The 54231-nt window shown below is 45.9% G+C and overlaps 2 protein-coding genes and 1 pseudogene across 4 annotated transcripts; 1 reads left to right on the plus strand and 2 right to left on the minus strand.

Moving 5' to 3' along the window:
* Nucleotides 1–673: 673 nt before the first annotated feature.
* Nucleotides 674–8557, minus strand: RNF183 (ring finger protein 183). Its single transcript, XM_084752174.1, has 2 exons — nucleotides 7951–8557; nucleotides 674–1740 (listed from the first exon to the last, which is right to left on the minus strand). The coding sequence occupies exon 2, from the start codon at nucleotides 1700–1702 to the stop codon at nucleotides 1124–1126; it is 579 nt and encodes a 192-aa protein (XP_084608300.1). The 5' UTR covers nucleotides 1703–1740; nucleotides 7951–8557; the 3' UTR covers nucleotides 674–1123.
* An 855-nt stretch (nucleotides 8558–9412) lies between these two features.
* Nucleotides 9413–10116, plus strand: LOC311580600 (coiled-coil-helix-coiled-coil-helix domain-containing protein 2-like; annotated as a pseudogene). Its single transcript has one exon. The product of its transcript is annotated as a coiled-coil-helix-coiled-coil-helix domain-containing protein 2-like (transcript).
* A 12223-nt stretch (nucleotides 10117–22339) lies between these two features.
* Nucleotides 22340–46939, minus strand: WDR31 (WD repeat domain 31). 2 transcript variants are annotated; one of them, XM_084783786.1, is made up of 11 exons: nucleotides 46825–46939; nucleotides 41549–41637; nucleotides 34869–35039; nucleotides 34374–34503; nucleotides 33145–33219; nucleotides 31689–31833; nucleotides 31486–31586; nucleotides 30191–30258; nucleotides 28649–28790; nucleotides 27143–27305; nucleotides 22340–24782 (listed from the first exon to the last, which is right to left on the minus strand). In XM_084783786.1, the coding sequence occupies exons 3-11, from the start codon at nucleotides 34982–34984 to the stop codon at nucleotides 24622–24624; spliced, it is 1101 nt and encodes a 366-aa protein (XP_084639912.1). In that variant the 5' UTR covers nucleotides 34985–35039; nucleotides 41549–41637; nucleotides 46825–46939; the 3' UTR covers nucleotides 22340–24621. The 2 variants fall into 2 exon arrangements, 1 of the variants encoding a protein (XP_084639912.1); XR_014779590.1 differs by having other exon boundaries at nucleotides 24579–24782; nucleotides 28642–28790.
* Nucleotides 46940–54231: the final 7292 nt, after the last annotated feature.

A 54231-nucleotide genomic window follows, 5' to 3' on the forward strand; every position in this document is an offset into this window, starting at 1 on the left:
TAATATTTTCTACCTTTGGACTCCTAAGGAAGTTATAAATAAATGCTATTTCTGTGAAAATATTATTTAGGGCAAATACAACTGACTGACTCAAGTTCTGACCTCTGACAACTTAATCTATAAATCAAAAACAAAAACAAAAAAACATGTCTTTTTCTGATTTTGTTGAGGACACTGGGATTGCTTCAAAGTCTAGAGCCAGAAGGACATGTTCAAGCCAGAGAAGCATTTACACATGGCGTGGTGTCCAGCAGCAGCTGGCTTGCCTAACTTTTAGGTACTTGATTCCTGGGTTCTGTCATATGAGGTGAAAACCAGGGTTGGTAATTCCCTGCACCACACGCCCTTCAAGCCTGAGCTGCAGCACAGGCATTATCTGTACCCAGGTGTCTGCCCTACCACTCTGAGGCCAGGGTTACGTTGCTGAGCTCAGCTCCACCTCCCCTGTGGGCACTGACAACAATAATAAATACCTTTGCCCTAGACCCCACATCCTTCTCAGCCCTCCTGCTTTCCTCTTTTAGATTAATTTCTTTACACTGCATGCTGAAGAAGTCACCCTGCCTGCCCGCCCTTCCCCTTAGGGCCAGCTGCCAACCCTGGATCAGTCTGTCTTTTCTTCCCCCCTCAGTCTCTGCCCAATAAAGGGTTGTGGAAGGAAGAAATCAATGAATTAAAGAATGCACAGTAGTTTTACTGGGAATGTGGCAAGAATCAGAGAGAAAGCTGGAAGGGAGAGAAACACATTGGCCCCACGGACTTCAGACTCTCCAGAATTGCCAGCAACAAGGCAACAGCTCAGTGAAAGATGCTACAAGCTATCAACTAGTCAGATGTCTGCACCGTGCTGTCTGGCCCTTTGGCACGATTTGCTATGTGGCCATGTAGCCATAGAACTTCTTTACCCTCCATGACCTCACAGCTCACAATCGGGTCTCTGACCCTACTCTTTTCTTCCGGCCTGGCCCTCTCGTTCTCCAAAGCAGACACACAGGACCTAACCCATCCCTGGGCTGCGAAATGAACAATACTATAAGGAAGACAACACCAACGGCAGCTCTGTAGCCCGCATTCCAGCAACCACTGCGAAAGGCTCCGTTCCTTGTCCTAGACCACACAGTGCTCACCCCATGCCCCAAAAGAACTGCTTAGTCCAGAAGATGGAGAAGATGAGAAGCAGAGTGACACTGAGGATGACAGCCATCAAGTAGGCAAAGATCCGGAAGTGAGGGTTGCGGACACACTCTCGGAGGGTGTAGTGGCTGGGGATGGAGATGGGCACAGGCCTGGTGTCAGGGGCTGTGTCCTGAGGGGGCCCAGTCTGACTCCCAGGCTCGGGGCCAAGGTCCAGGGTGTAGACGCGAGGCTGACGCAGGAAGTAGCGGCTCTTGGGCTGGTCCTTGAGACAGAGTTGGTGGCCCTCAAGGATGACATGGTGGGGCTCTAGGCGAAGCAGGGTCAGCATGGCAGTGTCTGTAGGCAAGTCAGTGACTGGTTGCCCCGAAGCCAGCACGGTGGGCTGGCGACAGAGTGGGCAGAGCAGGCGGCGCCTGGTCGGGGTCACCAGGCTGAGGTGGGCCAGGCATTCCACGCAGAAGGAGTGACAGCAGTCTAGTACTTTAGGGGTGTGGAACGTGTTGTTGAAGGGGTTCCAGCAGACAGGGCACTCAGCTGTGAGCTCCTGGCCCTGTGGCTCAGTCATCTTCCAAATCACATGCAGGGAGCCTCACCGGGGATGTCCTAGTAGAGGGAAGAAACAGTCAAGCACCCCTGTGGGACTCTGTCCCTGGCCTTGGTCTGAATCTCTCAGCTCTGAGAGGGTAAAAGCTATCCACCTACATCTCACAGGTAGAGGAATGTGTGTCTAAAAGCATTTTGTCCAAGAACACCCAGTTCTGAGTCTCAGACTTAAGTCTAAAGCCACCCAGCAGCCTGATGCCTAAGATGAAGGATTGAGCCACCCTATGGCTGCATTAAAATGAGCTGGCAGTGGAGGGAACAGCACTTGGACTTTGGAGATGGCTAAAAATGCAGCCTTTGCTCCCCGCATTTGCTCTAAGCTATGTTGGCTCTACGGAGCAAGAGAGAAGGACACATTTGGTGAGTTTTCTAAGGGCTACGTGCTTCCTTCCCTGCTATCAAATCCCTGATTAGAACAGAGATGGGCTCTGTGAATTCCCTGGTCTGTCCCTCCGCTGGGGACAAATGCCAGCCCCTTTTCTGCTCCCTCCTTTGGGCCAACTCTTGACAGCCAATTGACTAGTCCTGGTCCTGGTGAACACTCCTGGAGAAGACTCTAGGACTCAGGCCCCCAGATCAGCCCCCTGTGGTCTCTTCCCAGCTCGCTGCCTCCCCTGGCTCCTCCCACTTTCTCCCAGCACCCACCTGGGCTTCTTTGGACTGTAGGAGAAGAATCAGAGAGACCACTCTGAAGGATCTGAGTTTCCCCAGCTCTCCCTCTCCTGAATCCGCCTAGCTTTGGAAAACTGCCGCCTTGCCACCAACCCCAGGGCCGTTTCCATGACAGCATGCTCACAGCACCTGGAGCTGCCAGGTGGCCCTGGCTGTAGACTCAGCACACCTGCCTGGAGCCAAGGCCAGAGTGGTGCCTGGGACACACACACACACACACACACACACACACACACACACACACACACACGGGGTGTGGCAACAATTGAATGTGAAGCAGATACAGGTCTGAGGATGGCGCCTCTCATATCTGAAATCCCAGACTGGAAAGGTTAGAGTTGACAGTTGCTACTTTCTAGATGGCCGTGAGGGCAAGTCTTCTGGATTTCCTCTCCCTTGGGCCCTCATGTCTTTTCTAAAACGCTGGAACCCCTTCCTTGCACAAAAGTGCTGCCTGCCCTGTGCTCTGCTTGCTGCACACATCTAAAGGATGTGACTATCAAACTCCCCAGAACCTCATCCTCCCCACCTCCTTTTAACTATTGCCAAATGTTTAGGACAGGGATAGTCAACAGTCCCAAACAGGACCATTCTGCCAGCCTTGGAGAGGAGCATTCTAACCCTACTTCCCCATTCCAAGCGGAAACACTTGACTTTTATCTCTTGCTTATGTTGGTCATTTAAATTATTAGAGGACTTGAGCTGCTGGGGGGGGGGGGGCTAAGAAAACTACTTCTCCGTCCTTCAAACCATTCACTTTACACATAGAAACAGGAAGTGATTGCAGCTAGTTAGGGTGACCCTGGGACCCATGCCTTTGGATTCCTGGACCGCTCCATGCTGCAGCCACAAACACGGAAGCTGCAGCCATTTGGTCCATGTGTGTCCATCCATGTGTGGAAGGAGCTAAATAGGAGGTTCTCTTGTGTCCTCTGAGATGCCTTGCATCAGTTAAGACTCCAGGAAGGAATCCAGGAGATGCGCAAGGGAGGACTTCCGGGCAGAGTGACTTCCTTCAAGATTTAATATCATGTTCTATATCCTGATCAATTTGATAACTGAAGCAAAACCCAGCCTTCCTGGCTTTATCTAGACTCAGTCACTGCTCTAAAGATGGAATAAGGAGATGAAGACATTCAGGGAGAGATGGCACAGTCATAACAAAAGCTGGGAGAGCCCGTAGGATGCATGCTGATGGCTCCGCCAATCATCCCTTCCCGGTCACTGAATGCTTGTCGCATGCCAGGTGCTGTTCCAGGTACTGATAGACAAAAGTGAACAAACGTGATCTTATCTTTGATTTCATGAGGCAAAAAACGATGTCTCATGAATAATAATACACAAAGAAAGTATATATATATATATATATATATATATATATATATATATATATATATACACACACACACATATATGTACACACATACACACACAGAGATACACACACACGCCTAAACCTTGTCTTGTTTTCGTTTGTATTTGTTTGGAGGCTTTTGTTTATTTGAGACAGGGTCTTATGCTACAGCTGAGGCTGCCTTGAACTTGCTGTTCGTCCAACTGACCTTGAACTCAGGGTCCTCTTACCTCCTGAATCCCAAGCGCTGAGATCACAGGTGTGAGCCACCATGGTGCTCCTATATCCATTTTATCTTCAGTTTAATTTTTTTTGGTATTGCATGTATGTCTGCACACCAAGTGTATGACTGGTACCCATGGATGCCAGCAGAGGGCATTGGATTCCCCTGAGACTGGAGTTACAAATGGCTATGAGCTTCTGGGTGGGCACTAGGAATTGAATCTGGGTCCTCTGGAAAAGCAGCAAGTGCTCCTAATGGTTGAGCCGTCTCTCCAGGCTCCTATTTCTATTTTTAAAATGGCATTCCATCTACGGTACAGAGGTTAGACTGAAAGGGCCAAGAGTGGAAGCGAAAGGTCAGTTATGGCTACAGTCGTTAGTTCAAGTGTGTGATAGTGATGTCTGATGTAGGGGGTGTGGGGGGTGTGAGAGTATAGCCAAAAGAATATGGCACACAACGAATAGTTGAAAAGATGTTCAGTATCCTTAGCCATCAGGAAAACGTACATTGACACTGTATTGAGATGGCACCTCACCTAGTCTGAATGACGATCAAAACAACAAAGACCAAAAAATGGTGACAAGGGTGTCCATCCAGGCACTCAGCGATAAGCTTGCCACCAAGCCTGAGCACCTGACTTTCTGTCCCTGGACTCACAATGTGGAAGGAAAGAACCAACTTCCATAAGTTGGTCCTCTGGCCTCCACAGGGGTGCAGGCACTCCCCCAGAGAAATGAAAGTAGAGAAAGGAAAATACGTTTCAGTAAGGACATGCAGAAGGAGTTATCTTTGCACACTGCTGGTGAGAGTGTAAACTGGGGAAGCCGCTGTGGAAGTTGGTGTGGAGCTCCTGGAACAACGGGAAGTACGCTACGACCCAGCCGTCCTCCTGTGTGTAACCCTGAGGCAGCCTACATCAGCAGGAGTACAGAATCCCGCGCAGAGACCCAGAAACAGAGCAGTGGGTTTTTAGAAAGAGTGTGCTATATATATACACAATGGAGTTTTGTCAGCCATAAAAGATGAAATTATGCCATTTGCAGGAAAGTGGATGGAACTGGAGGGCACCATGTTAAGCAAAACAAGTCAGAGTCAAATGGAAAGTGTTTTATGTTCTCTCAAATGCAGACTCTAGATTCAAATTTATGTGTTTACTTCAATATATACATATATGTATATATAGGGGATACAGTAGTTACTAGAGGGGAGAGGAGAATATCACATGTTTCTTGTCATATGCAGAATAGAGACACATATATACATGTGAGTATATCTGTGACACATAAAAGCAAAAGGAATGCTATTGAAGGGAGGGGACCAGCAAGCGAGATGAGGAGAGGGGGGAGGACAGTGGAGTGATAAATCTCAGCAAAGCACAATGATGTACGTGTATGAACATGACATCATGAAACCTACTGTTGCATATAATTTTGAAAAAGGGGAGAGACAGTGGTGGCATGAAAGACACCTTCAGAGACAGAATCAAACCCATTTCCAGGAAGCCAGCAGCCACCTTGGAGGCGAGGTTACACATGCTGGAATCAAGTTGTTGGGGCTCATGACCACCATTGTCGGGTCTGGCCTGTAATTCCAAGTGAGTTACTTAACCTCTCGTCACTCAGCTTCCCTTTGTGAAAAGGAAAGCTAAAAGTCATGAAGCATTTGGTTTGTTTTCTTAAAGTACTGAGGGTTGAACCCAGGACACTGCTCATGGTAGGCAAGCATCCCTAAACTACATCCTGCTTATAAATGAAGCTTTGAGATCTGAGAAGTGAAGAGGATGAACACAGGCCGGGAGAGGCAACCAAGAGGTTAGGAGTTCATGCTGCCCTTGCAGAGGACTTCAGTTCAGTTCCCAAGACCCTTACTGAGTGGCTCGCAACTGCCTGTAACTCCAGCTTCAGAGGATGCCTGCCACCGGCCTCCTGGAGCATCCCACACACATGCACATACCCAGTCCTCTATCTGGAAGGTGGTTTGTACCATTAGAGAAGAGAGACATTCTGCAGCCTTTAAGTGATGTGATAAGACACTCCTTATTATAGAGTGTGTCTATGATATCTTGGCATATGTATTAAAGAATCAGTGATAAGACAAATCAACATAATGCACTTTGAAAAATACGTGCAATATGAAAAAATATCTCCCAAAAGCTTTTTTTTTTTTTTTTTTTTTTTTTTTGTTTTTCAAGACAGGGTTTCCCTGTGTGGCCTTGGCTGTCCTGGACTCACTGAGTAGACCAGGATGCACTTTGAAAAATACGTGCAATATGAAAAAATATCTCCCAAAAGCTTTTTTTTTTTTTTTTTTTTTTTTTGTTTTTCAAGACAGGGTTTCCCTGTGTGGCCTTGGCTGTCCTGGACTCACTGAGTAGACCAGGCTGGCCTCGAACTCACAGAGATCCGCCTACCTCTGTCTCTCAAGTGCTGGGATTACAGGTGTGCACCAACAGGCCCGGCACCCGAGAGAAACTTTGTTGTTTGTTTGCTTGCTTGCTTGCTTAAGGCAGGGTCTCACTATGTAGCCCTGACTAGCCTGAAACTCTCAACGTAGACCAGGCTGGCCTTGAACTCACAGTGACCTGCCATATTCTGCTTCCCAAGTTCCAGGCTTGATGGTGTGCACCAGCACTCCCCAAACAACTAAATGCCAATAGTGATTATCAATGTCGGCAAAGCCATCTATTTGGCTGATTGTAGAGCTTTTGTTTTTAATTCTGTTACTTGATACGTTAACTTTAGAGCTAGGGAGATGGCTCAGCAGTTAAGAGCACTGGCTCCAGAGGACCTAAATTCAATTCCCAGCACCCACATGACGGCTCACAACTGTCTGTAACTCCAGCTCCAGGGAATTCAATATCCTCACACAGATGTATGCAGGCAAAATATCAATGCACATAAAATAAAAATAAATATATCATTTAAAAAAAAAGAAAATGTTAACTTTATACTGGTAAGCTTGTCCTGTTTTCCTTACAAATCCGCCCCATCACCCTAGATCAGTCCTACGTTCTCTGAAGGTTTGTGGCCACAGCTCTAAACGGATGTTCAATAAAGTGATGGCAACTGTTGCTTGGCTTCTTATTCGAGGTGCTTCTCCCAGGCACCTAGTGCACAGAGTTTAGTGTCTCTAGGAGACACTCTATGTCTTATGGGCTCCAGCATCCTGCAGGACAGCTCAGCAACAGTAAACTCTGCTGTAAAGATAGCCCTCCCTAGTTGGAGAGATGATGGCTCAGAGGTTAAGAGCACTGACTGTTCTTCCAGAGGTCCTGAGTTCAATTCCCAGCAACCACGTGGTGGCTCACAACCATCTGTAATGGGATGTGATGCCCTTTTCTGTCCTGCAGGTGTACATGCAGGCAGAACACTGAATATATAATAAATAAATAAATCTTTAAAAAAAAAAAAAAGACAGCCCTCCCTGCAGTCACCATTAATGATGTCTGTAGCATCACCCATTCCATGGAGAACAGACATCCTGATGGTACTTGAGCGTTTTCTGAGGGGGCTGGTCCTTGCTATAAGCTGTGTGTGGCAACAACACATCTAGAGATAGCCTTTTACAAACTGTTCACATTTTCATGAGGCCATTTGAGTCTCTAAACCCAGCCTAGAAACAAGACAGACTGGGGAGGGATACGCCTTCCCAATCTGAAACAAGACTCTTGCTGATCTGAATCAATGGCTTCACGTCCCTGAACTCCACTTGAAGAAGCTCTTTAGTGCTGCTGTGTGGTAGGAATCACTGTTCGCCACGGTGGGGAAGCAGTACGGAAGCCAGCAGGATTCTGTTAATGCCCATCTGACAGGTGGGGAGACGGGAGCTCCGGCTGTAAAGCGACTTGGCCAGGACCTCAGAGCCAGAGTGGCTGAGCTTGAAAACTGACCCAGGAGCCTGCCATCCAGGTCAGAGTTCCTACTAAGCAATGGCACCTGTTCCACCCTCTCCCACTCCTTACCAGCTGTGGCCAGCCTTCTCCTCTCTCAGCACAGCCTGCAAGCAGGTACTTTCGTTTCCCCACGTCTGCGCTGGCCTCCAGGTCACTGGGGCCAGCCTCATTTGCATGGGTCTCCCAGCTCTTCATCCACTCTCTGGCTGGTTTCCTTCTTCCTTCTTCGGATGACTTTGGACCTCTGCACATACGAGAGCCCTGGACGTTTGCTTCTGTGAGTCACTCTTGTTTTCTCCGAGCTGGCAGGAGGAAGTCCACTCATCCTTGCAAGCCTCTGTTCTGGAAAGGGAGGGGCTCAAGCCTTCCTTTCTACCCTAGGCTGACTTGTCTTGACTCACACTCCGCCTGGCTTTGGCGGGAAGGTAGGAGATCCCTGAAGCCAGACACATGGGTACTCTGAGCCCTTGCAATGAAGGTACAGCAAGAACTCTTGCAAAATACAGATAACATGGTTGGAGGGAGGTGCAACAGTTAAATGACAGCTCAGTAAACATGAACAGCAAGTACCTGAGTTATTCAACAAGCCAGACATCCACCCACTAGGAACCCAGGACTTCATTTCTTCAAGCCTTGGGGTTCCTCATCTGAAACTGGGGATGGGAGACCCCCCCCCCATCTGGAGGGGGAGTCTATGGAGACAATTCGGTGGGTAAGAGCCTTGCTATGCAAATGGAAGAACCTACACTTGGGAGGCAGAGGCAGGCGAATCGCTGTGAGTTCGAGGCCAGCCTGGTCTACAGAGTGAGTCCAGGACAGCCAGGGCTACACAGAGAGACCCTGTTTCAAAAAACAAAACAAAACAAACCTGAATTCAAATCCCAGTCTGTAAAAACCTGGGCATGCCTGAGGGGAAAGGTGGAGAGCGGCAGGTCCTAGGAGCCTGCCCACCCAGCTTAACCCAGACAGCAAGCTTCCAGTTTGATGAAAGACTCTGCCTCAAAGAAATAAAGCAGAAACATCTGACATCCTCCTCTGGCTCCTACATGCAACATGCACACGTGCATGCTGTTAGAGTTCTGCTTCAGTCTACCTACCTGTGAAGTCATTGCTTACCTGCCACAGGGGTGTGGCCCTGCCCAGGGCCATATAAAAGGACAAACCCTCCACATGGTCTCTCTCTTCTTCTCACTCTTCCTGTCTCTGTCTCTGTCTCTCTGTCTTTCTCTTTCTCTCTGGGGTACTTCTCCTCCCCGCCCCCCATGCTCACTTAATAAACCTCATATAACATAATATCTGCTATCTGGTACCTTATCTTATCTTATTATCTTACTGCCTTATATATTAATCATAAAATTGGTGGATACATATGCACGTATGGTTGATGATAAATCAAAGGTTCTAGATGCCCTCAATTGAACATGCTCATTCTTGTATTTTAGTATATGAAAGGCTTGCTTTTGGAGAAAAAGATTTCTTTTCCTACCAATTTAGCTGCACTCAAAATTAAAGTACTAGGCAGTGAGTTCATCTTTGAAGATCGAGGTTACTAGCAAGAAGGATGCTGCCTGGAAGCCGAAGCCGCATTTCCGGGGTGGCCCCTCCAGCCAGCCAAGCCCCTGAAATGAGGGCTGCTCCCAGCAGAGCACCTGCAGCTCAGCCTCCAGCAGCAAGCAGCTGCACCATCTGCAGTTGGCTCACCTGCCGCTGCACCCCGGCAGCCAGGCCTGATGGCCCAGATGGCAACCACTACAGCGCGTGTGGCTGTGGGCTTTGGGGTGGCGCACACCCTGGGTCACGCCATCACTGGGGGCTTCCGTAGAGGAGGTAATGCTGAGCCCACAAAGCCTGACATCACTTACCAGAAGCCTCAGGGACGCCAGCTGCTGGACCAGCAGTCTCGTGGGCCTTGCTCCCTTGAGATCCAGCAGTTTCTGGAGTGTGCCCAGAACCAGAGTGACGCCAAGCTCTGTGAGGGCTTTAACGAGGTGCTGCAGCAGTGCAGAATTGCAAATGGTTTGATCTAATCAAGAAATTCAAACTGAAGAAATATAAATTGGCTTTATGAAATTAATAGGGTAAGTATGGACCCTTTTTTCTAAAGCTCCATTGCTTCAGAAAGGCCATGAGAGAGTTCTAACTACAGATGTTCACTGAGGCTTGTAGTGTTGGTGGCTGAGCAAGCGTATGGCCTTGTGTTTTGTTAATTAATATAAAGTTTTTAAAAAATTAAAGTACTCCACTATGTTTTTAGTGTATCTTTCCAAAGATGTTTTGTGTGTGCACAAGCAAGATGTCTGAGTTTCTTGTTCCTTCTCATCCTTTTAACCAAGTGTACAAGTTCTATAGGCTGTTCTGCATCTTGCTGGTAATGCCCTTACTCACTGAGCCTCGCCAGGCCAATTGGTTTGCTCTATTGTTTCGGTGAATGGCTGCACCATCAACTACTTAACCAATCCCCCAGCAGTCTAATCATCTCATTTAATAAGTTTCGTTGTTGTCTTTGATTTTTTTAAGACAGGATGTCCTGGCAACTCAGCTGGTCTCAAACTCACTATTGTTGCCAAGGCTAGCCTCCACCCGACTATGAGCCCAGGCTAGCCTCCACCCGACTATGAGCATGTACCGCCATGTCTGGGAGAACGCTTTCATTTTAAATAGGTTAGTAATGGATGGAAAAATAAATGCAAGAGTTTTTATAGATTTTAGGTTGGCCTAGAGTTGTTTGAAGTGAAACTGTGGGCTTTAGGGTTTTGTTTTTTTTTTTCCTCTCTAAAGATTTTACACATCGGCACTGGAGAGAAGGCTCAGTGTTTAAGAGCTTTGGTTGCTCATCCTAGAGAACCTCAATTTGATAGATAACCAGTGCCCACATGGTGGCCCACAGCCACCTGTAACTCCAGTCTCAGGGGATCCAGCAACTTCTTCTGGCTTCTGCAGGCATGCACATGGTATACAGAGATGCAAGCAAAACACCCATAATTATAAAAATAAATAATTCTTTTTAAAGACTAAGCTAAAGCAGGTAGTGCAGGGATGAAATCTCTCAGGGCATTGCAAGAAGTGAAGCAAACATAAAATATGCCCGGGCCCTTCTCTGGATCACTAGGCATCCTGTGAGTGAGGCCGTCATCTTGATGTCTGTGAGTGGTCAGGCTAAGAAGTCCTTTGTAAACAGTGGAATTTTTTTTTTTAATCTGAGAGATACTCAGAAGAGGGTGAGGCATCTCAGGAATTTGAGAGTTAATTTAGTTCATGCTTGGGGGGGCCAGGCCAGCCAGCTGGAAAAGTACCTGGCCTAAGCAGTACCTTGGGACCTGTGAGCCAAGTCATGAGACTGGATGGAGCACAGCCAAGGTGCGGGGCGGGGGTGCAGAGGGATTGGCTTTCTGGGAAGGAAAGGGAAGAAGGAAAGAGGCAAGAGGCTAAAACATCATAAACAGGGCTGTTACTGGAGATAAGTTGTTCTGTATAAGGTTGATGAAAAGAATTGACCCCAAATCTTCACCCATCACGACTACCAGGAGTCAGTGGAGTCATGGTCAACTCTACAGGAAGCAGAAGTCTGAAAGTGAGCCCCATAAGCCATTGACTCACCAAGAGAGACTCGGCTGGAGCCATTTCTCTCCAGTCAGTCGTCACTGTCTTATCCTGGGCGTCTTAATCATGTCCAAATGCAAGTCTGGGAGGGGAGGGGTCCTGTGGCTTATACTTTCATAGCACTGAAGGAGGTGAGGACAGGAACTCAAGCAGGCAGGAACCTGGATACAGGAACTGAGGCAGTGGCAATAGAGCAGGGCTGCTTCCTGGCTTGCTCTTCGTGCCCTGCTCACCCTGCTTTCTAATAGAACCCAGGATCACCAGCCCGGGGATGGCACTATCCACCATGAGCTGGGTCTCCTCGCCAATCAATCACTGATTAAGAAAATGCCCTCCAAACTTGCCTGAAGCCTGTTCTCACGGAGGCAGTCTCTCGATTGAGGCTCCCTCCTCTCTGATAACTCTAGCTTGTGTCGAGTAGACATAAAACTAACCAGCACGCTGGGGTGAATAGACATTAGTTCATGTGTCCCCAGAAAAAGTCATACAACATGAAGAAATGGCCGGAGAAAAAGGCCGAAAGCTAGCAAACAAACATTCTGACCAAAAACTCTGTAAACAAACTGACACAAGCGCTCTGTAACAAAAGAGAGATCATCCGCTGACCAGCTCAGAGTAAACCAATGGACCGCTGCCCAAAACAAAACATGGATGGTTCCTCATGAACATCCTACGAAGGTACTTGATGCTGATCTTAGTGAATGTTCTAGAGAAAGTGGACCATAAAGACCGGTGGGCATTAAAACCTGTTGACATTAATAGTAAGAGGTAATTTACTCTGAGCCAAGTGTGAGGGATCACAACCCAGGAACCCTGACTCAGGTTGTCCTGAATGACATGGTCTGCCATGGAAGTGGTTCTGTAAGTTTCTTTTAAAAGGAAGCTTAAAGAAGCTTATTTATTTATTTATGTGCATATACGTGTGTCTGTCCGTGTGCGTTTATGTGCACCACGTGCATGCAGGAGCCCATGAAAGCGAGAAGAGGTCTTTGGATCCCGTAGAACCAGGGTTACAGATGGTTATGGGTCACCACATGGGTGCTGGGAACCGAAACCAGGCCCTCTACAGGAGCAGCAAATGCTCTTAACCTCTGAGCCACCCCCATCCCTACACACACACACACACACACACACACACACATGCTCACACACACAAACACACACACAAACACACACACACACTCACACAAACACATACGCTCTCACACACACACACGCTCACACACACACACATGCACACACACACACACACACATGCTCACACACACACACACACACTCACACACACACACACACATGCTCACACACATACACACACACACATGCTCACACACACACACACACACATGCTCACACACACACACACACACACACACACATGCTCACACACACACACACACACACACTCACAGAACACAGGAAAGCCATAAACCAACACATTGACTAAATGCATAGGTGAGGGCTGTGGGTAGGTGGGTTACAGCAGAGCAGGAAAACATTCTCTTATAGGTTTCAGATATAATCTGATGACGTTCTTAGATTTTGAATTGATAGGAGCTAGTGGTCTCCTAAAATTACATTTTAAGGGCTCACTGTCTGATCAGACACACAGATGGATAATGAATGACTAAGAAGGAGACTGAAGATAACGAGATAGTTTTGACTCTGGATCAGCAAACCTAAACTTCTCGTCAGGAAGTTCTGATTGGCCAATCATCCTTGCAGACACTTTAATCTAAGTGTGGCTTTTTCCTCTCCACGTAAATACTTCCAGTCAGGTTCAAGCTCTGGCTGTTCCTCAGAAACTTGTGCAGCAGGTTCCCTTCTCCCAAAGGAGCCAGTTCCTGAGCATTGGCCGAAGGGACAAATGGCTGTGGTGACTATTAGCATAGCAAGGTGCGCACTGGCCTCCAGGCTCACACTATCACAAGAACCCAGCTCCTCCCAGTCATGCTTCTCCAGCTCAGGAGCTTCTATCTGCCCCTGCCCTGCCCCCCCTGTCTTATCTGCTTCTCCCCTGCCCCCACCCCACCCCCACCCTGTCTCATCTGCCCCTCCCCTGCCCCCTACCCCCCCAACCCTGTCTCATTGTCCCGTAACCCTGCTACTCTAGCCATGCTCTTCTGTGTTTGTTCCTCTCTATGGTTGTCTCCTCTGTCCTCCTCTCTTGCTCTCCCTTTCTCTCTGCTCTCCTGTCCCAGTCCAGTCTCTTAGCCATGTTCTGTCTATTATTTTCTCTCTCCGCTTTGGGTTTTTCCAGTTACCTCTGTCTGTACTCTTCCTCATAGCGACAATAAAAATCTTCCACTTAACCATACCAGTTAATACAACGTAACTAGTAACAGGTTTTTTTGGGTTTTTGTTTGTTTTTTGTTTTTCGAGACGGGGTCTCTTTGTTAGCCTTGGCTGTCCTGGACTCGCTCTGTAGACCAGCCTGGCCTCGAACTCACAGCGATTTGCCTGCCTCTGCCTCCCAAGTGCTGGGATTAAAGGTGCGCGCCACCACGCCCAGCATGTTGTCAGTTTTTGCACTGCCCACCCCCCCAAATCTTAGACAATATTCTACAGTTTATTATAAATACTGACACCAGGAGTATAAACAACGCAACCATATATTAGGCTTTGGCATGAAATTTAATGAAAAATATGTTGATTTTTAGAGTAGGGGATATGGGAATTAAAGGTAAGGGTTTGGGTTGCCGGCTGTACCAATTGAAGGGAGCTGGAAACACTGACATGGTTCTATCATCTATGCCTCGCCGACCTCAGCCTGACTCGGATAGCAAGCCATTTAGTCCAGCTAATATGGATGCTAATGTCAGGACTGAGGCTGCAGCAGGCCTTGTATTTCCCTCCCCTCCCCCGGAGCAGCGGGTCTGAGCTCTTGGGCACACACTGTGCTCTCTCAGGGCTCACGTGTGTGGGCAGATCATGGGCTCCAGCCGAGTGATGCAGAGTGAAACGCCTCCTGAACATGCCGGATGCCGTGCTGGACACTCAGGACCTAAGGGGAGCAGAGGACTGATGTCACCCATTCAGAACGGGACCATATCGACCTTTTGCTCATCTTGATGCTGTGTTTTGGGTGTGAAGAGCTTATTTTGATTTCACAGGCTGATAAATGGGACTTTGGACTTTGCAGTTGGTGCCGGAACAAATTAAGACTTTTGGGATGGACTCTGGAACAGGATTTGGGATGGAGTGGTTGTATTTTTACATTGTGGGGGTTGGGGTGGCAGGGGTGGAGTGCTATATTTTTAAATACGGCCTGTCCCCTCCAAGAACCAATCTTTGCTATTTGCTTGTGACAGTGTGTGTGTGTGTGGTGTGACGTCATTAAGAGGGGATTCGATCACTAAGAGGAGTGATGCTTCCTCTGGGTTGCAGAGTCATCCTGGAGACCGTGGGCTGTCAGGGCAATCCCTGATCCCCTTCCTCTTTCCACTAAGCATTGAAGGCTCCCACTAGAACCTGCACCATTATCTTGAAATTCTGAACCTATAAGTCACCTGGTCTCATTATAACCATCATAGCAAGAATAAACTGGGACTAGTCTTTCCCGTGGGGGTCTCCCCAGTGTGGAAGCCATGACGTCAGCAGTCCCTACGTCTCTGAGTGTGCAGGCTCAGTGCTGGTCTCTAGGGCTTTCTGTATGTTCGCCTCTCGACGGCTATACACACCCTCTCTCACTTGTTCCCCTCTCTACTTACTTTTGCTGTAAGATGCATCCAGTACAGAAAAAAAAAACCCATGTAATTGTTGACAATTAGGAACAATGGCAGACATCTTCTCCAGGGTGAATGAATTTCACAACAGCCCTATCAGCCCTGTCAGACAAGGACATTAATGCACAGATTGAGATACCCCTTGACTATCAAAGACACATCGCCTCTGAAAGAAAAAAGTAAACTCACCCCAAATCGTACGTGCAGAGCTAGTCACTGATAAAAGCAGGGCTGTGCATCCCTCTGTCTCTTTTCTTTGTATTTTACAAATAGAAATATATTTCATAAGTCGTTGTGCTGACCTCTGTGTACCATTTGGTAGCCATTTCCTCCCCTCCCCCCCACCTAATTTGCCATCTTTCTATATCATAAAACCATGCAGGCTGGAAATCTTTTACTTAAAAAAAAAAAAGCAAAACAAAAACAAAAACAAAGGCCTTGAAAGTGCTGGAGAGATAGTTCAGCAGTAAAGAGCACTGGCTACTCTTCCAGGAGACTGGGGTTTAGCTCCCAGTACCTACACAGCAGCTCACAACTCCAGGTCCAGGGGATCTGATGCCCCCTTCTGGCCTCTGTGGGCACTGCATTAATGCCCACATGCAAACAAAATGTCCCATATACCTTACAACAAAACAAAACAAAAATGCCAGGATGGTGGTGTAAACCTGTAGTCCCAGCACTCAGAAGGCAGAGGCAGGCAGATTGATGTGAGTCCATGACAGCCAAGGCTACACAGAGAAACTGTCTCAAAAACAAACAAACAAACAACAACAACAAAAACCATGAAAGTCTTTATTTAGCTTAGTCTTTCCAAACTATTTCATTCAGTCAGCCTTTTCACAGTAAAAGCTATATAAAAAACAAACAACAACAACAACCACCACCACCACCAAGGGGGCTGGAGAGACTGCTTAGAGATGAAGAGCACTGGCTGCTCTTCCAAAGGTCCTGAGTTCAATTCCCAGCAACCACATGGTGGCTCACAACCATCTATAATGAGACCTGGTGCCCTGTTCTGGCGTTCAAGCATACATGGACACGTAATAATGAATCTTTAAAAGAAACAAAAACAAAAAGCCCACCACCACCACCACCACCACCACCAACCAAATCAGCCAGGAGGCGGCGCACATGCCTTTAATCCCAGCACTCAGGAGGCAGAGACAGCTGAATCTCTGAGTCCGAGGCCAGCCTGGTCTACAGAATGAGTTCCAGGGTGGTCAGGACTATAGAGAGAAACTCTGTCTCAAAAACTCAAATCAAATCAAACAAAAAGAAAATAGGTATTTGCTGACCCTATTTATATAATAGATGCAGTGACTGCTGGCCGCTTGTAACCTCCAGAGGAGCCAGGTGGGAGGCAAACCGGACCGTCAGGGGAGGGAAATATTCAGAGCAGGACTCTCTGGACTCTTGCTTGTGAATATGTGAAGGTATCACCTAGTTCCAAAGTAAGTTTACAAAATAAAGCTGATATATCCCAATCGCAAAACAAGTGAAGGCAGGAGAGAGCGGGGTGAGCGCAGCTCCACACTCAATGTCTACATGAACCACAGTCAGTCAACGTAAAGCTCCTATTTCAGCTTTTTGAGACAGAGTCTCTCTACATAGTCCCAGCTGTCCTGGAACTCACTATGTAGACCAGGCTGGCCTCAAAGTACAGAGGTTTACTTGCTGGGATTAAAGGCGTACATCATCACACCTGGCAGATTTTTTTTTTTTGCGTGCCTGCGTGCGTGTGTGTGTGTGTGTGTGTGTGTGTGTGTGTGTGTGTGTGTAAGTGGCCCTCTGTGCACCTGAGCGCAGATGTTCATAGAGACCAGAAGATAGTATCAGGCTCCATGATGCCGGAGTTACAGGCAGCTGTGAGCTGGCTGATATGACTGCTGGGAATGAAACCTGGGTCCTTCAGAAGAGCAGCAACTGCTCCTGACTGAACAGTCTCTCCAGCTCCACTATCAACACTTTTGCTCTCTTTCTTCCACGTCTTTATCTATGTACAGATTAATTTTTTCCACCGCGGGGTATTGCTATGTGTGGTGTTCTGGTGTCTGTTTTTCACTTAGGGTGAAGCACAGACAACATGCCGTGTGTCCTCATTTTAAACACCTGCATGAGTCTTAGTCACAAGAGGTCAGAGAGTTGCTGAAAGATAATTTCCAGATGAAGTGGAGGCAGGGACAGCATTGGACACGCAGTGCCAGGTGGCACCAGTCTCCATCACCCAAGCCTGGGCTTTCCACTTGTCTGTGTGCGGGGCTTAGAACAGGCAGGTTGCTGTGGTCCAGATCTTGAAGAAACAACATAGAGAATGAGTTGGGTGTTCTGCATGCAATGTTTAGACTTCATGTCACTTCTTTCCATAGACACAAACACTTCTTACCCATCTCCAGCCCCTCAGCCCTCACATGAACGCATCATGAAACCACTAAAAGCAGAGGGGCTTGCCAGGAAAATTCAAGCTGTGTGTCCAAGGCCTCCCATATCCCACTCTTCTAGAGAATGGAGGTACTAATCTCCATGCCATCTACCCAGTTATCATCTTGGGAGACACAAATAAGATTGTGACTGTGAGGGTGTAAAAATACAGAGCACTGTCTATATATCGGATTTTATTATGAAATTCTGACCTCTTAACTGGGTAGTAAGGACAAGAGTAGATAGGAAAGCCGGTTGGTCCAGCCTCTTTCTATTTTTGGCTCTGGACCTCCCTCCTGTGGAGCATTCTCCGGCATCAGCATTCCTATTTTTACCATAGAGGGTTGTAAAGTTCAAAAGCACCAAGGGTGGACAGAGGTGACGAGCCGGAACTCTGACTCCTGCATGCCTGCTTGAAAGCAAAGTGGCACAGATCCTTTGGGGGAAATGTCTGGCCATATCTACGAGAGCTGGTTGCAGGAATACAATAGTCCAGAAAGTTCTCTGCTTGCTCTAGAATGAGCATAAGTGCATGCACCTGTTCACCAAAGGGCCCATTATGAGAACGTTCTAGGAGCAATGTCATGTGAGTCCTCAACTACCCAGGCACCGATTCCATGTACGAATCAGTGTCTCCATACAATAAACTCCTACCCCAAATCAAAGATGAGGTCCAGCTACACATAACCTCATGTCAATGTCACCAACATGCTGAGCAAAGGCAACCTAACCAGCATGTGCTTGTTTCACGTAAGTCTCTTGCAGCTACACAAGCAACTCAAAATACAGCCTTAGAACAAGAGTGGCCTGCTGTTTCTCATGAATCATGGGCTGGCTGCCGAGTTCACACACCAAGCTGTGTTGAGCTGTTATTGGTTGGGCTTGGAGGCCCACAGTGATGTCATTCATAAGATCTCATTCCCGCAGTGTAGATTTTCCTCCTCACAGCGTAGACACCTTTAAAAAATTTTTATTACAATTTATTCACATTACATCCCGATTGTTGTCTTCCCATCTCCCCCCCCTCTTCTGGCCTATTCCCCTCCCCTAGACCTTTAATTGGGGGGGCCCTCCTCCCCCACCATCTGACCACAGCCTATCAGGTCTCATCAGGATAGCCTGCATTCTCTTACTGTGTGCCGCTGGGCCTCCTCTCCAAAGGGAAATGATCAAATCTCAAGCAGCAAAAAGAGTTCATGTCAGAGGCAGTCCCTGACCCCCTCTACCCCCAACTGTGGAGAATGAGCTGTCCATCGGCTACATCTGAACAGGGGGGGCTAGGTTCTCTGCGTGCACTGTCCTTGGTTGGGGCATTACTTTGTGCAGGCGCCCCTGGGTCCAGACCCACTGGCCTTGATAGTCTCCCTGTGGGGCTCCTGACCTCTCTGGGTCCTTCCATCCCCCCACTCTTCTATACAACTCCCAGGGCTCAGCCCAGATTCTGGCTGTGAGTCCCAGAATCTGTCCCAATGCCCCACTGGGTGGAGTCTCTGAGAGGACACGTATATTGGGCTAATATCCACTTATAAGTGAGTATATACCATGTGTGTCTTTCTGGGTCTGAGTAAGCTCATTCAGAATAATCTTTTCTAGTTCCATTTGTCTGAAAAATTTCAAGATTCCCTTATTCTTAATAGCTGAATAGCATTCCATTGTATAAATGTACCACAGTTTCTTTATCCATTCTTCAGTTGGGAAGCATCTAGGTTGTTTCCAGATTCTAACTATTACGAATAAAGCTGCTATGAACATAGTTGAACAAATGTCCTTATTGTATGGTGGAGCATCTTTTGGGTATATGCCCAGGAGTGGTATGGCTGGGTAACTAGTCCATGTAACTAGGATAACTAGTCCATGTAACTAGTCCACCAACCAGTCCAGCTGGTCAGTTATTGGGGGGCCGAGGGGGGTCGCAACCTGTAGTTAAAGACATGGGCGAGAGAGACGCAGAGCTCAAGCGAACAGTTGCTTGTCAAGAGCCGTTTATTGAGGGTAATGGCAGGCTTTTTAAAACCTGCTTTAGGGAGGGCGGGGGTACGCAAGGAGAGTAGTGGAAAAGTACAAAATCTTCTGGGTTGAGCCCCGGGAACATTTGCAAGGGGAGGGGTCTTCCAGGTGAGACAAAGCAGGATGTCTCTGTGGTTATCTTAGGATCGGATCGCTGTCTTCTCAGGGTTAAGCCGGATGCCTTGCATACCTAATGAGTGGCCCAGCAGGATGTTTGCTGCAAATGCTGAATGGGTGGGGGTCGGCCTCAGGCCTTTTGGTCCCTGGCAGCTGGGTATTGAGGTAGCACTATTCCCAGTTTTCTGAGAAAGCACCAGATTGATTTCCAAAGTGGTTGTACAAGTTTGCACTCCCACCAGCAATGGAGGTGTGTCCCCTTTCTCCACATCCTCACTAGCATGTGCTGTCTCTTGAGTTTTTTATCTTAGCCATCTGATGGGTGTAAGATGGAATCTCAGAGTTGTTTTGATTTGCGTTTCCTTTATGACTAGGGACTTTGAGCATTTCTTTAAGTGTTTCTCAGCCATTTGATATTCCTCTGTGCAGAATTCTGTTTAGTTCTGTATCCCATTTTAAAATTGGGTTATTTGGTTTGGTGGTGTTTGAGTTCTTTATATATTTTGGATATTGGCCCTTGTTGGATGTAGGGTTGGTGAAGACCTCCCAGTTCATAGGCTCTTTACCTATCAATGCAGAATCTGTGAGGATGAAAGCAGTGCTGCATAGCTGAATCTATATTCTCACCAAAAACTCCCAGTGATGTTCCCATTTCACAGTTGGGAAAGCTGAGGCCCACAGACATTCAACACTCTGCCCATGGTTGCAAACATAGGAAGGGGAAGGGCTGAGATTTGAATCTGGGTCTGCCTGACTCGATCTGGAATACAGCAACCCACTGGTTCTCAATCCTGCACCCATCTGCAATCAAGTCTTGGTTTCTAGAGGTTTTTTTTTCAGTTTTTGAAAATTCAGAGCTTTGAGCTTGGGCATTACATTTTTTTTTTAATATGGCTTAAACCTAGTAAAATAAGAGAAATCTTGTTTCAAAAAACCAAAAAAAAAAAAAAAAGTATATAGTAGATTAAAGAGGCTCATTTCTCTTCCATCAAAAGTGCAGTCAGGCAGGCAGGCTGGCCCATCATCCTGATGTCCTCTTAGCCACTGAGCAGTTACCAATGCCTGGACTTCACTGGGCTCTCTTGAGCTTAATGTTGAAACTGCTCTTTAATAATCATCTTCAAGGGGCCACTCAGAAGTACCCAAGGCCCTTCTTCTCAGTGCCAAGAGATTACACTCTCGACTAACCTGACCTCTGTATTTTGCTGATGCCCCCTAATTCTAAGCAAAGACCAGTAATAATCACCTGCCATTTCCCTTAGTTTATGTTTATTCTCATGATAAATGTACTATATAAACATGTTTAAAATTTAAATATGTAATTTTCAAGATTGCAATTTTCCTGGAAGGAAAAAAATTAGCTGTCAGGAAAATTTCCTTGTATGACTGTAGGGAACAGCTCTAAAATGAAGCGTTCATGACTTCGGCAGCCAGAGTCTTGGACACTAAAAGCATCCACTTACGGCCTAAAATAACCTCCCCGACCCCAAGACAGGGCTTCTCTGCAGTCTTGGAACTCACTTTATAAACTAGGCTGATCTCGAACTCACAGAGATTCCTTTGCCTCTGCCTCAGAGTGTTGGAGTTAAAGGCGAGGGACACCATCACCTGGCTCAAAGATAACTTTTGAAAGGTTTCCTAACTGTGCTTACTTCTACTTCTCAGGCCGGGATAAGGAATTGTGGCACTGAGTCCACGGTGGGGTCCAGGGAGGGGCGGTATCAGTGCAGAATCCGTCCACTCCCCAGAGCGCTCCCTTCCTAGTCTTTTATTGATTTACTTACTGTCTCCTTCTAGAAGAAGCCACAGCACTAGGCATCCAGCACACTCTAGGCATTTCCCTGTCCTAAGAGAACTGCCTACAGCCCTCAGGTACCCACCAGAGGGGGTTCCCTAGAGCCAAAAGTTAACTGAGGGCTAGGGCACAGCTCAGGGGCAGCGCTCCTGGACTGCAGGAATTATATCTTGAGTTTAATCACCAGAACTAGATTAACAACTAGTCTCAAAATAGAAAGAAAGCGCCCCCACGAACTGCTGAGCCGCTTCTCTTCAGCCCCAGCCAGCATGCTGTGGTCACCTCATGCTTGCCGCTGTACCCGAGACTTCCTGCACCCCATCTCGGCCCCCAGCACCGCCGCTATTCCATTCGCTGCTATTCTCACGGTCACATGAGACAGATGAGGTGTTTGATGCTCCTTGGGTGACATACTTCAACAAGCCAGACATTGATGCCTGGGAATTGCGTAAGAGGATGAATACCTCGTTGGCTATAATTGGTTCCTGAGCCCAAAATCATTGATGCTCATTTGCAGGCATGTAGATGGTTAAACGATTTTGCTAGTGCTGTTCGCATCTTGGAGGTTGTTAAGGACAAAGCAGGACCTCATAAGGAAATCTACCCCTATGTCAGCCAGGAACTTAGACCAACTTTAAATGAATTGGGACTCTCCACTCCAGAGGAGCTGGGCCTTGACAAAGTGTAAACTGCCCTTGATGGGCTTCCCAAGGACTCACTGCTGTTGCTACTTGATTGAAACAGTCTCCTGGAAATGTTTTATTTGAACAAATTTTCCTTTAAGTATCAAACCATGTAATAGTAACTTGGACTTTAATAAAGGAAAATGAGTTTGAACTGAAAATAAAATGAAAGAAAGCAATGTCATGGTCTATGAATGTCTAAAGCAGCAAAGGCAAAAGGCTGCAGAGGACGCCTCCCCAGCTTCCAGTCGGGCAGACACACATTCAAATCTGTCCGTCCCCTTTCTGCTTGCAACTGTGGGCAAAGAAACGTGTGTCCCTGGGCCTTGGCTTTCCTATCTATGAAATGGAACACCACTGAGACTTTCAGTGAGGATCCACTTAGCCCACTGCAGGTGTTCAACCAAGTAGTTTCTTCTCACACTTCCCCTTTGTCCTTCCACAGCTCAAAGATCCATATTTAGGGGATTGAAAGGCTGAAAGGTTAGAAAATGAGACTGACACCAGATGAAGGGATGCTGTTTACTGTGGAGATACGTGGCTCCGCTGCTTGCTCTTTGCTGTAGTTCCAGCTTGCCCTCAGGAGCAGCCCATGAGGGAGGTATAGCCGTGAGCACCTCAAGAACACGTTTTCTCCTGACCCTGGAGACAGCGGGAGGCAGCCAGCCCCTGAACCATGGGCAGACAGGAAGCAGCACCTAGAATGCAGCTGTTTCTAGCCAGGCCTCAGTGACTTCTCTTAGGACTCATCTAAAAGTGAGAAGGATTCCATTTTCTCTCAAGGAAAATGGGCTTCTGACCTACAGGCTGAGGACTGACTTGTGGGAGACACCAGGGTGATCGGTGATCTAAGCATCTCCCCACTGAGGGTGCTCAGTGGCAGGGCCCAGTGGACTACTTCCCTCTGGATTCTATACTCTGCAGATGGCTCCTTTGCCTCTGGCCATCCTTAGGGGGCAGGAGGTAGGGAGGATGCATAGTCTGTAGTGTTTCTTATATAAATGAAAATACCCAAATTACAAATGCAGACTTGTTTTTCTTTTTCTTTTTGTTTTTAGAGACAGGGTTTCTCTGTGTAGCCTTGGCTGTTCTGGACTCACTTTGTAGACCAGGCTGGTCTTGAACTCACAGTGATCCACCTGCCTCTGCCTCCCAAGTGCTGGGATTAAAGGCGTGTGCCACCACGCCCAGCTCAAATGCACACTTCTTAGCCTCAGTGTCTGATAGTGCTTCTGTAATGTGGGGCCATGTCCTTCTGCTTGTTTGCACGTGCAGCCCCTGGGCAGCACAGGGTGGGGATGGGGGCAGAAAGGTGGATGGCAGAGAGTTCCTGCCTCCTGCTGTGCTACTCAGGCCAAAGCCAGGGCTTTGAGGTGACTGAGCTTCATCTCATTGCCCACCATCTACTTTATGGAATTCCACTATTCGTGCCCAGCTTGATGTGTCTTGAAACCTTTCTTCTTTATGGAGACATGCAGAATGTCATGACCCCAGCACACGCTTTCAATCTCGCAGAAGCCTGCCACTCTTATGCCTCCAATCACTACCTTGAGCAATAAATACATTTCTTTGGAAGAACAGCGTCAAAAGCTCAATAAAAGTTCCATTTGGATTTACCTTATATTTAGTCCATGCTTTTTCTTCTTCTTTTTTTCCCTTTTAGTTTTTTGAGACAGGGTTTCTCTGTGTAGCCTAGGCTATCCTGGAACTTGCTTTGTAGACTAGGCTAGCCTCAAACTCATTGAAATCCACCTGCCTCTGCCTCCTGAGTGCTGGGACTTAAGGTGTGCACCCCATAACCTAGCTAGCCCATCTTTCTTTCTTTCATTTTTAAAGATTTATTTATTTGAGTATTTTATGGTCATGAGTGCTCCTGCCTTCATGAACACCAGAAGAGGGCATCAGATCCCATTACAAATGGTTGTGAGCCACCATGTGGTTGCTAGGAATTGAATTCAGGACCTCAAGAAGAGCAGCTAGTGCTCTTAACCTCTGAGCCATCTCTCTAGCCCTGGTCCAGGTTTCTAAGCCTCAGTCTTCCAGGGAATGTTGGCTTACACCTTTAATTCTAGCAGTCAGGAGACTGAGGCAGGAGAATTGCTGAGTTCAAGGCTAGCCTGGGCTATGTCCTGAATTGTTGGCCAACCTGGGCTACAGAGTGAGGCCTGGCACAAACAAACAAACAAACAAATAAACAAATGAACAAACAAACCCAACACCCTGAGTTTTGAATCACTAGACTTAAACCAATATCTGACACTGATACATCTAAGAAAACCTTAGAAAAAGAACACCAGCTCTAAAACCCACTCCACTAAGATCATGTGGAAAAACACAAAGCCACACAGAAAGGAGGGGCCATGGTTTGATATTGTCCAATTAATGTCTCTCAGCTTCAGAAGGCAGCCACTTCCTGTAGTTCCAGCCCTTGGCTGTGGTCCACTCTAAGTAAGTGAACTCCTCTGTAGAAACTTGCACATAACAAGGAGGTAATGTCACCAACAGCCAGTGAGGTCAAGGGTCCTGATCCATCCAGAGACAAGGTGAAAAGGCAGGCTGGAAAAGGAAGAGAACCAGTCACATGCTTTATGATGGGAACAAGCTTGAGGAACACATCATTTGGCAGCTCTGTCACTCTATAAGCATTATGGAGTGTGCTTAGGCACATCAAAACTATCGGATGAGGCCTGTTGTTCACTGAAACATCATTATGCAGTTGGGACTGTATCATGAGAACAGGAAGCTGAGCATGCCCTATGTCCTACAAGCCATGAGAGGGTTCTGCCTCTCAACACGGTACTGACTGGGAAGACTTGGGGTCACTTCCATGACCTCAACTAAAGAGAATGGTACCCAGGCCCAACAGGGTGCAGGCTACCAAGCAGCATTAAAGACACCTAGGGCCATATTTAGAAGGGGTAGAAAACAAAACAGGGTAAACCAGGGGAAACAGACAAGGATACTGATCTGGGGCTGCTGGATCTCTTCTTGACGAAGAAGAGGGTGTGATGGAGGTCATGCTTGGCTTTGTGGGTTTTGTTGTTTGTTTGTTTGTTTGTTTGTTTGAGACAGAATTTCTTTGTGTAGCCTTGGCTGTCCTGGAATAGCTAGGTAGTCCAGGCTAGCTTTGAACTCACAGAAAGCCAATCATCTCTGTCTGCCTACTGAGTGATGGGATCAAAGGCTGGGCCAGCCTCCCTCCATCTGCGTCTCCAAAGCAACTTCTCTAGACGTGTCTGGTAATGGGGTGATCTTTTTGTGCACCATGTAAAGATTGTCCTTGTATAGTCACATGCTGGTGCCTGTCCCAGCAGAGGGCTGATACAGACCAGACTTTGGTATTATTAGCCTTTTGTTGCATCATATTTTGTAAACACTCTCCAACACCTTCCAATTGGTTTAATAAAGAGCTGAACAGCCTATAGCAAAGCCGGGAGAGATAGACAAGACTTCCAGCAGAGATAGGAACTCTGGGAAGGAATCAGAGGTGCGGGAAGAGTCACCAGCCTGACACGGAGGAAGAAATGGGTGCTAGAACTGAGAGACTGAGAAGAGGTAATAGGCCACATGGTGGGACATAGGACAGGCCAGTACTGTCTGGTTAGAATGGCTTAGAACCTGCCCAGCTATAGTGTCTAAGCTTATAATATATTTAATAAGTTTCTGTGTCACCAGCACTGGGGAGGCAGAGGCAGGAGGATCACTGTGAGTTTGAGGCTAGCCTGGTTTACAAAGTGAGTCCAGGACAGCCAAGGCTACACAGAGAAACCCGGTCTCGGGATAAATAAATAAATAAATAAATAAATAAATAAATAAATAAGTTTCTGTGTCATCTTTTTGGAGCTGGTGGTCCAAAGAAAATCCCGTTTTAGTCAGAAGCACATAGAGGGCAGCAGTGCCACCTGTTCAGCCAATGCTTCCCAACCTTGCTCCTCACTTTGAGGCTTGTGATCATCACACTTGAAACATCCACTGTCCCTTACCCACAAACCTTACGCCTCGGCAGGTAGGAAACCAGCTCCAGGTGTAGGTGTCACAGGACTGTCATCACTATATAGTGTGGCCTGTGGCCACAGCTGTTACAGGCAGCCCACCTCTTTCTCTGGGAGGGTAGCTATCTCTCCCTGAGGGAAACTGAGCTTCTGGACAGCGGCTGGGGAAACTTTTGGAGTTCTCTAAATTAAATGTGTTCTTATTGCTAGCCAAATCCCATGTCAGGAGTGAGACAGCACAGAGGCAGTACTGGGAATCCAGACGTCTAAAAGAAGGAAAGCCAACACCTATCCACAGCACTCACCAGTCTCCATGGTATAAATGCCCCACCATGACTGGATTCCATGCTACCGAAAATTTAAACCATGACTCACAAAATGTCTAGGTATCTACCCTTTGACCTCTATGGCTCTGCACATAGAGGACTCTGGGAAGACACCAATTTTCTCTGGTGCTGAGGGGCCTTGACCTTACTGTGATCACAAACACAGCTTCAGAGTCCCAAGAGGTGAAACTTTTCTGAGTCCTTTCTTATCACAGCCCCAACAAGAGCTGAGGTTCTAACTGTATCCTTGAAGTAAGAACTCAAAAGTAGCATTCTTTTTCTCCTTTTCAGACATTCTGAGTGTCACAGTTAAAAATCCGATGAGGAACTTCAGGTGGAAAGAATGAAAGAGCCAAGCATGCTCTCTCTCTGGAGTCTTAGAAATAAATAACTCTGTACATCGTGGTATGAGGGAAGCATAGAGCTGGCGTGTAGCCAGAGGCTAAACAGAAAGATGTGGGCACGGGGCACCTTGGTGTCTGACCTCTGAACCACAAGGGGACTGTGAAGTGGTAGGACACGGAGGCTTTACACGCAGTGGGTAATGCAGAGTTCTAGGCCGCCCTCGGCTGTGAGGAGCACCGGGAGCACTGCTTACCTCCAGTGTCTTGGTTCCAAATCTTCACCTTGGAATCATGTGCAGAGGTGGCAATCATAGGCATCAAGGCCACGGATTTTGGTAGAAAGACACATGATGCAACTGTTTGGAAATGTCCCTTATACTCACACACTCTGTCTCCCGTCTGCCTTAGGTCCCACAACTGCAAAGTAATGACAGCAGGCAGTTCACACATACAGATGTTCATGTGTCACTAATATCCATCCTCCCATTCGCCATGATCCCCTCCACTCAAGGATTCAGAAAGCCAGATGAAGCCCTCATCTGGTCTATGCACCCAACCACCCATCCATCCTGTGACTACTGTAGCATTAACTATGTCTCAAGCAGCACTAGCTGTGCCTGTGAGGACTTTGCAATAAGGGGCACCGTCTCATGTGTGCATATAGGTCCAGATGTTCTGAAAAGATGCCTAAAACCTCTGATAAAGCAAGCAACAGCCCTGTAAGTCCCGGTTGTACTGACATAGATCAGGCAACGCCTGCAAGGTTCTCATTCAGAGATGAGAGAAAACTGAACAGTGTCCAAAAACAGTGGGGGCCCAGGAGACCCTGTCATCCATCATCCAGGATAAGAGATGTTACATCCAAAGCCTGCAACATCCTAACCCCTTCTAAGGGCGTGTCCTGAGTAGGCGGTTCCAACCTGCCCGTCTCATTCCCCTGATTGTAAATAGGCATTACATAGCACTGAACTCACAGTGTGCCTTAGGGATTTTGGGTTTTGTTGTTGTTTTGTTTTGTTTTGAGACAGTGTTTCTCTGTGTATCCCAGGCTGTCCTGAATTCACTTTGTTGACTAGGCTGGCCTTGAACTCACAAAGATCTGTTCGCCTCTGCCTCCCAAGTGCTAGGATTACAGGCACGCACCACCATGCCCAGCTGTGCTTTAGGGACTAAGTAAAACCATGCATGCTTAGTTCAATGCCTGGCATGGCATTCATGTCTGATAACTCAAAAGTATAACTCTTTCATTTGGGAACTAGATAATCATTTTAAGCGATAATCTGCAATTACGAATCTGGGAACTTTCAAGGGGCCTAAAGAGTGTATCCTGAAATTACTGGAAGGGAAGTGTGCATCTGGATAAGGGGTGGGGTGGACCATGGGCCAGTTGTGGAGCTCCCCAGTTCCCCATGTGAGCTGATCTTCCTTTAGCGTGGCCACATATACAAAGACCATACATCTGGCACTTCAGGCAGTCTCCACCTGTTTAGGCTCCACTAGGAACAAGAACAGCAGCAGGTGCTCTGTTTAGCCTGTCTCTATCTTGACTTCCATCCTGTCTGTCTTGTCTATTACCAATTCAAGAAGACCCAGGTTAATAGATGTTTCTTAAAGAAAGCCCCTGAAATGCACGGAGTGATTGACAGTTTGCACTTGAAGCAGCCCGCTGCTGTTGCAGAGCCTGTCTGTACAGCACAGGGAGGGAAGTGGGGCCTGAGCAGGCTGCTCATCAGTGAGCAGACAGTGGCCTGACCTCTCACCGTGGCTTCACAGCCTTCACCCCCAAAGCCACTGCTGCAGGAGATACATGTGTGTCCATCCACGCTGACTTCACAGTGGGTCTGGATGTGCTGCTTTGTTGGAAATACGTGGGCCATCTGAAGCCCCCGACTATCCCATAATCTGAAAGAAATTAGAAGCAGAAAGTGACCTGGCAGGAAATGGGACTAAAACACACCTGTGGTATCTCACTAATAGGAAAAGCTCAACTCTTTGCTGCCAGTCAGAACGGAACGTCACAACCTAACAAACTCTAGAGCTGACAGGAAGTAACCAAATCAATGCCATCTTGATTCTTTCTGTCTTGAAATCAGGTCATATGGACTTTTTGTTTTTTTCTGAGACAGGGTTTCTCTGTGTAACCTTGACTGTCCTGGTCTCACTTTGTAGACCAGGCTGGCCTCAAACTTACAGAACTCACAGAGATCCTCCTGCCTCTACCTCCCAGAGTTCTGGGATTACAAGAGTGTGCCACCACCCCTGGTGTCATATGGATTTTTTAAAAAAACGACATTTCTTTACTTGGGGAGAGGAGCTGCACACACACAGCATGTTTGGGTCCCAGGGACTGAACTAAGGCTGTCAGGCTTGGTGGCAGGTGCCTTTATCTGCTGAGCCATCTCACCACCTTTTCATGGAGACTCTAGAACACACATCTTTTGGGTTTTTTTTGAAACAGGGTTTTCCTGTGTAGCCCTGGCTGGCCTGGGACTCGATCTGTAAGACAAGGCTGGCCTGAACTCAGATCCATCTACCTCTGTCTCCTGAGTACTGAAATTAAAGACGTGTGTCACCACTACCTGGCTAGAACACACAGCTTAACTATACAAGTTAATTTGACCCTTTAGGATACTGTCTTCAATGGACCAGAGGCTAGTTTTGTGTCTATAACTGAAAAAAAAAAATTAAAAGCTACATTGTTGTCGTTGTTGTTGTTGTTGTTGTTGTGAAGCAGGTCTTGCTATGTCATCAGACTGCAATGCTCTTCAGCCTCCTAAGAGCTGCGGTGGCAACTGAAGGGTTTGCTGGAGTGTCATCACATTCCAGAACCAGATCCAGGCTGTGGCTGGCTATGTCAGCCTCGGTCTTGGCGCCCATTGCAGAGTTCTGTATGCCCTCTTACCACTGTTCCCTCCTTATCTCATTCCTCCAATTTTATAGTAAAAGTCTCTTCCGGGAGCTGGGATTCTGAGCCATGCTCCCCAGTTTGTGAACTACCTGGGGAGGCTGCCTGACAGGGTGGGTGAGGCTCAGGCTGATCTGGACGGTCACACAGTGGGAACGAGCAAGGTCAGCTGCTTCAAACTACTCAGATCAGGACCTTAGCCTGACCTGATCTTATGCATTCAGTCTGCTCCCATAAGCTCCAGGTTGGAGAGTCCCCAGTGGCAGCTAGGAGCGAAGGGGAAGAGAGCCCTAGGATGGGCCCGCAGCATGGGGAAGCAGAACGGAGACAGAGTCATGTAAGCACGGGAGCCACAGACCTTCACCAGAAACACCTCCACAGTGGCTCAGTAGCCCACCTGATGGTCTTATCCTCTGAGGTCTGGACTACATATGGCTCTCTGGGGACCCAGCACAGGTGAGTGACCTGGAGAAAACAGTCATTAGCAAGTGTCCATGTCCACTGCAATCGCATTAGTTAGGTAACCTAACCCCTTGTCCGTCTCGAGGATTCTGAGCGGGTGAGTTTGGTTAGCAGGGTTGTCCCATAGCCCTCAATCAGCCCTCCTCCATCTGTATCTCCTTGGTGCTCAGGGGCAAAGGTACCAACACACTTGCCTTCTGGTTACCCTGGAGACCTGAACCCCAGGTGGTAGTGATGAACAGGTTGCAGGCAGAAAAGCAGCCCCTTATGCTAAGTAGGGCCCCCTGAACTCTGCTGTAACACCTCAGGGGTACTTAAAAGTAACAGTAGCCCTGGCTCTGCAGCCCTGGCTGAACAGAAGAAACAATTTTCAAAACAACCCAGAGTAACAATTTTTTCCTTTTCTCAGTGCAGAATCCTCACAAATATGGAGGGCATTAGGTAAGCACATCCTACCATCTGCAGCTGATTTCAAAACTAAAATATAGATGACTAAAGAAAAGCATCTGCCATGTGCCAACCACAATAACAGGTGTTTTATGTTGTATTTTCTCATTTAATCACCTAAAGAATCTTGCTTAGTGACATAACTCCCCATTTTATAACTGGAGATATTTGGAATCTAAGCTTAAATAGCACAAATTAGCACTCACAACTAATAAGTGATAGATTGGTGGTTTGACGACAGGGCTGGGAGTGTAGGTAAAAAACTGAATGTTTGCTTAGCATGTACAGGCTCAGGGTTCAATCCCACAGCATGGGAAAAAGCAAAGGAAAAAATTCCATACAAACACAAGTTTGGAAGGCAGGTGTGACAGAGCCCAACGACTGTGCAAAGTCTACAGTAGGCAGATGCCTCCGAGTAAGTTACATCAAGCAAAGGGCACACTTATTTCTCTGCATGAGGGGCAGCCATCTTGTATCACACTCTGTACACAAAAGTTGTGAGCTCCTGCAAGACAGGACACCGTGTCCTTTGTTATATTTCTATTCCTAGCAGTGCCTGGCCCACTACAATTATGCCAAAAGTATGCTTTGAAGAAATGAATGACGATACAACTCTCTTGTTCTCCTTCCTCCCCTCTCTTATGGTCCAGCCGCCACCTCTCAGCTGAGCCCAAGCCCCTCACGCTAAACACACTATCTACTGAGAGCGATGCCTCCAGCGCACACTTCGCTCGCCCTTTGCTCCTCTCCACCATCCCATCCTACACCAAGTCAGAATTGTACCAGGTTCCTGGAGACGGACGCTCTCTCCACACACTGTCCAGTGCCCACATCCCACAGAAGCAGGCTGTTGTCCCGAGAGCCAGTGCACAGCTGTGATGAGTCTTTAAAAACAACAGGGAGAAGGCACAATGGGCGTGGGCTGGGATGTGGACACGGTTCTGGGAATGTATCCAGGTGCTGGCAAGAGGTCTGCTTCACCTTACCTGGACTCACAGCCAAGCCAGTGACCACCATGGCATGGCCAGACAGCTGCTGCCTGGGCTGTGAGGAGCCCTGCAGGTCCCACATCAAGACTGTCTTGTCTCGAGAGGCACTGAAGAACTGGTTTGATTTGGGAATACAGGCTATCTGCTCAGAGAACAAATAAAAACAGCTCTGGTATGCATGCTAGACTGAACTTCAAAGCTGAAGATGGCTTTGATACATATACACTTTTAATTCTCTCTCCTTCCCTCCATCCTTCCCTCCCTCTCTCTTTTCCCTCCCCCGCCCTGTTTTGTGTGTGTGTGTGTGTGTGTGTGTGTGTGTGTGTGTGTGTGTGTGTGTCACAGAAATGACCACTTTAACTATTGTTAGCACACAGCTCAGTGGCAGCAAGTACATTCACGTTGTACAAATTTCCACAATGTCCAACTATAGAACTTTCATCACTCCAAAGTGCAGCCCCACCATTCTCCCCTCGATAGCCCCTGGTCACCACCGTCTCACTGTATCCTGTCAGTGAAGCCACGCTGTTCTTTTGTCTAGCTTCTCTCACTAAACACGCTTCCAACACTCCCTTGCTGAAATATGTATCAGAGCATCTCCTTCTCTTTTCAGTACTGGATCCGGCCCAGGGCTTCACCATGCCAGGCTTTACTGAGCTGTGTACCCAGCTCCAGAATTTCATTCTTTTAAGACAGGTTTCAATTACTTTAGCATTACTATTTTATGCATGTGGGTGGGGTGTCTTTGCTATGTGTGTGTCTGTGCACCACTTTTGTGCCTAATGCTCTTGGAAGCCAAAACTTGAGTTACAGATGGTTGTGAGCATCGTGTGGGTTCTTCTAGAAGAACATCCAGTGCTCTTAACTGCTGAGCCATCTCTCCAGCCCCTTTTGTTCCTTTTTAAGACTGAATAAGCAGGGTGGTGGTGGTGGCGCACGCCTTTAATGCCAGAACTTGGGAGGCAGAGGCAGGTGGATCTCTATGAGTTGGAAACCAGCCTTACAGAGCGAGTTCCATGACAGCCAGAGCTATACAGTGAAACCCTGTCTCAAAACACCAAAAAGAAAAAAAGGCCTAACAGATATCCCTCCCAAAAAAAGTTGTGATGTTTCAGACATCCCAGAGAGTGTTTATTTTAGTTTCCTTATCTATAGCCTTGGATATTTTTTTTAAAAAAAAGAAGAAGAAGAAGACTATTAGTTTAGTCAGTTCAAGCCTTTACAGCAAAATCCTAAGGACAGGATGGCTTATAGTATTCTGCTGTATGTGCACTGTGGCGTGTGTTTGCTCACACCTCTGGAAGGGATCTGGATTGTTTCTCTGCTCTTCCTGGCATCAAAGGAAGCCGATGCATTTTTCCTTCAGACATAACATACAAGCCATCTAATATCTATAGCTATTGACATTCTTTTTCACTCCCGGTTCCTTTCCACATAAGCATTTGGTGGTTACCTTAGTGATTTCCCGCTCATGTCCTCTGAAGCTTTTCACCACATGTCCAGTTTTCCAATTATAGACCACAGCAATCTGAAGAGAAATGGGATGACAGGTGTCACCACCACACTGGCTCCTGAGCAGGACCTTAAAGCATTTTCTTGCTGAGTATCTTATATATATGTTATTTGAGGACAGGATTTCTCTGTGTAGCCTTGGCTGTCCTGGACTTGCTTTGTAGATCAGGCTGGCCTCACACTCACAGAGATCTGCCTGCCTCTGCCTTCCTGAGTGCTGGGATTATAGGCATGCACTACCATGCTTGGCTGAGTGTGTGCAGGTCATTGTTACAGGGAAAAAAAAAGTAAGTACTGCATAGCCCACTCGCTGTGGCATTTGACCTGTCAGTTCCCCAGTCCACAAAACACAGTGGATAATCCTTACCCTGCCTGCCTCTCTCAGGCATGAGAAAGGGCAACATAAATAAAATTTCTTATATCTAAAATAATATAGACATTAAGACAAGACATTGCTACTTAAGTCTTGATACTCAAGTGTATCCTGATTTGAAGTAATGGCATCTAAAGTAAATGCAGCTTACATATGACGAAATACAGTTGCAAGTGAAATCTGACAATTCCGAGAGTCTGTGGGGAATAGGAGCATTATTATACTAGTCCCTTCAGGAAGAGTCAGGTGTGTTGTTGCTGCAGTTTTCCAGCAACAACTGCCAAGATGGCTCCTAATGTAAGGATGGAAAGCCGCTAAATCCAGAGTGATGGCAAGAGAAAAGACCAAAATACAAAAATGTCAGCGTATACCAGTGTGAATTTTGCAAAACAAGGTACAAAGCGACTAGAAACTTCTTTTTGCTGACTGAGTCTGAGTAAGTGTTACTGGTCTGAGTATTACTGTGAAGAACAGGGTGGGTGGAACAGCAACGCCTCCATTTATTTATAAAAGTTTGTGGGTGCCCTGGCACAGGGTGAGGTTCTCATTGAATCCTCATGATTATCTTAGGACACAGGGTGTTATTGTACATCCATGTAACAAACTAGGAAGCCAACACTCAGAAAATATAAAGACTTGACTACAGTAATAGCAAGAGGCAGAGCAGGGGCGTAAACTCCAGCCTTCCAGCACTGAGCCCTGTTTTGATGTGGAAATTCAGTGTTAAACTCTGTCTCTCAGGACATCGTCCCTTTCCTGCAGTAGGCTGGTTTCTTGGGAAGCACTGGAAACCCTACCTTGTCTTTTCCTCCAGAGACACAAAGCTCTGAGTTCAGAGTAGCAACCACAGAGACGGTGTCCACGTGAGCAGGGCTGTACTCCTGGGACGCCTTAGTTTGGACTCTCTCTTCTAGAATTCCATCAGGCCTGTTACAGAGAGGATGGGAGATGAAGTCCACTGGGACGGGCAGAAGAGAAGGGGGCAGAAGAGTGTGGGCAACGACACCAAGTCAGGCCAGGCTGACACCCACAGGAAAGAGACTCACTGTTTGTTTGGGAGATGCTCAGAAATAAATGGTGCTGTTTATTTGAGAAACGCTCAGAATGACTGGGTTACTAAAATCTGATGAAGGAGAATCCTGAGGCCAAGAGTCTTTGTTCTCATTAGAAATGACTCCAAAAGATACAGGGCCCTGAGGGTGCACTGCAGTACTAGATGGTGAGGTGACCATTTGTCTAGGCCCACCTCTGCAGAGCTGGGGCTATATTGATAAAACCAGGCTATGATCTACCTGTATTTGTAAGTGCTGAGTCTGAGTTTGCTCTGCAGTTTCCCCATCACAGCCCAGGGGCTACAGGAAACCTTCCGAGGAAGAGCTGGTTTCCGTTGGCCAGCGAGCGACAACATCCCTTGCAGTCACTGGTTTTTGTTGGCACTGCGTAACAGCATCCCCTGCGGTTCCCTGTGGAGTGGAGACGACACATACGCTGAATTTTGTTAGGGCCAACATTAATAGTGTGATTAGATTAGTTCTTTTCTTCCTTCTTTCTTTGTGTGTATGGTGTGCCTTTTTTAAAAAGGGATTAACTGTGTGCATTTGACTTTTTTTTCCTTCACCTGCTTCATTCTCTTGGGCCTGGAATTGCAGCTGTCAATACAGGTTCAGCAGATAAGTCAAAGCTATTGTTTAAAAATACTAAGAACAGCCAGGCAGTGGTGGTGCATGCCTGAAGGTAGAGACAGGCAAACCAAGGCCAGCCTGGTCTACAGAGTTCCAGGACAGCCAGAGTTACACAGAGAAGTACTGTCTCAGAAGAGAAAAACAAAACTAGGAATTATTTTATGTGTGCATGTTTGTGTATACATGTGTTCATGTGTGCAGGTACAAGTGTATGTGTGTGCATGTATTTCTGTGGAAGCCAGAGTGTGACACTCCAACCTTAGGTGTCATTCCTCAGGAGCCATTTACCTTGCTTTTCAAGACAGGGTCTCTCACTGAGACTTAGAGAATTAAGCTAGGCTGGCTGGACAGCAAGCCACAGAGATCTGACCTCCCACAGCTGGGATTGCATGTAAGTGCCAACATACCCAGCTTTTTGTTTTTTAAGAGTTATTTGGGCTTTCCATGGTAACAACCTCCCTATGAGAACATGCCTCTCACAAAGGATCTTCTTCATCCATCTCCAGAAGAGGAGAAGAGGAAACACAAGAAAAAGTACCTGGTGCAGAGCCCCAACTCCTACTTTATGGATGTGAAGTGCTCAGGGTGCTATAAAATCACCACGGGTCTTTAGGCATGCACAAATGTAGTCTTGTGTATTGGGGGCTCCACTGTTCTCTTTCGGCCTACAGGTGGAAAAACAAGGCTGACAGAAGGATGCTCCTTCAGGAGGAAGCAGCACTGAAAGTACCTAATTCAAGATAAGGGGGAACCACCTCAATAAACGCATTCTGGATTTAAAAAAAAAGAGTTATTTGGGCTTTTCTTGTTTTGTTCTGAAGACTTCTTTATTTATATGTGTACTGTGCTCTGTGTGCATGTACACCTACACCCCAGAAGAGGGCATCAAATCACACTATAGATGCTTGTGAGCCATTATGTGGTTGCTGGGAATTGAACTCAAGACCTCTGGAAGAGCAGTCAGTGCTCTTAACCTCTGAGCCATCTCTCCAGCCCCTTAAAAGTTATTTGTATATATAAGCACTCTGTTTGCATGTTTGACTGCATGACAGAAGAGAGCATCAACAGAAGAGGGTATCAGATTTCATTATAGATGGGTTGTGAACCACCATGTAGTTGCTAGGAGTTGAACTCAGGACCTCTGGATGAGAAGCCAGTGTTTTTAACCACTGAGCCATTTCTTCAGCCCCATACCCAGCTTTTTATGTAGATGCTATGAATTGAACTCAGGTCTTTATGTTTGTGTGTCAAACATTTACCAATTGAGCTATTTCTCCAACCCAGCAATAATGATGATGATGATGACGATGATGACTATTATCATTATCATCATTATTATTAATTAGTTAGTTATTTGAGACAGGATAACAGACCCCTGGTTGTCCTGGAATACTCGATGTAGACCAGGCTGGCCTCGACTCACAGAGATCTGTCAACCTCCGCCTCCTGAGTGTTGGGATTAAAGGTGAGAACCACATGTCCAGCTCCCAGCAATTATTTTTAAACTGATTTTTAAAAAAAGATATATCTTTATTTAATTTGTATGCATTGGTGTGAGGGTATCAGATCTTGAAGCTACTGACAGTTGTGAACTGCCATGTGGGTGCTAGGAATTGAACCCGGGACCTTTGGAAGAACAAACAGTGCTCTTAACCACTGAGCCAACTCTCCAGTCCCTTTAAACTGATTTAAATATTATATGTAGTGAGAATTATGGTTTCTTAAAAAACCCAGCTATGTTATGTGAATGTTTTTGTTTTAATCTCAGGTGTGGGATATAAGGCTGTTTCAAATTGTCACAGCTGCTATGATTTATTTGTGCTCTAGGAGGGGCATGATTTTTGCCAGCTGCCAATAGTTTATGTGTGGAATTCTGGGAACTCTTGAGAGGGTATAAATGCTACAACCCTGAGAGAGACTGTGGCACCTGCTGCTCCCTCTGCTGCTGCTTTTGCTATTGCTGAATTGCTGGTTGCTGTTGGAGATATTCTGAGGATGAAGACTGGACATTCCCCGAGGAGCTAGACGCCCCTAATCATCAAGGAGTAGTCTAAAGAGATCTAAGCCCTCTTCCCCTCTGGCCTTCTTTCTTGCCTACCTAGTACTGGGGGGCAGGTTGGAAGGGTTGGAGTGGAGAAGGGTGGTAGATATAAGAACCCAATAAAGTAGCCCAAAAGCCTGTTACAATTATACAATATGAATATGTATGAATGATACATAATGTTCTATTAATATGTACAATTTTGTTCTTATGAACTAGTTAAAAAGATACATTTTCCTCCTAGAAATATTAAACTCAAGCCTGGATATGTAGTAGGTGGTAGAATAGGAAGCTTGCCTAGCATATACAAGACAACCTGGGTTTGATCCCAAATAACACACACACACACACACACACACACACACACACACACACACACACACACAGGAAAAAAACCAAGAAACTAGTTCCAAGAGATTTGATGCCTACTTCTGACATCTTTAGGGTCCAGGAATACACATGGTACACAGGTAGGCTCATACATGTAGTCAAAATGTTTATACACATAAGATAAATAAATCTTTAAGAAAATTGACAACAGGCATTAAAACAAATGTTGGTACACAGAAGCTGACCAGTCACTGTTCACAGCAGCTAAGAGATGAAAAAAAATTAATCCCAGCAGTTGGAGACAGAAGCAGGCAGATCTCTGAGTTTTGAGGCCAGCCTGGTCTACACAAAGAGTTCCAGCCAGAGCTATACAGTAAAACCCTGTCTCAAACAAACAAACAAACAACCCAAAGAGCCAAAAAACAAACAAAAAAATCAAACATGGAAAGAAAAATAGAAAAGAAAAATTCAGTAGATATATAAGCAAGATGTGGCCTACTCATATACTAAACAATCATGAATACTGAACACAGTATGTCTGAGCACAGAAAGGCTATACATACTAAGCTACATGATATCCGATACCACTCACATGAAATTCCCAGTTTGAAAATCTACAGTGACAGTAAGTAGATTGGTTAGTGGCTGCCAGGAGCTGAGCTGAGGTGGAGAATGGGGGTGTATGTGACTGCTTACTAAAGACAAAGTTAACTTTGGGAGTGATAAAAATGTCATGCAACTAATAGTGGGTGACCACTATACAATACCATCTATGTTGTGAAGGGTAAATTTTATATTACATGTACCTTCCCATAATAAATTAAAGACCATGAGCACATAGTTGAAAATAAAATATATTCTGTATTAGCACAGTGTCTTTCGCAAGTGAAAGGTTATTATCCTTGTCTGTGTGTGTGTGTGTGCAAGTACTGAGGTCAGAGAAGAACTCTGTGGGATCCCTCTGTCCTCTACCTTCACGTAGGCTCTGGGGACTGAACTCAGGTTAGCAGGTTTGTGCAGCCAGTGTCTTCACCTGCTGAGCCATCACGCTAATCCTAGAAAAGCTTCTTAAAAGAGAAGAGCCCAGGCAGTGGTGGCGCACGCCTTTAATCCCAGCACTTGGGAGGCAGGAGCAGGTGGATCGCTGTGAGTTCAAGGCTAGCCTGGTCTACAAAGTAAGTCCAGGACAGCTAAGACTACCCAGAGAAACCCTGTCTCAAAAAACCAAGAGAGAGAGAGAGAGAGAGAGAGAGAGAGAGAGAGAGAGAGAGAGAGAGAGAGAGACAGAAGAGCCTCAGTTATTCTAAGAGCTATAACCTTTCTTACTTGTTGTCTTCCGCAATTTCTTTCCATCACTTCCCTAATGTAACGCATCACCACCATGAGGTTACTAGGCAACAAGAATAAGGTGAGATGGCAACACTAATAAGATCATGGACTAGACCAGCAGTTCTCAAAGCAAGGACACTGGCAGCAGTTCTGAGTCCCAAGGCCTCCCTTCCCCTTCATCTTGGTGTAGGGCTGCTTTTCTTTCTATATGCTTTATTGCAGTATACCGTAATAGACAGAGTGAAGAAGTCAGTGTGAGCATCCAACTGTCTTCCCTTTAAATCACACATTAAAGAGACTTTCAAAAACTCAATACCACTTTTTCCAACTAACATTTTTTTTGGAATTTTTAATAAATCATGCCATTTATCTAGCCTTAGCTGGCCTAGAGTTTGCTATCTAGACCAAGTTGGTTAGAACGCATACAATTCTGTCTGCTCCATCTTCCACGCATTGGGATTAAGGCCATATACCAGCATACTTGGCTACAATAGGCTTTGTATGTTTTCAGAGACAGGGTCTCAGAGCCTGGCCTGGAGCTTACTGTGTAACACAGGCTGGTCTTGAACTTGCAGTCCTTCTGCCTCTGCTTCCCAGGCACTGTTAATACAGCCAAGCACAGCTACATTCTACTTGCAAGAGCTTTACTGCTTTTAGTTTTAAGTAAGGAAATCTTTTTTAAACTTCTCAGCTTTATTGATTGTCATTAGAAGATAATGAGTAGCAATCTAAACCCGGTAAATAAGCTACATAAACGAAGGTGCAGCTTTGCTTGTGGTACAGTAACATAGGGGTGGAGTGCTTGCCTGGAGTGAACAAGGCTTGCCCAGCATGACCAAACATGGGTTTGATCCCCAGCGCTGCAAAATAAGAAAGAAAACCCCCCAAGGAGCTCTGTCTTATCTCCTCACTCACTCAGGAAATACCTCCTGAGCACTTGCTGTTCCTGCATGAGTTGCTGGTGCCACAAAGAACAAGAGAGAAATCTCAAGAGGTGGCCAGGACCAACATTTGCAGGAATCAGAGCAGGAACCAAGCTCAGCTACCCCAGGTCCTGTGGTATTCCCTGTGACACTGAAGAGCTCTAGAAAGTAAAGGGGTAGTGAGAGGGACCGGTCCTCATTTCTTCTAGGTTTCTGAGTAAACAAGTTCTGAAAGATTGATGTCTTACAGACACAAAGAGCCCACCTCCAGGAAGAACTGTCCACAGAGAGAAAAGCAACTGAAAGCTGCCAGGTGTATATTCTTTTTCTGTTTGTTTTTCGAGATAGGGTCTCTCCATGTTAGCCTTGGCTGTCCTGGACTCACTCTGTAGACCAGGCTGGCCTTGAACTCACAGTGATCCACCTGCCTATGCCTCCCAGGTGCTGGGATTAAAGGCGTGCGCCACCACGCCTGGTTTGGGTGCATATTCTTATTCATACCCCCTCCACTAGAAATGGAGTGTCCCAGGAGAATCCCGTCCTACTGTCTGAGGAACGGCATGAGCTGGCAAACTGGAAAGAAGAGACAAACAGCTCATAGACACAATGCAGGGCCAAGAGTGCAGTGTGTGCCACTGGAGTTCTGGGATCTGGCCCCAGCTCACCTTGCTCACTGCTCACTGTGTCCTTGAGAGGCACCGGTCCCCACTTCTGCCTCAGCCTCACTATCTAAGGCAGCAGCACACTACTAAGTGATTAGCACACTATGTGTTCCATAAGGATGCTTTTTTTTTGTACCCCAAATGGCTTGCACAGTATGACAAAAATACTTGCTGCAAACTACTGAAGCTGCAGTCTCTTCCAACTCAAGCATTTTAGGATGTTCTGTGATAGGCTGCATGATAGACTAGAAGGGAAGATTCTAGAATAACATCCAGAAAACCTAGATATGTACTCTTTATAGATATGCAGAAGTGCAGGGCTGCCTATCTGCCAGCTTCACTCATGTCCAACACTGTCACCAAACTGCAGACAAGTGCTGCCCATAGATCTAGACCCCCAGAAACCACAGGGGCTATAAATGTATTTAAAACCAATTGGATTCTGTAGGGGAAGTTTTGGTGTCTTTAAAAACTCAGTCATGCTATGTAAACATGTTTTGTTTTAATCTCAGGTGTGGGATATAAGGCTGATTCAGACTATCCACAGCAGCCAACTATTTGCCTCGTGCTGGTTCTGAGAGGGGCGTGATCTTTGCCAGCTGCAGATAGTTTAATTCTGAAGACTCTGGAAAGAGAATAAATGCCAAAGCCCAGTGAGGTGGGGGAGGGGGGCCGCTCTGAGAAAGAAGACTGCGACTGCTCCCCCTGCTGCTCCTGGTTGCTCTTGAATCAGTTTAATAAGAAGTTGGAGATATCCTAAGATGAAGACTGGACTTGCCCAAAGGAAACCAACAGCCTTAACAGCAGGAAGCAGCTAAAGAGAACTATGTCCCCTTCTCCCCAGTAACCTTCCTCTCCTACCTGTTGTTGGAAGGTAGTAGGGTGGATAAGGGTTGGTACAGAGAAACAGATATAAAAAACAAAATAAAAAAGGGCGCTACAGGATTCTTAGCAGGTACCTTCATCTGGAAGATGGTCTAAGGAAGGTAACTTGGTATTACTTACCCCTAAAGCACGCAGATCTTCTTGGTGAGCTGCTGTATTTGATGATCAGTCAGCCTTTGGAAACTAGTCAGACAGCTGCTTCCTAATCTCTGTAATTAATGAAAAGACGATTAAGTTAATCTCTCCTCTGCCTAAGCATATGTTAGCACCAAGGAGATTTACAACATGAGTGTAAATAGCAGCCTTCTTTAATTGAAAAGGCTATTAGTGTAGTTTTTCCTCATTAAGAAATAGCACACAAATTTTCAAGAGTGTATAAGCCTCAGATTTCCATCAATGAGGTAGAGTATAGCATGATGTTAACTACACATTTTTGTTTACTTGTTTTAAAATGGGGTCTTATATGTATCACAGCTTGGCCACAAACTCACACTGTAGCCAACGATGACCCTGAACTTCTAGTTCTCCTGCCTCTACCTCCTGAGTGCTAAGATTACAGACACTTGCCCTGTGCATGGTTTATCAGTGCTGGGCATGGAACCCAGAGCCTCACACATGCGGGACAAGCACTCTACCAACCCAGGTACTACCATCCCAGCCACTGTGTATCTATTTTTAAATGTGAGAAGTAGAAACAGTGAATCATGTCAATAAGCATTTGATGTTGCACACAGCATAGTCCTCTGGACCATCAACAATCTTCAGGGTAGGCTGCTTACTTCAGAGCTCACTGTTTTTGTGAAAAAGGTAACTTTTCGGTTTTGAATAAGTGTGAATCACAATGAAAGGTATGTTATAATTTGGGAGGACTTCTCTTTTTGTTTGTTTGTTTGTTTTGTTTTTCCAAGTCAGGGTTTCTCTGTGTAGCCTTGACTGTCATGGACTCACTTTGTGGACCAGGCTAGCTTCGAACTCACAGTGATCCACCAGCCTCTGCCTCCCAAGAGCTGGGATTAAAGGTAGGAAGGTTTTTCTAATCACCAGTTCTAACTCGCAAATAAATGACACAGAGACCTGTAGACTTATTCAACAAGCTTTAAGGCACTAGAGCTGGGCAGATATGATATACTCTAATGCTCTGTGCTAATCTCGCTACTTCCCAGCCATCTGACCTGGGCTACTTGCCATACTGGTCCTGCCTGAGCTGTTCCTGCTCCATCAGGTCAGTCCTCCTCACCATGTCCTTTCTCTGTCTCCTCTTCTTTCTTCTCCTTTTTCTTTGCTCTCTTCCACCTTGTGGTCCCTAACTGAGACTCCAAGATTGGGCTGCTCAGCTTCTTTATTAATCAATCAGAGATAATTGGGAAGCAATGTTTTTGTTTTTATTTTTTATTCTTGGTTTCTAGAGACAGGGTTTCTCTGTGTAGCCTTGGCTGTCCTGGACTCACTTTGTAGACCAGACTGGCCTGGAACTCACAGCAATCCACCTGCCTCTGCCTCCCAAGTGCTGAGATTAAAGGTGTGTGTCATGGCCGGGCGTGGTGGTACAGACTTTTAATCCCAGCACTTGGGAGGCAGAGGCAGGCAGATCACTGTGAGGTTGAGGCCTTGGTTAATTCAGAGTTCTGTACTTAAATAATTTTCTATCACAGCTTGCATTTATTTACCTAAAAGACTACTTAAATAATTTTCTACCACAGCTTGCATTTACTTACCTAAAAGTCTACTTAAACCTAAAAATATCTTTTAAAAAACATTTTCTTAAATCCTAAACAACTTAAATTTAATTGGGAGACTATAACTATCTTGTCTTCAACCCCATCAGGGGCTTGAGAAGGAATAAATATTCCCTGAGTATGCAGGAGGTGCAGAGCAGCTTCCAAAAAACAGAAATGACAGAGACAGCTGACTGTCTGGACAGCACCCAAATTTTCTCTTCAACGCTGGGGCATCATCTTCAGCCTCCTGACCTAAAATATCTAACAGACTTTTTGTGAAGCAGGAATTATGAAGGACTGCCTACCTTGTCTCCACAAAGCTCAGTAATCAACTTCTTCCAAGTCCTGCTTGTGCACAGGTTGGACAGCATGTAGTCTGCAGTTGAATCAAGAGCAGTTTTCCCCCAGTGGCTTGTCTGCCGTTTTTGGAGAAAACTCCATATGGAGGTTCTTCGATGCCCATCATTTTCTTTGAAGAAGAATATGTGTGCTGCCAGAAGCTGACATGTCTCACTGTCAAATGATGCTTTTATTTATTTTTTTTTAATTTTTTTAAAGGTTTTTTAGACAGGGTTTCTCTGTGTAACAGTTCTGGCTATTCTGGACTTGCTTTTGTGGACCAGGCTGGCCTCAGTTAAAAACATCTTTAAATGCCATATTCTGTGGATCTCTGAGGTTTTTGAAGAGCATCTATTTATCTATAATACATCTGAATAGGCAAATGCTGCTGCTCATTTCTAGCTATTTACTACCTATTTAACCCAGGAAACATATCTGCAATTAACTAAACTAGTATCTAACATAATCATAAATTTGACTGACTAACTACTATCTTATATTCTTTGTTTGTTTTTTTGGTTTTTGTTTTTGTTTTTGTTTTTCGAGACAGGGTTTCTCTGTGTATCCTTCGCTGTCCTGGACTCACTTTGTAGACCAGGCTGGCCTCGAACTCACAGCGATCGGCCTGCCTCTGCCTCCCGAGTGCTGGGATTAAAGGCGTGTGCCACCACCGCCTGGCTATCTTATATTCTTAGTTATCCTAAACAGTTTATAATAGCAGCATTCAAAAGGACTAGAACTTTGAAATTTTTTAAATTTATAATAATTTATTCAGATTACATCCCGATTGTTATCCCCTCACTTCCTGTTCCCCCCTCCCTCCCTCTTCCACCCTATTCCCCTCCCCTAGACCTCTGATGGAAGGGGACCTCATCCCTCACCATATGACCACAAAAGGAAGTGATCAAATTGGGGGTATCAGAGTTCATGTCAGAGGCAGTCTCTGCAAAGACTAGAACTTTACATTGCATTTTTTAATGAGTTGTAGAGGCACAATACCTTGAACAAGAGTTGAAACAAGGGCCGGGTGTGGTGGTGCACGCTTTTAATCCCAGAACTCGGGAGGCAGAGGCAGGCGGATCGCTGTGAGTTTGAGACCAGCCTGGTCTACAAAGTGAGTCCAGGACAGTCAAGGCTACACAGAGAAACCCTGTCTCAAACAAACAAACAAACAAACAAAACAAACAAAACAAAAAACAAAAAAGAGTTGAAACAATATGCAATGTATATCAAAAATAATTTTAAATTTGTATCAATATTCAGTAATCTATATCAATGTCAAAATAATTGAGATTATTACTATTTAGTTTAAGAGTCGATTCAATAATCTACCCTTTTATCCTGTTATTTCTATATTATTCCTATATCCCTCCTTTTTTTTCTCTCTTCTTCCCTTTTTCCCCTTAAGAATAGAGGAAAGAAACGAGGAGGAATCCCTGAGGCTATGCTCTCACACCTTCTTTCCTCCTTGCTCAAGACCATCTACCAACTTGTAACCAACTCCTTACACCTTCCTTAAAGATGTAGAGATTGCAGAAAGATTATTTGTTCAAAATTATAACTTGGCAGCTCTCTTAGCTGAGCAGTGGTGGTGCACGCCTTTAATCCCAGCACTCCGGAGGCAGAATCAGATGGATCTCTGCGAGTTCATGGCTAGCATGGTCTATAGGGTGAATTCTAGAACATCCAAGGCTACACAGAACCAAAAACCAAAAAATAAACAAAAGTGTGGCAGCTCTCTTGAGTATGAGCCTAGAATTTCTACTACAAACATCTATAGAGAAGCAGCAATTTTAACTGCTCTATTTCATCTCTATTTAAAGGGTTTGAAAAAAGTTTTATTGACAGTCTAGTAATTCTGAGAGTTCATCTCAGTGCAGCACAGACTGGTCAAGTGCACTAGTGTTTGGTTAAGTGAACTAGATTGGACTAGGTCTCAAGTGCAGTTCTCTTGTGTCCTTAGACAAGTTGCTGAACTTCAGTGGATTTTCACTTCCTACATGCAAAATGAGACAGTAATTCTATTACTGGTTCTGTGAAAGGGGTTGGTTACAAGTTGGTAAATGTAGTACAAAATTCCTTTATAACCTTTGATACAACTGTGACCCGTAGGGTTGACTTGCCCTCACAGGGGCAGAGCTGAGTGAACTAAATTATATTTTCCTGGACTTTCCTGATCCTGTTTGTAGAGACGAAAACAAGACACACACACACACACACACACACACACACACACACACACACACACACACACACACCAAAACCAAAACCAAACAAAACACCAAACCAAACTCTTGAGATGTCTTTACAAACATTAGAGTCTGACTCCTAGTGACACATGGTACCTTAACCCAAATGCCCAAGGCATGTGATGCTGTAAAATTTACTTAACAAAGTAGTGAGATGTCCCCTTACCTCTTCATCCAAACATGTACCACACAAGGCAGAGCAACTTCTCTATAACTGTTATATAAAAGAACCATTCCCTCTCAGGGGGTTATTCTCTCTCTGAGAATGTGTCCACTAGACCTGTCTCTTCTTGCAACATATTTTTTTTTTCAATAATCTTCTCTGTGTTTGTACTGCCCTTGTAAATACTATCACTGAGACTTTTAGCTTGTCCCCATTGTTCCCAGCATGGCACTATTCGTGCAAACGATTTTTAAAATTTTTGTTTTGGTTTTTGAGACAGGGTAGCCCTGTGGAGCCCTGGCTGTCCTGGAACTCTGTAAGTAGGCAGGATGGCCTCGTACTCACAGGAATTTGCCTTCCTCTGCCTCCTGACTGCTAGGATTCAAGGCGTATGACACCACTGCCTAGCTCATGTAAATGATTTTTTTAATCTTCTGCTATATTCCCAAATCTTCCATATGTGTATCTAACCTAGACTCTCTGAGACCAAAATATCTACAGCAGTGTTCAAAGAGTAACAAAACTACAGGCAGAATATCGTAGGGGGTGATCCGGTTTGCCTCTCTAAAGAAAAGTTCAGACAGTAAGAGGATTTACAGTGTCACTGTGGGTCAGGCTAGATCAAAACTCGCAAGGTTGAGGACAGTCAGTGTGCAGTTCTTTGTTGCTGTTTAGTTTGTTTTATTTCTGCTCTTCAGATTATAAATGTTGCTACTCTTGCCCATTATGGGGCCACTAAAGCCAATTTTTGATGTGCACGTGTCCCAGGAGGATTCCGCCAAGATGGACGCAGGTGACACCTGGTCCAACACAGACCCTTCCCAATCCCCTTTTCTCTTCGGGTGGATGGGTGACTGCCGCTGGAGACAGCGCGAGGACTCCCACATCTCTGATGTTCCCCTCTCCCACCTCGGGATCCATACCCACCAGCAGGATGGCACCGAGGCCCGCAGGCACCAGTAGCTGGCATCCGCAGCTTCCACAGGGTCCTGTGCCTCCGCCCCTAGCAACCTGGCGCGCGTCGCTAGGGCGGGAGTCCCAGCTAAACGCTCCGGGCACTCAACACAGCCTGTGAACCAAGTTCCACATGCCGGAAGTCTACCTGGGGCTGAGCGGAGACCACTTCTTTTACTTTCCTAATTTAACAATATGTGAATATTATGCGCGGAGGAGGCATGTGCTGAACCATGCTGCATGAAAAATCTGTATCGCCCAAGAAAAGAGGTGTTATTTGTCATAGCCACAGAGAGAGGATGATTAATAGGTGTCATCTTTGTAATTATTATTCGCCCAGAAATTTTATTTGAAATTTCCCTGAATACAGACGATTTTCCCCGTTGGACAATTCCCCAACACCCTACTCCATTACTTTCATTTGGTATATGTGCGTTTATTTTTTACTAATATTTTAATATATAAAGTAACGAGTTTCAAAAATATGGAACGTTTTGATTTGCCTGCCGTCCCTGTGCAGGGACCTCCTTTCTTTCTTTCTTTCTTTCTTTCTTTCTTTCTTTCTTCCTTCCTTCCTTCCTTCCTTCCTTCCTTCTTTCCTTCCTTTCTCCTTCCCTCCTCCTCCTCCTTTTTCTTTTCTGAATCATTATACTAAAAAAAGGTTGATGATAAATTGTTTTATCGAGTGCTCTGGCTGCATGTGTCTATGTCTGGTCCCACAGAGCTGAAGTTACAGGTGGCTGTGGGTACTGGGGAGCTGAACCTCGGTCTTCTTCAGGTGCAACAAGTGCTCTTAACTGCTGAGCCATCTCTCTAGTCTCTAGATTGTTTCAGTTTTAACATATGTACTGCCAAACCGAATACTTGCCATTTTGTCTTTTATCAAACCAAAACAGGCCAGCACTATAAACAAAAAGACTTTTCAGTACCTTCTTGAGATCCAAATGAGGAGATGCTTACAGCTAACAGCAGCTACAGCCCTGAGCTAACACCTGTCTGTCTATAGTCCTGGTGTACAGAGTGCGGCTTATTGAAAGAAGGAATAAATGAAAACCTGACTCTTCGTAAGTGCTTACTAAGGTTTTTTTTGGTTTTGTTCTTGGGTGTTTTGTTTTGTTTTGTTTTGTTTTGTTTTTCCAAGACTGGGTTTCTCTGTGTAGCCTTGGCTGTCTTGGACTTGCTTTGTAGACCAGGCTGGCCTTGAATTCACAGTGATCCACCTGCCTCTGCCTCCCCGAGTGCTGGGATTAAAGGTGTGCGCCACAACGCCCTGCCTGACATGATTTCTTTATACTCTAGCGGATACTCTTTGTGAGGACAGATATCCCAGTGAAATTGCCGTTCAGTGGAGATTTGCAGTTATTCTGAAAGTTGAGTGTTTATGGGTATAACCAGAGAAGTTTGCCCTCAGAGAATCAGTTTTGGCAACAAGGTTTACCTTCCATTCTAGGGAGAGACTGTCCTCTTCAGCATTCCCGTTTGGGGCTCTCCTAGCCCTTACTGTTCCTTCAGTTGACAATGCTTGTATTATTTTTGGATTTAGTGGGCCGCTGTTGGGAGATATTTTCCTGGCGGCAGCTAAGCTCTATCTCTATGTCAATTACAAGTCTTTACAAGTTAAGAATTAAGGACTCTTCCTGCATACTTAATTCATTTTTTTCCCATCATCTTATTTTGCATTGGAGCAATACTGACACTTAATCAAGTAACTTGTAAAAGACAGCAAGCATACCTCTGGGAGCAATAGTTAACAATCAAATACAAAGCACCAGACCATGCTGTTACAGTACGTGTAATAGGTGCTTTGCAAGCCAGGTGAGGGAGGCACTCAGGGAGGCAGAGGCAGGCAGATAGCTGTGGGTTCAAGGTCAGCCTGCTCTACACAGTAAGTCCAGGACAGCCAAAGCTACACAGGGATACCATGTATCCCCCCAACCCCTGCCCCAAAAAGGTACTTTTCATATTGCTATGAATGACAATATATCTGACAGGTATAGATTTACAATATACATATGACAATATACCTGACAGGATAGGTTTACTGACTTGTACTGGAAACTCCAGTAGGTCAAATACATCTACAAACTAAGTTATTATTAGAGGCTTACCCCTAAAACATCTACTCTGGGATACAGCCTCTTTGAGAAATGCTGTAGGCTTCTGGCATCTGATATTTCCAAACTGGCATCTGTAGTCAGACTGGTCGTTGTATTCCACCACTTCCCCCTCATCTCCACCTGGTGATCTAAAAGACACCTCTTTCTTGGCATGACTCAGAGACAGCATCTTTACCTAAGCCTATTCTTCTTTTCTTTTTCTAAAGTCTGGGCATTACTGCCCATCAATTACCTACACCACAGACCTAGCAGTCATTTGTAACTTCTCCCCAAGAACCACTGCCATTACAGTAGGAAATCCCAGCCAGCTCACCTGAGAGACACAGCACATCCAACAGCTAGCACGAAATAGCAATCATTTCAGTGCGCCTGTTTTATACTGTCCAGCCCTCAATAAACCATCACATGGTGGAAACCACAAGAAGAGTCATTAGAAAAATGGTCCAGGTGAGCCAACCCAATTTGCCAACCTCCAAAATTATGAGCAAATAAAGTAACTGTCGCTTTAAGCCATTCAGCTTTTCCATGGTTTGTTATTCCCAATAAACAATGAATATCCAAGGTGAAGTCCAAGTTCTTCATTGGGTCTCTGAGGCTTTGTGTACATCTCTTTATCTTTTCCATCTCTGCACTATGCAACTCTATGAGCTACCTAAATCACTGTTACCTTGGAGTCTTTGCACAGCATCTTTACATTCTGTGATGGTTAGTATCATTGCTGGATTTAGAGTCATGAAAAAAAAAAACTTTTGGGTGTATCTGTGATAGATCAACTGAGGTGGGTTTTGAGATATATCAGTTCCAGCCTGGGGTCCTAGAGTGAATGAAAAGAAGAGAAAGCATCAGTATCCATCAGTCTCTGTTTCTTGACTGTGGATGCAGTGTGACTAGCTGCCTCTTACTTCGGCAGCCATGCCATCCCCGCCATGATAAACCATATCAGTTAGCCTCAGGCTGCTGTGACAAAACACCATGACTAAAAACCGTTTGCGGAGAAAAGGACTTATTTCAGCTTATACTTGTAGTCCATTATGAACTCTACGAGGGAATCTGAAGGCAGGAGCTGAAACAGAGGCCATGGAGGAATGCTGCTTCTTGCCTTGCTCCCTATGGCTTGCTCAGACTGCTTTCTTATAAACGTGGCACCACCCACAATGGGTTGGGTCCTCCCACATCAATCATTAATTAAAAGTAAATGCCCCACAGGCTTGCCTATAGGCTATGGAGAACTCACTCTCACTTGAGGTTTTCTCTTTCTGGATGACCCTAGCTTATGTCAACTCGACAAGAAAAACTATCATGTAGATTATATCCCTTCAGCTGTGAGCCAAAATATTTTTTTGAGACAGGATTTCTCTGTTTAGCCTTGGCTGTGTAGACCAGGCTGGCCTCAAACTCATAGCAATCCTCCTGAGTGCTGGGATTAAAAGTGTGCACCACCTCGCCTGGCATTTCTTTGTTTCTTAAATTGCTTCTGTCAAATATTTGGTCCCAGCAACATAGAAAGCAGCTAATCCACATCCCTTTACCCATGTTGTCTGGCTATCATCCTCAGCTTAGGGGCACCTTCCTGTCTGCCTCCTGAGCCTTTCGACCCTCTCTCCTCCTACTCTGTGCTTGCAATGCTCTTGTCCTTTCTCTATAGTGGAGTTTTTCATTTCTCCTTCTTTCTTTCCTTTTGTTGTTTGTTTGTTTGTTTGTTTGTTTTTGAGGCAGGGTCTCACTATGTAGCCCTGGTGAGCCTGGACTTTGCTATGTAGATCCCCAGGGTAGCCTTGAACTCACAGAGATTGTGTATCTCAGTCTCCTGAGTGCAGAGGTTAAGGACATGCACCACCATGCCCTGCTTAAAAAAAATTTTTTTTAAAGCAGCATCTCATATATCTGAGGTTGTCCTTGACCCTTTGACTCTTCTACCTCTACCTACTGTGTGCTGAGATTATAGAAATGTACTGCCACACCTGGTTTTCTGTGGTGTTGGAGATGGAACCCAAGACTTCAGACATGCTAAGCTAGCACTCTATGAATTGAGCTATGCTTCCAGCCACTTGGTGAGGATTTAAATCTTGTTATTTTCTTTTTTAGATTTGTTTTACTTTACACGTATGAATATTTACCCTGCATGCATGTATGTGCACCACATATGTGCCTATTGGCTCTCCCAGAACTCGGGTTATAAATGGTTATGAGCCTCTCTATGGGTTCTGGGAACTGAACCAGAGTCCTCTGCTAGAGCAACAAGTACTCTTGACCTCTGGGCCATCTCTGCAGCCTTACTGGTTGAGCACTGTGAGAAAAGAATGAAAGATGGAGAGTCTTGGAGGGATTAGAATATTCTGGGATGCCTCAAGTGTAATAAGCAACATAATCTCAGGCACTTGCTTAGGCGGCCCTCGTTTCCCTTTCTTTCTCTTTTTAAAATTTTATTTATTTATTTATTTATTATGTATACTCTGCTCTGGCTGCATGTACACTTTCAGGCCATAAGAGGGCATCAGATCACATTATAGATGGTTGTGAGCCACCATGTGGTTGCTGGGAATTGAACTCAGGACCTCTGGAAGAGCAGTCAGTGCTCTTAACTACTGAGCCATCTCTCCAGCCCCCTTTCTCTCTCTTTTTGAAAGTTTTTAGAGACAATGTTTCTCTGTGTAACAGACCTGGCTGTCCTGGACTCACTTTGTAGACTAGGCTGGCCTTGAATTCACAGCCATCCTCCTGCCTCTGTCTCCCAAGTGCTGGGATTAAAGGCGTGCCCCACCCCTGCCTGGCACATTTCTTATCCCCTCCTCCTACACTACCAGTGCCTATGATGCCACCTTTACACGTTAAATAAAGACAATCCTGGCTCTTGGTTCTCTATTGCCTGAGTTGTTTTCTTCTCTTGACCTATGCAGTTTGGCCACGGCCCTCCTACCACGTGAACTGGTCATAAACGCCCTCTAGGGAGGAGCTCTGGACTCATCTGGTGTGCCCCAAGCAGAGAGGCCTCTTTCCCTCAGGGCCCTGACCTTGTCACCTGGGACCTATGTGTCTGAGTGTGTTGGCACTGGCAGGCTGCCAAGCCCTCTGAAAGGTGGCAGTTGAAGCTAGTTGTTCTGAGAAAACATCACAGGAGGAAATGAAGCCACCGTGTCGATAGCCTTGTTGTTACTTTCAGAATCTGTGTAGACTCAAGTCAGATGACTTCCAGCCAGACACCAGCAACTCTGGACCAAGGTGTGAACAGTATGGAGCAATGGACGCAGAGCCTTGCCAGGCAGCGAGTGAAGGCTGGGTCTGCCATTGAGGAGCTCTGCGGCTGCGGAAGTAGAGTTCTCCCAAAAATACTCTCTAAAAGGTTTACTGAGAGCAGGCTTAAGGGCGTGGGGAGTAGCTCAGCGGCAGAGTGAGCCTGACGTGCTCAGTCCTTAGCACCGAAATGAAAAGTCCTGCACAGAAGTGAGGGGGTAGGTGGTGGAGCAAATGTGCACAACATCTCAGTTTGTACAATCAGCACACCTTCCTGTATCACATGGGATGGGCTAAACGTTCCTTATTACACCGTAAATGCATTTGCTGTAGCGTTCTGCACATGTAAATTGCATGAAGTTCATTGCTGAGGAGAAGCAGATGTCTTCAAAAGAAGTCTTGACCCCGAGCAAGCTTTTCAGAGGCTGATCGGGAGGATCACAAGTTCAAGGCTAGCCTGGGCTAGAAGTTTTTATTTTATTTATTTTTTGTGTGTGGGGGGTTCCTTTTTTTTTTTTTTCTGAGCCAGGGTTTCTCTGTGTAGCCCAAGCTGTCCTGGAACTTGCTATGTAGACCAGGCTGGCTTTAGAGATCTGCCTGCCTCTGCCTCCTGAGTGCTGGGATTAAGGACATGAACCACCACCACCACTCATATTTGTTTGTTTGTTTGTGTGTTTGTTTGTTTCAAAGGGGCTGAGGATGTAGCTTAGTGGTAGAGCATTTGTTTAGCATGTGTGAGGCCCGGAGTTCAATCCTCAGGACTGAAGGGGGGAAAAAAGAAAAACAGGAAAAAATTTCACTCGTTCTTCATGTGTCCCAAAGCCAGCTTCTTCCAAGTGTTTTCCTGGCTCACATTTCCCAGAGCTGTCCTACGTCATCCCTCATAGACCAGATCCCCCACAGCTCAGGTTCCTCCTGGTCAAGCTCAGTCTTGAGTCAAGGGGTCTCAGAAATAAAAGAATTCACTAAGCAGCTACAGATGCCAGCCCCCAAAGTAGCAGGCCCAGGGACAAGGCCCCACAGTCACCATCAGCAGAATGAGGTGACAGCAGACAGTCTTCTGGACATAGTAGCAAAGAACATTTTTTTAAAAAGATTTATTTATTTATTATTATGTATACAGTGCTCTGCTTGCGTGTACTCCTGCAAGCCAGAAGAGGGCGCCATATTACATTCCAGATGGTTGTGAGCCACCATGTGGTTGCTGGGAATTGAACTCAGGACCTTTGAAAGAGCAGGCGGTGCTCTTAACCACTGAGCCATCTCTCCAGCCCCTCAAAGAACATTTTTAATGATGAAAACGTGGAGCCAGGGGACATAAGTTGTTTAAATTGACTTTACATTGACTGTGTATATAAGAAACATATATAGAGCAGCTTTTGTTCTTGGCTCAGAGTTTGTAAACTAATTGACCTCGTCATCTCTCCTCCCCTCTGTTGAATTTAGGTCATTTTTCCCCTTGTACTAACTACATAATGCTTAATTGATTGAGAAAGAGTCTTGCTAGGTTGCTCATGCTGGACTCAAACCCACCCTGTGCCTCAGATAGGCCTTCAACTTGGAATCCTCCTGTCTCAAGTCTTCCAAATAGCTGGCATCACAGACCTGTGCCACCAGGCCTGGCAACTTTGAATCTTTCTTTGTAGCTCTTATCATCGCTGATATTATATTTTATTGGTCTATGGAGATGACTCCATTCCTCTTGACCGTTGTAGCTCCAGTGTCTTAGATAGGGTAGGTACACAGGCAGCTACCCAATAAACCTGCTGAACGACTGTAATGTGACACGGTGTCCTTTCTTCCCCGGTTCCACAGGGTTTCCTGCTTTTATAAGCCCCTGAGTTCAAGTACTGCCCTCCTCGAGCACACCAAGGCCCCAGAAATCTCTATGACTAAGCAGTTCTCAATTTTTAAAAATTATCACCCACATAAAGAAACACGGTCCCCACTTTCTCCTTACGTACAACCTAAAGATCAAATTGTATACACTTATTTCCAGGATCTAATTGTTTTTTTACTAACAAATCTAGAA

This window comes from Acomys minous, assembly GCF_964271855.1.
Source record: "Acomys minous genome assembly, chromosome: 1".
Taxonomy (NCBI): Eukaryota; Metazoa; Chordata; class Mammalia; order Rodentia; family Muridae; genus Acomys; species Acomys minous.

Bases quoted from the DNA above. Each gene is read 5' to 3' on its own strand.
- WDR31 (XM_084783786.1), bottom strand. From the start codon at position 34,984: ATGTTGTCGCTCGCTGGCCAACGGAAACCAGCTCTTCCTCGGAAGGTT. The intron at 31,587-31,688 runs GTAAGGTGAAGC...TTGTTTTTAAAG, and splicing joins TGGCTTGGCTGTGAGTCCAG to ACTCATCACAGCTGTGCACT. The intron at 28,791-30,190 runs GTGGGCTACTGA...AATTTCTTTCAG, and splicing joins TCAGAGGATAAGACCATCAG to ATTATGGGATAGTCGGGGGC.
- RNF183 (XM_084752174.1), bottom strand. From the start codon at position 1,702: ATGACTGAGCCACAGGGCCAGGAGCTCACAGCTGAGTGCCCTGTCTGC.